Genomic DNA, 72089 nt, shown 5'->3' with positions numbered 1-72089 from the left:
CTACTTTGTTGGAAAAATTGAGCTTCAGATAAGAACCTACCTAACAGTGGAAGCACTAAATTATTTTTTTCACAACCTGTGCAATTAAATAGACAACTCAAAATATACTCCAAGCAACAAATATAATGGCAGAAATTAAATAATTAAACATCAGAATTTTTATTGTGGAAAAACTCCTAAAAGAGGGACAAAAAATTTACGGGACCTAGTCCAGTAAAATATTTCACTTCAAAATAATAGGTACATAGTCAGTCTTTCTAGTAGCATTAGGGCATCTCAACAATCAACAAAATACATCATCAAAATAGATGGAATCAACCTAAATCCTCTACAAAGTGGGTATCTCAAATTAGACAAAAGAGAAGATAATACAACTAGAAAATTATATCCTAATGTTCATCTCTATACCAAAACAACATATTAAAATTTTATTAAAAAAAAGAGAGCAAATTTATTAGTTTAATGAAATCAAATTGAACCTATCCTTTTCTCCTCTCTCTTCACTTTTCCCTTTTTCTTCTTATTGTGGCTTTTGCCACTTCTTTTATTTTATTTATTTATTTATTTATTTATTTGTGGGTCCCACTTGAATTGGGACCCACCAACACATAGTGTCATATTCATGAATTACTTTGTACAGGGAGCAACCATCCTTCTCTACTTCCTTATAAGAGGATTTTAGATATAATGTTCATAGTTGTCCTTGCATCACGATAGCAGTTTAGTAGAACAACTCTTCCCATCCAGCAAAGTATCTGAAAATAGAATCATCCCAACGTGATCATACACAATGCCAAACCAAGGGAGAGGACAAACTCAAGTGATTTACACACTCAATGGAGAAAGTTTCTTGCCAACATATCTAATGATAAGCTTAGCCATACTTACATACACAATTAATTTTCTTTAAGATTATCTACTTATTATATTTTTCAGAATTATTTTCTCATTCAGCTCAACCAATAGCAGACAAATTTATTAATTACCTTTATTCTAATTATAAGTGTACCAGCATGATCCACTTGGCCTACATTATTTGCGATTGCTCGCTAAGAAGCCTTGCAAATCCCGCGAAATTAGTAAATAATTAGCTAATAAATTAATTATTATTTAAAAAAATTAAAAAAATTTAATTTTATAGTTTAGAGAAGTAGATATAATTAAAATATAAATTTTAACACTAATTCGAAAGATTTTGATCCAAAACCGGTCCAACAAGCCAAACCGATTGAACTGGGTCCAAGCCCCAACTTATAAAACACCAAAAATGAGTTTTCCTCCCCTTCATTGCTGGAGTTATGCTGAAGAAGAGAAATTAACATTAAAAACCCTAATCCTCACCTCCAAAATTCAATCGTCCATAACTTTCAATTCCGAGTTCTGATTGAGGAACTGTCAGTGGCCACGTGTTCATCTCAAAATTCTCTTCAATTCTATCTGAATAAAGTGGTAAGAAATTTGTATTTCTCATCTGTAACACCCTAACTTTTAACAACCCATGATCGTACTAAAATCCTAGGCGTCACGTACCTTTAAACCTTTTTACTTTATACTATCTTTATATAATATTGAGTCTTCGCAAATACGAACTGAAACTTTAATTAAGAAATTGAAAGGAGACTTTATTTTAAATCACTTAGTCACAAAAGTATATATATTCACATAGCTTTATATACATAGTCTTATTCAAAGGACCTAAATTACAAGTCCTACCCCTCTAAAAACCAAAATAATAAACGACAAGGGGAAAATAAATTCTAACAATTCAACTCGTGAATATAATCTTCTATGCTGCTGTAGCTCTGCACTAAATTGTCGCACCTGTAGCTGAAAGGGGTGAAAATAGGGGGTAAGAATTGGGAAGTTCTTAGTAGGGTCGAGGTTAGAAGTTAAGTTCGTTTTATTATGTTCTTAGTCAATAACAACAGTCAATAAAATATAATCCAACTCAGCAATTACAGAACATAGAATCAAATCACAAGCACACACAATTATAGAAAACACAATCCCAAACAAATATATGCAAACACTTATGATGCATGTCTAGTCCTATACAGGCCATGAGCTCATGTGTCAGTTTGTTGCCCGATTCCCGACACTGGTCCTGAGATAAGCATTTCGTACCGCCGTTTTTATCTCAGCCAACGTCCCCTCCATGAGTGTTACGCATCACCGTCCTCATGGGGGAACCTTCCTTTCAGTCTCCAGTGAGCGTTACGCATCGCTGTCCTTACTGAACCATCCCTATAGTATCAAGTGAGCGTTACGCATCGCCGTCCCCACTAGACACTTGGCACTAAGGCCCAAATAGCACTCAATTTCTTTTAAATCTTTGCTCTCTACTTTACTGCGGCAGAGGTCTCTTTAATTAACACCTTCTTTTCTATCTGCTCTACTGTGGCAGACGTTCATTAGATTCTTTTAATCTTTATTTTCTACTCTCCTGTGGCAGAGATTTCTTTAATTAATACATTCATTTCTCTTATATTCTCTGCTCTCATGTGGCAGAGGTTCTTTAGTCTCTTTTATTGTTTTAATTCTTTTGTTTTCTATTTTTTATTGAATTATATTTTTACTTAACTCAGCAACCTTTGTCTAATTTTGGCTTCTAGTGCTATAACTTCTGTAAGCAACCTCTGTCTTACAAGTGCGACTCTCTTGAGCTGATGTATGCAAACATAACCTCTGTAAGCAACCTCGGTCTTACAGGTGAGGCTCTCTCTAGCCAATATATGTATTGATAACCTTTGTAAGCAACCTCTGTCTTACAGGTGCGACCATCCCCTGGATTGGCCGATGTATCTCTGGAAAGCAAATCTCAGTGGGCTCACCACCATATCTTTGCTTATCTCATTTTCTTCTCGTTCTTTCTTTCTTTCTCTTCTTTCTTATCATTTCACAATATAAATTGTCTTCGCATTATTCCCTCGCCTTTCTCTAAGTGTCTTATGGAAAGAGTATCAAAGGTTCTTAATTTATATTTGTCTTTCTAAAACTTTTAGGACAGTTTTTTGCTTACCCTTTTAGTACATCATAAATAAAATAATATATTTTAAATAAAATATTAATATATAATATATTTCAAAAATACATTGATAATAATCTTAATAAATTAATAACAATAATAATAATTTTCTGTATTACCCAAAATTTATTAACTTAAGCTTTGTTCTTAATCTTTTATAAATTATGTTGTATCTTTGAGCTTCCTAAAGTATTTATATTCTTACCTCAATATATTTTATAATTTATTAAAATACTCTTACATATAATATAATTACCAAAATCACCTTCCATCTTTTATAAAGTACCCATTTTACCTCTAAATTTATTAATTATTATCCAAAATACCCCAAAACGTATATAATTACAAAACTAACTTCAAATTTTTATTTAATTACTATTTCAATCTTAAATATAAATTTTATTTCTATGATTATAGCTTTACCGAAGGACCGAATCCCATTCCCAAAACTCATCAAGTTTTTGCTTCATTTTTAAGTCTATTTTCGAGCTTTAAAGTTACCGCCTTTTCATAACTTTTAATTTAATCTCTCAGCCATCAGACCTCATCAATATTTTTCAGTATTTTTACATAAACCAGCTCCAAAATTCACTCAAAATAGTTTGATTTTGGGCTGAATCCACCAAAGCCAAATCATAATCTCAAAAATAACAATAATTCAACTAAATTCAACACAAAACTCAATCAAACTCAACAATAATTAATCAAATCAATATTTACTTATAAAATTCACGTTTAATTATTATAAAATTACCAAATCCTACCTTTGTATGAAATCAAAATACTCGAGACTCCGGAGAAGCTTTCTGACCGAGTTACTGAAGAAGAAAACGTTAGAAATCGTCTGGACTTCCTAGAACTCCAATTGGCCAAACTCAAGGAAAAAAAGAACTACGTTACTGTCAACTTCTATTGGACGAAAGTAACACCAATGTATAAAAAAAGAGAACACAAATACTTTTACCGGATTAGATTTTTTATTAGAGTTACGGATCACAAAAAATCGAAGCCAGAAGCTCAAGGGTTTTCACAGTTTCTCTCTTCTCTGTCGGTCACTCCTTTCTCTTTTCGGTGGTTAAGGATGAAATGAATGAAGCATAGGTGTTGATTAGTGGAAGTAAGGAAACATGTGTCATTGGTGTTTTATATATATAAAGGAAACGTGGCTTGGTTTTAAATATATGTGCATACATGCATAAGTTCCATTTTTTTTTGTTCCTTTAGAGGTTTCGGCAATAATAATAATAATAATAATAATAATAATAATAATAATAATAATAATAATAATAATAATAGTTCTTTTATCTTTTTTTGAACTATTTCGTTATAATAAAAATTATTTAGAAATCTTAATAAATTTTAAATTTAAAATATCATAAAATTTAATTTAATTACTTTTTGTAAAAATAATTTTTTTTTAAATAAAATTCTCAATAATTATAATAAATCATAAATCACTCATTATTTAGTTTTAAAAACTCAGGTTGTTATATCATCCAGTTCTTCCCGTCATCAATTTTGTGAATTTTGGGTTTTTGATATCGAGGAATTGTGTAATTGATGGTTTAGGTGAACTCTAGCAGCGAAAAATCACTGGGTTTTGTTTAATTAATCTGTGGGCAAGGTAAGAAACTGTTGAACTTTTGTGAATCATTGAATTAGTGAACTCTATAATGATTATAGTGATATTGTGTGAGTTAGATTGTATTCTTATTGATTTGGAGTTCAATTATTGGGCAGTTTAGAACGAAATTTGGGTGATTAAGCTTGCGAAATTGGTAATTGGGGACTTGGAGCTAGTGGAAGAGTGCATTTTTTAGGTGTTTTGAGTTTAGAGAGGAATCGGCCAAAGTATAGTTTTAGTTTTTCGTAGTTAATATTTAATATCACGTGAAAACTTAGGCTAGAAGACCTTAAGATGAATTGAATAAATTATTGATGGATTGTGTATATGGTATATAATGTGTGTATAAAGGATGAATGAATTCGTATATGTTGGATTATGACTTTGATGAGTATAAAATAATGATGATTGTTGATGTGTTGAGGATTGATGGTGGGCTAGTGAAATTAAATTGAATGGATTGGTTGAGAGATGTGTGGTTTAATTTTGTAAACGATTTGCTATTGGATTTGGTTGGTTTTGGGAAAAGATTTAATATTAGAATTGGTTTGATTTTAAAATGATTTGATACTAGAAATGATTTAAATGACAAAAGGTGTTTGGTTTGGTGGTTGGGACCCTTGAAGGGTGGCAGAAGTTTGAGTTTGAGGATATGCTGCCAAAATTTCTATAAAAATTGAAGATTTGATTGAAGTATTATTTTAAACAAAAATATATTATTATGTGGATTTTATATTTGATACTAATTGTTGACCCTCTGTCACAAGATGTGACCGGACACTTTAACTCCCCGGGTTCCCCCATGGACATACATATATATGAATTTGAGCTTGGGTTGTCTCACCCATGGATAAATTAAGTTTGGAATTTTTTCCATGGATATTTTTTAGCTTGGGGATGCATGTACAGAGGGACTGTCCAATAGTTAGCTACCAGGACATTTTGGGTTGGGTATATGATGAGCGGATAATTTATACGCTTTTTGACATTGTTTTTAGTATGTTTTTAGTAGGATCTAGTTACTTTTAGGGATGTTTTCATTAGTTTTTATGTTAAATTCACATTTCTAGACTTTACTATGAGTTTGTGTGTTTTTCTGTGATTTCAGGTATTTTCTGGCTGAAATTGAGGGACTTGAGCAGAAATCAGATTCAGAGGTTGAAAAAGGACTGCTGATGCTGTTGGATTCTGACCTCCCTGCACTCAAAGTGGATTTTCTGGAGCTACAGAACTCGAAATGGCGCGCTTCCAATTGCGTTGGAAAGTAGACATCCAGGGCTTTCCAGAAATATATAATAGTCCATACTTTGGCCAAGAATTGATGACGTAAACTGGCGTTCAACGCCAGCCTTCTGCCCAAATCTGGCGTCCAGCGCTAGAAAAGGATCCAAAACCAGAGTTGAACGCCCAAACTGGCACAGAAACTGGCGTTCAACTCCACAAATGGCCTCTGCACGTGCAACATTCAGGCTCAGCCCAAACACACACCAAGTGGGCCCAGAGAGTGGATTTATGCATTAATTACTTACTCATGTAAACCCTAGTAGCTAGTTTATTATAAATAAGACCTCTTACTAGTCTTTTTGACGATCTTTGGTCTCAGTTTTATTCCATTGTTCATCTTAGGAGACTATTGATCTCGTTTAGGGGGCTGGCCATCTAGGCCATGCCTGGACTTTCACTTATGTATTTTCAATGGTAGAGTTTCTACAGTTCATAGATTAAGGTGTGGAGCTCTGCTGTTCCTCAAAGATTAATGCAAAGTACTACTGTTTTCTATTCAATTCATCTTATTTTGCTTCTAATATATCCATTCGCACCCAAGAACGTGATGAAGGTGATGATTATGTGTGACGCTCATCATCCTTCCCCCTTATGAACGGGTGCCTGACAAACACTTCTGTTCTACATGAATTAAGCTAGAATGAGTATCTCTTAGATCTCCTAACCAGAATCTTCGTGGCGTAAGCTAGAATAATGGCGGCATTCAAGAGAATCCGGAAGGTCTAAACCTTGTCTGTGGTATTCTGAGTAGGATTCAATGATTGAATGACTGTGACGACCTTCAAACTCGCGAGTGCTGGGCGTTAGTGACAGACGCAAAAGGAGGGTGAATCCTATTCCAGCATGATTGGGAACCGACAGATGAATAGCCGTGCCGTGACAGGGTGCGTGAGCATATTATTCACTGAGAGGAGGGGATGTAGCCACTGACAACGGTGATGCCCTTACATACAGCCAGCCATGGAAAGGAGTAAGACTGATTGGATGAAGATAGCAGGAAAGCAGAGGTTCAGAGGAACGAAAAGCATCTCCATTCGCTTATCTGAAATTCCTACCAATGAATTACATAAGTATCTCTATCCCTATTCTATTATTTAATATTCGAAAACACCATTATCACTTTATATCTGCCTGACTGAGATTTGCAAGGTGACCATAACTTGCTTCATACCAACAATCTCCGTGGGATTCGACCCTTACTCACGTAAGGTATTACTTGGACGACCCAGTGCACTTGCTGGTTAGTTGTATCGAAGTTGTGACAATTATGAATTAAGATCAGAGCACCAAGCTTTGGAGCCATTACCAGGGATTGTTCGAGCCTGGACATCACAATTTCGTGCACCAAGTTTTTGGCGCCGTTGCCGGGGATTGTTTGAGTTTGGACAACTGACGGTTCATCTTGTTGCTCAGATTAGGTAATTTTCTTTTTGTTTTCTTTTCAAAAATATTTTCAAAAATCTCTCATCTGTTTTCGAGAAAAAAAAAATAATAAAAATGTTTTCAAAAATTTGATTCAAAATTTTTAAGAATGAATTCTAGTGTTTCATGAAGCATGTGAAGCCTGGCTGGCTGTAAAGCCATGTCTATTCCTTTGGGAATGAGTATGTCAGGCATGTCATATCTAAATTACATGCTGAAGCTTGGCTGGCCATTGGCCATGTCTAGTGTTTTGGACCGGAGCTTTCATTGAAAGCTTGGCTGGCTAGTGAGCCATGTCTAATTCCTGGACTGAAGCTTTAGACTAAGAATGCAAGATTCCTGGAATTCATATTAAAAATTTTGGAATCCTTATTTTCCTTTTTCAATTAATTTTCGAAAATTCAAAAAAAAATTAGAAAATCATAAAAATCAAAAATATTTTTGTGTTTCTTGTTTGAGTCTTGAGTCATATCATAAGTTTGGTGTCAATTGCATGTGCATCTTGCATTTTTCGAAAATTTCATGCATTCATAGTGTTCTTCATGATCTTCAAGTTGTTCTTGGTAAGTCTTCTTATTTGATCTTGATGATTTTTTGTTTTGTGTCTTTTCATGTTTATCATATGCATTCTTGAATTCTTAGTGCCTAAGCATTAAAGAATTCTAAGTTTGGTGTCTTGCATGTTTTCTTTGCATTAAAAATTTTTTTCAAAAATATGTTCTTGATGTTCATCTTGACATTCATAGTGTTCTTGGTGTTCATCTTGACATTCATAGCATTCTTGCATGCATCACATGTTTTGATCTAAAAATTTCATGCATTGCATCTTTTTGTTGTTTTTCTCTTGCATCATAAAAATTCAAAAATCAAAAAAAAATATCTTTCCCTTTTTCTCTCATCAAATTCGAAAATTTGAGTTCACTTTTTCAAAAATTTTTAAAAATCAAATTATTTCTCATGAGTCAAATCAAATTTTCAATTTGAAAATCTTATCTTTTTCAAAATCTTTTTCAAAAATCAAATCTTTTTCAAAATTCTTGGTTATTTTCGAAAATTCCAAAAATAATTTTCAAAAATCTTTCTCTCATTTTTATATCAAATTTTCGAAAATACCATAATCAATTAATGTTTTGATTCAAAAATTTTAAGTTTGTTACTTGCGTGTTAAGAAAGATTCAAACTTTAAGTTCTAGAATCATATCTTATGATTTCTTGTGAATCAAGTCATTAATTGTGATTTTAAAAATCAACTCTTTTTCAAAACTAATTTCTATCATATCTTTTCAAAAATATCTACTTATCTTTTTCAAAAATATCTTTTCAAAATATCTTTTCTAACTTCCTAACTTCTTATCTTTTCAAAAATTGTTTCAACTAACTAACTAACTTTTTGTTTGTTTCTTAACTTTTTCAAAACTACCTAACTAACTCTCTCTCTCTCTAATTTTCAAAAATATCTCCCCTCTTTTTCAAAAATTTCTTTTTAATTAACTAATTATTTTTATTTTTGATTTCAAAAATTTTCGAAAATTACTAACATTTTTCAAAAACCATTTTCGAAAATCACTAACTCTTTTTCAAAATAAATTTTCGAAAATTATCCCTCCCCCATCTCATTCTATTTATTCATTCATATCCTAACATCTCATTTCACCTCTCTTCCATCCTCACAGTTGTGTTTCTTCCATTATATTACATTCTTTGTCTCCCCCTCTTCTTCCACTCACACAGGAATCCCTATACTGTGGTATAAAGGATCTCCATTATTATTATTATTTTTCTGTGCCTTCTTTTTTGTCATATGAGCAGGAGCAAGGATAAGAACATTCTTGTGGAAGCAGATCCAAAACCTGAAAGGACTCTGAAGAGAAAATTAAGAGAAGCTAAAATACAACAATCCAGAGATAACCTTTCAGAAATTTTCGAACAGGAAAAGGAAATGGAAGCCGAAAATAATAATAATGTAAGGAAGATGCTTGGTGACTTTACTGCACCTAATTCCAATTTACATGGAAGAAGCATCTCCATTCCTGCCATTGGAGCAAACAACTTTGAGCTGAAACCTCAATTAGTTTCTCTGATGCAGCAGAACTGCAAGTTTCATGGACTTCCATCTGAAGATCCTTTTCAGTTCTTAACTGAATTCTTGCAGATATGTGATACTGTTAAGACTAATGGAGTAGATCCTGAAGTCTACAGGCTCATGCTTTTCCCTTTTGCTGTAAGAGACAGAGCTAGATTATGGTTGGATTCTCAACCCAAAGACAGCCTGAACTCTTGGGATAAGCTGGTCACGGCTTTCTTAGCCAAGTACTTTCCTCCTCAAAAGCTGAGCAAGCTTAGAGCTGATGTTCAAACCTTCAGACAGAAAGAAGGTGAATCCCTCTATGAAGCTTGGGAAAGATACAAACAGTTGACCAAAAAGTGTCCTTCTGACATGCTTTCAGAATGGACCATCCTGGATATATTCTATGATGGTTTATCTGAGCTATCAAAGATGTCACTGGACACTTCTGCAGGTGGATCCATTCACCTAAAGAAAACGCCTGCAAAAGCTCAAGAACTCATTGACATGGTTGCTAATAACCAGTTCATGTACACTTCTGAAAGGAATCTGATGCGCATAAACGTGTTATGCTACGATTTAGGAAATTGCACGATCAGCAAAATTCCTTCCGGCAAGTGCACCGGTTATCGTCGTCAAGTAAAAACTCACAATAGAGTGAGGTCGAATCCCACAAGGATTGGTTGAGTGAGCAATTCGGATTAGAAGTGTGTTCTAGTTGAGCAGAATCAAGATTTGAGATGAGAATTGCGGAATGTAAAATTGGCGGGAAAAGTAAATGACAAGAAAATTAAATGGCTGAATCTTAAATTGCATGAATTAAAGAGCAGAATGTAAATTGCTGAAATTAAAAGGGGATGGGGATGATTGCAAGAATTGAATTGCAGAATGTAAAGAGAAAGTGGAAATCAGAAATGGGGAATTCATTGGGTTTAGGAGATATTGCAATCTCCGAATCAAACATGTAAATCTCTTCCTCAACCAATGCATTCATTGAAATTTGCTTGGCAATCTTATATGATTGGATCCCAATTCCTTGGCTCACCAATGCTCTCTAAAAACAAACAAATTCCCAATCCCTTGGTTTAAATGTTCATAAGAAGAGATGAGGCTTGATCACTGATTATACCACACAATTTCATGAACCACAATTTGGTAGGATTACATGTCACAATATCCATCCAAACCCCAATCCAATCCACTGTGAGAAAGCTTCTCTAGCATGAATCCTTCATTCCTTTCCCAAGGCTCCGAAGGATTCCAAGTATGAGTAGTCTCTTTCCCAAGACAACTACTCAATGGAATTAGATCGAGAAGCTTTCTAACAAAATTCAAGAGAAAAGATTGAAGAAGAAGATAAACTATTATTGATTCATTGAATTACAATAGAGCTCCCTAACCCAATGAAAGGGGGTTTAGTGAATCATAGCTCTGAATTCAATTACAAAGAAAAAGAAACTAGCTAAAAGTGAAAGTAAAAGTCCCCTCTAACTTAACTTCTATCCTATTTATACACTTTCTATATTGAGCTTCAGTTGTGCTTCTTGGGCTTTGAGGCCTCTCCTTGCTTTCCTTTTGCCTTGGGTTTATGATCCATAATCTTGATGAGGTTGTTGATCCAGATCCTGTAACATTTATTGAGCCAACTTAGTGATAATCAAATAATGACACATGACTCAATAAATTGAGATTTCAAACTCATCAATCCTTCAGGCCCAATCCCATAAACCATGATATTCAATTGGGTTTCATACCAAAGTAAGTTTAAGTTAATAATTGTGCTCAAAGACTAACTTAAATCACAATGTTTTTGGCCCAGAAACCCTTTTCAAGAGTGGCGTTTAAGTTGTAGTTTAAGCTTAAACTGCAACTTAAACGCCAGACACTTCCAGTGAGGCCATTTGTAGAAGCACGTTTAAGCTTCAGTTAAGGTTAAACTGAAGCTTAAACGTGGAAATGGAAGAGGGTAGCCCTGGGGATCGAACACGTTTAACCTCCAGTTTGAGGTCAAACTGGAGGTTAAACGTGGAAAGGGGTGGAGGCATACTGGAGGTCGAACACGTTTAACCTCCAGTTTGAGGTCAAACTGGAGGTTAAACGTGGAAGCTTGGAATGGTGGCCCTGGAGGTGTCGAACACGTTTAACCTCCAGTTTGGGGTCAAACTGGAGGTTAAACGTGGAGATGGAGAGAGCAACCCTGGAGTGAAAAAACTATCGAACACGTTTAAGCTCCAGTTTGAGTCAAACTGGAGCTTAAACGTGGAATGGCCCCTGGTACTCTTCCTGGTTCTGGCGTTTAACCTCCAGTTTGAGGTCAAACTGGAGGTTAAACGTGGAACTCCTCCCTGGGTGGCATACTCATTCTGGCGTTTAACCTCCAGTTTGAGGTCAAACTGGAGGTTAAACGTGGAATGCTCCTTAAGTGAGGCTTTTCATTCTGGCGTTTAACCTCCAGTTTGAGGTCAAACTGGAGGTTAAACTTCAATCCCAGCATTTCTTATCCTTCATGATTTTGGCGTTTAAGCTCCAGTTTAGGCTTAAACTGGAACTTAAACTCCACATGTGATATTCAAGCTTCCTTTATTGATTTTGTTGCTTCCTTGCTTAGCCTCTTCTTCCCTGAAATCATCCAAACAATTGCATCAAAGTCTTGCAAAATTTCATGAGAAATCTTTCATTCATAGCATTTAAGTAATACAACTAAAACTCATGGAATTTGCATCAAAATCATATTGTTTGGATGGTTCATTACTTTGTTCTTCATTTAACCATTTTTGGTTACTTTAAGCTCAAGAAAATGCATAAAACAACTAAAACTAACAGAAAAATGCTAGTGAAACTAGCCTATGATGCCTTGGCATCACAACACCAAACTTAATACTTGCTTGTCCCTAAGCAAGTCCTGAGTTATTTGAGAAGAAAGTATGAACAGAGAGTAATTAAATTGGCTATATTAGCAAGCATTTGAAGTTCATCAGAAGGGTTTTATGCAGAAAGTTGTAGCATCACTTTTTCATACTTATCAGGTAGGATTATCACTTTTTCATTGCATCCATCAAAAATTGCTATGGCCTCCTGTTATTCTTATGTCTTTGGCACTTTTCTTTTGTTTTTCTTTTCTTTTTCTTAGAGCTTCTTTTGCTCCTTGTTTGCTTAGTGTCATGTGTTGCACAAGCCTTTGGCCTTTTCTTTTTCTTATCAGTGCACTACACATATCCACTTTAGGCATTTTAGTTCACATTCCTTCTTGAGACATTGGTGCCCAGCACCTCTTTGTGTGACTAAATATTTTGTATTTAGGTTGCTCTTGATAATGGACTTTTGGTTGATAATCCCGGGTTAGTTAACCCAAGTTACCAAGTGTTGAAACACTCCTCAGAACCTATTCATCCAAGCATATCCTTAATACATAAACACCACAGGCATTTGTCTCAGAAGTTCAAACCATTGGTGCCTAGCTTATTTTCTCAATTTTTTTTGCTTTTTGGTTGCCTTTTTCCGTGGCTTTTTCTTTTCCTTTTTCTTTCTTTTTCATGGCCAAAGACATTTATTCATCAAGATCCATAGACAATTTTTACTTCTACATAAAAAATGATAATTCTACACTCTAATTTTAGTGATGTGACTAAACAATCAAGCATGCATACCACCACTTAATTCTACTTGATTTGTTACTAATTTAGCCAAGTTACTTTTGTTCAAACTTTTCTTTTATTTTTGGAAACAGAACAAGCATGGCAGGCAATTGTTTAAGAAGGTGAAGTTATATCCAAACATCTAAGCATTCACTTTATTCAAAGCAATTAACAAAAAAAAACTACACATTCCAGAAAGAGTCAACATTTACAGTTTAAACCAGAACACGCATGCTTTTGTTTAACCTTTTTAAAGAATTATCAAGGAATAATACCACCTTGTGAAATTCCTTGTTTTCTCTTTGTTGTCAGGAAACACTTTGATTTCTCCTTCTTCTTCCTAAATGTTGCTTCATGCTTTAAGGTTCTTGTTTCCTTTCCTGCAAAGAGTAATGAAGTTGCTTGCTCCTCAAGCACTTAAGTGGTTAGCTCAACTATGTGTGGGTAAGTATCGGATTCTTAAGTTGGTGTGTGAACACCAAACTTAGTCTCCCACTTACTTCTCTGTGTTCTTTGAATCCTTGAGTTATCTTGGAATGATGTTGCTACTAAGGGTTTTAAGCATTTCTGTGACTGCTTAGAATAGTTGTTCCTTTCACATAATTCAAAGGTTGTTGTGTTCAGTTGGTCTTTATGGTGGAACACCAAACTTAGAGTCACACATTCCCCTTTGACTTATGGATCCATGAATTCATTGTTTGGTGTGAAACACCAAACTTAATTCTTTGCAATGCACAGAAACTACTTTACCCCTTTTATTGAAACAAATAAAAGAAACAGCAAAAAGGTATTACCTCAGGTTGGGTTGCCTCCCAACAAGCGCTTGTTTAACGTCATTAGCTTGACGGTCAGCTTCCTCAGTTGAGGTGATATTTAACTTTGTCCTTCTCCTCCACATCTCCCAAGTAATGTTTGAGTCTTTGACCGTTAACAATGAAGGTTCGTTGCGACTTTTCTTCCATGATTTCTACTTGTCCATAGTTGGAGACCTTGGTGACAAGGAATGGTCCAGACCACCTTGATTTTAACTTCCCTGAAAATAGCTTTAGCCTAGAATTGTAGAGCAATACTTTTTGCCCTTCTTTAAATTTCCTTGGGGCTATGTTGCTGTCATGCTTCTTCTTTGCTCTTTCTTTGTAAATTTTGGCATTCTCATAAGCTTCCGCTCTGAATTCTTCCAATTCTTGAATTTGCAACATCCTTCTTTCTCCAGCAGCTTTGTTGTCCAAGTTCAGAAGTTTCAAGGCCCAGTATGCCTTGTGCTCCAACTCCAGTGGCAGATGGCAAGCTTTTCCATATACTAGTTGGTAAGGAGACATTCCAATTGGTGTTTTGAAAGCTGTCCTATATGCCCAAAGAGTATCATCTAGCTTAATCGACCAGTCCTTTCTTGAAGTTCCTACAGTTTTTTCCAGGATTCTTTTGAGTTCTCTGTTAGATATTTCGGCTTGCCCACTTGTCTGTGGATGGTATGGTGTGGCTACCCTGTGTTTGACTCCATATTTTAGGAGCAATGCCTCTAATGGTTTGTTGCAAAAGTGGCTTCCTCCATCACTGATGATTGCTCTTGGAACCCCAAAACGGCAAAAAATGTGTTTTCTGAGGAAGTTCATGACTACCTTATTATCATTGGTTGGAGTTGCTATTGCTTCAACCCATTTGGAGACATAATCTACTGCCACAAGAATGTAATTATTCGAGTATGAGGAGGGAAATGGTCCCATGAAATCTATCCCCCATACATCAAACAATTCAAGTTCCAGAATGAATTGTTGTGGCATTTCATTTCTTCTTGGCAGGTTCCCAGCTTTCTGGCATTCAGGGCAGTGCTTCACTAATTCTTTTGCATCTTTGAAAATAGTAGGCCAATAAAAACCACACTGCAACACCTTAGCTGCTGTTCTTTCCCCTGCAAAGTGCCCTCCATAAGTGGAGCCATGGCAGTCCCATAAAACTTCCCTTCCTTCTTCCTCGGATATGCATCTTCTGAGTATGCCATCGGAACATTTTTTGAACAAGTATGGTTCGTCCCAGATGAAGTATTTGGCATCATTTACCAATTTCTTCTTTTGATGTTTGTTAAATTCCAAAGGTAAACTCCCAGTGGCCTTGAAGTTTGCTATGTCTGCAAACCAGGGTGCTTTGTGAATTAGCATGAGTTGTTCATCAGGAAAGCACTCATTTACATGTGTGCTTTGTGTGCTTCCGTCTTCACATGGTATCCTTGATAAATGATCTGCCACCTTGTTCTCTACACCCTTCTTGTCTTTGATTTCAATGTCAAATTCTATTTGGTTGTAGCCTGAATATCCATCCAAGAAACAATAGTAAGCATGTCCGGCAAGCCTTTCAAGCATCTGATCCATGAATGGGAGTGGGAAATGATCTTTTCTGGTGGCTTCATTGAGCTTCCTGTAGTCTATGCACATCCTCCACCCAGTAACGGTTCTTGTGGGTATGAGTTCGTTCTTCTCATTTGGCACCACCGTTATGCCACCTTTCTTGGGAACTACATGGATGGGACTAACCCATGGGCTATCAGAAATGGGGTAGATTACCCCTGCCTGCCATAACTTCCTCACTTCCTTTTGTACCACTTCTTTCATGACGGGATTCAATCTTCTTTGAGCTTGAATGGAGGGTCTAGCATCTTCTTCTAACAAGATTTTATGCATGCATATGGATGAACTTATCCCCTTCAAATCAGCTAGGGTCCATCCAATGGCATCTTGATGAGTTTGCAGCACCTTGATCAATTCTTCTTCTTGTTCTTGGCTCAAGGCCGAGCTAATGATAACAGGGTGACTCTCATCACTACCCAAGTATGCATACTTGAGATTAGGGGGCAATGCTTTGAGTTCAGGTTTTGGTGCTTCCTTTTCTTCTTTCACTTTCTCTGGCCTGCTTAGCATAGTTGTGTCATCATCCTTGATATCACTAACTTCAATATCCTTGGTGAACTCCTCCTCTGCCACTTCCTTTATTGTTTCCTCAAAAGTTTCTTGTACTGCAATGTCCACTACATCAACCCTCATGCATTCCCTTAGTGATTCTGATGGATAGCTCATTGCCTTGAATACATTAAACACCAATTTCTCATCATGGAGTCTAAGAGTGAGTTCACCCTTTTGTACATCTATGATGGCTCCAGCAGTAGCTAGGAAGGGTCTTCCCAGAATTATTGAAGCTTTGGCTTCTTCCTCCATATCTAACACCACAAAATCAGCAGGAAATATAAATTCTCCCACCTTCACCAACAAATCCTCAACTATCCCATGAGGGAATTTAAAAGTTCGATCTGCCAATTGGAGGGCCATTCTTGTTGGTTTGGCCTCTTCAATCTTCATTCTTTTCATCATTGTTAGCGACATCAAATTGATGCTGGCCCCTAAATCACACAAGGCCTTCTCCACCATGACTTCTCCTATAATACAGGGGATTTGGAAACTGCCTGGGTCCTTCAATTTCTGAGGCAATTTGTGCTGAATGATGGCACTGCATTCTTCAGTTAACAACACAGTTTCCTCATTTCTCCAGCTTCTCTTCTTGGTCATCAATTCTTTTAAGAATTTTGCATAGAGTGGCATTTGCTCTATTGCTTCAGCAAAGGGAATGTTGATTTGAAGCTTCTTGAAAATCTCCAAGAACCTGGAGAATTGGCCATCCTTTTCACTTTTCATCAAACGTTGAGGATAAGGTGCTTTAGGTGTGTAAGGCTTCAAGACCTCTTTTTCTTTTTCTTTTGTTGCAAACGGTGTAACAGATTGTCCTTGTTCTTTGTCTTTCACATTTTCCTTTACTTCATCCTCTGTGGTTTCCCTTGAAATCTCCTTTAGATTCTTTCCACTTCTGAGGGTTATGGCCTTACATTCCTCCCTTGCAATAGCCTTAACAGTATGAGAACTGCTTGTCCCAGGGGCTTGCTTAGTCAAATACAAAATTTGATTTTCTAGCTTCTGGATGGCAGCTCCTTGGTTTTGCAAGTTAGAATTTACTTCTTCCTTAAAAGCCTTCAATTCAATTATGTCTTGGCTCATGGTTGCAAGCATTCCTTCCATCCGGTTTAATTGATCTTGAAATTGTTGGTTCGGATTAGGTTGGGTATGTTGATTATTTTGGCCATGATATGATGATTGGGGGTAAGTGTTTTGTGTGGCTTGGTATGATCTTTGGTTGGAGTTTTGGTATGTGGAATTGTTTTGTTGGTTGTGGTTGTAAGGTTTGTGGTTTTGTGGTTGGGTTTGTTGGTTTCCCCACCCAAAGTTTGGGTGGTTTCTCCAGCCTGGGTTGTAAGTGTTGGAGTGTGGATCATATGATTGCCTTTGTTGGTTTCCCACATAGTTAACCTCATCCCAATCACCTCCTTCAATTCCTACTTCCTCTTGATCTTGTGTGTGTATTGCAACCACTTGCTTTGTTTCTAATTGCCTGGTAAGCTCTGCTAGTTGCTTGGCAAACACCTTGTTTTGGGCTAGAATTGTATCAACATGGTTCAGCTCCATGACTCCCTTAGTGTTGTGCCTTTCTGATGCATAGTAGTACTCATTCTCAGCCACTGTCTCGATCACTTCAATGGCTTCTTCCACGGTCTTTTTCTTGTTCAATGAACCTCCTGATGAATGGTCTACAGCCTTCCTTGATTCATAAGAGAGCCCATCATAGAAGATGTGCAATTGCACCCAATCATGGAACATGTTTGGTGGGCATTTCCTTGTCAAGTCCTTGAATCTCTCCCATGCCTCGTAGAGAGTTTCGCCATCTTGTTGTCTAAAAGTCTGGACCTCAGATCGAAGCCTATTGACCTTTTGTGGAGGGTAGAAACGTGCCAGAAACTTGCCTTCCACCTCATCCCATGTGGTTAGACTCCCCCTTGGGAATGATTCCAGCCACTTAGCTGCCTTGTCCCTAAGTGAAAATGGGAACAAGAGCAGTTTATAGGCATCTTCCTGGACTCCATTGGACTTCACAGTGTCACAAATTCTCAGGAATTTTGTGAGATGTTGGTTTGGGTCTTCATTAGCACTTCCTCCAAAGGAACAATGATTTTCCACCAATGATATTAGCTGTGGCTTGAGCTCAAAATTGTTGGCCTGAATGGGTGGTTTCTGGATGCTACTACCACAATTCCCAGAGGTTGGGTTTATGTATGAACTAAGAACCCTCCTCTCAGGAATGGCATTGTTTCCATCAGCTCTCTCATGGTTATGAACTTCTCTATCCATGTTGAGATCTAAAGCTTCCTCAAAATTGTCCTCAGATTCTCCTTCAGATTCCTCTTCTCCCACTACTCTCTTCCCTCTTGCTTCCCTTCTAAGTCTATGAAGAGTCCTCTCTGGTTCGGTATATGGAGGAGTTGATGTCTCTCCTCTCCTACCTGTCATACAAGAACACAGCTCAAACACAAACAAGTGAAATACTCTTGGTTAATGGAAGAGTATGGTTAGATCAATTGAGGAATTAAATCAAACAGTTAGTGAGTCAGTGAGTTAGTTGCATGAATCTAAAGGCGTAAAGAAAGAAAGCATGTAACCAAGTGCAGAAATTAAAATTCAACAAGTATCTAGAACAGAATTAACAAAGCAAGAGAAAATTGCTCAATCTAGTTAGCTTCCAATTTGAGAATTGTCAATCGAAAACCAATCCCCGGCAACGGCGCCATAAACTTGATGCGCATAAACGTGTTATGCTACGATTTAGGAAATTGCACGATCGGCAAAATTCCTTCCGGCAAGTGCACCGGTTATCGTCGTCAAGTAAAAACTCACAATAGAGTGAGGTCGAATCCCACAAGGATTGGTTGAGTGAGCAATTCGGATTAGAAGTGTGTTCTAGTTGAGCGGAATCAAGATTTGAGATGAGAATTGCGGAATGTAAAATTGGCGGGAAAAGTAAATGACAAGAAAATTAAATGGCTGAATCTTAAATTGCATGAATTAAAGAGCAGAATGTAAATTGCTGAAATTAAAAGGGGATGGGGATGATTGCAAGAATTGAATTGCAGAATGTAAAGAGAAAGTGGAAATCAGAAATGGGGAATTCATTGGGTTTAGGAGATATTGCAATCTCCGAATCAAACATGTAAATCTCTTCCTCAACCAATGCATTCATTGAAATTTGCTTGGCAATCTTATATGATTGGATCCCAATTCCTTGGCTCACCAATGCTCTCTAAAAACAAACAAATTCCCAATCCCTTGGTTTAAATGTTCATAAGAAGAGATGAGGCTTGATCACTGATTATACCACACAATTTCATGAACCACAATTTGGTAGGATTACATGTCACAATATCCATCCAAACCCCAATCCAATCCACTGTGAGAAAGCTTCTCTAGCATGAATCCTTCATTCCTTTCCCAAGGCTCCGAAGGATTCCAAGTATGAGTAGTCTCTTTCCCAAGACAACTACTCAATGGAATTAGATCGAGAAGCTTTCTAACAAAATTCAAGAGAAAAGATTGAAGAAGAAGATAAACTATTATTGATTCATTGAATTACAATAGAGCTCCCTAACCCAATGAAAGGGGGTTTAGTGAATCATAGCTCTGAATTCAATTACAAAGAAAAAGAAACTAGCTAAAAGTGAAAGTAAAAGTCCCCTCTAACTTAACTTCTATCCTATTTATACACTTTCTATATTGAGCTTCAGTTGTGCTTCTTGGGCTTTGAGGCCTCTCCTTGCTTTCCTTTTGCCTTGGGTTTATGATCCATAATCTTGATGAGGTTGTTGATCCAGATCCTGTAACATTTATTGAGCCAACTTAGTGATAATCAAATAATGACACATGACTCAATAAATTGAGATTTCAAACTCATCAATCCTTCAGGCCCAATCCCATAAACCATGATATTCAATTGGGTTTCATACCAAAGTAAGTTTAAGTTAATAATTGTGCTCAAAGACTAACTTAAATCACAATGTTTTTGGCCCAGAAACCCTTTTCAAGAGTGGCGTTTAAGTTGTAGTTTAAGCTTAAACTGCAACTTAAACGCCAGACACTTCCAGTGAGGCCATTTGTAGAAGCACGTTTAAGCTTCAGTTAAGGTTAAACTGAAGCTTAAACGTGGAAATGGAAGAGGGTAGCCCTGGGGATCGAACACGTTTAACCTCCAGTTTGAGGTCAAACTGGAGGTTAAACGTGGAAAGGGGTGGAGGCATACTGGAGGTCGAACACGTTTAACCTCCAGTTTGAGGTCAAACTGGAGGTTAAACGTGGAAGCTTGGAATGGTGGCCCTGGAGGTGTCGAACACGTTTAACCTCCAGTTTGGGGTCAAACTGGAGGTTAAACGTGGAGATGGAGAGAGCAACCTTGGAGTGAAAAAACTATCGAACACGTTTAAGCTCCAGTTTGAGTCAAACTGGAGCTTAAACGTGGAATGGCCCCTGGTACTCTTCCTGGTTCTGGCGTTTAACCTCCAGTTTGAGGTCAAACTGGAGGTTAAACGTGGAACTCCTCCCTGGGTGGCATACTCATTCTGGCGTTTAACCTCCAGTTTGAGGTCAAACTGGAGGTTAAACGTGGAATGCTCCTTAAGTGAGGCTTTTCATTCTGGCGTTTAACCTCCAGTTTGAGGTCAAACTGGAGGTTAAACTTCAATCCCAGCATTTCTTATCCTTCATGATTTTGGCGTTTAAGCTCCAGTTTAGGCTTAAACTGGAACTTAAACTCCACATGTGATATTCAAGCTTCCTTTATTGATTTTGTTGCTTCCTTGCTTAGCCTCTTCTTCCCTGAAATCATCCAAACAATTGCATCAAAGTCTTGCAAAATTTCATGAGAAATCTTTCATTCATAGCATTTAAGTAATACAACTAAAACTCATGGAATTTGCATCAAAATCATATTGTTTGGATGGTTCATTACTTTGTTCTTCATTTAACCATTTTTGGTTACTTTAAGCTCAAGAAAATGCATAAAACAACTAAAACTAACAGAAAAATGCTAGTGAAACTAGCCTATGATGCCTTGGCATCAGAATCCTGTAAGTAATGGGACGCCTATGAAGAAGGGAGTTCTTGAGGTTGATACTCTGAAGGCCATATTGGCTCAGAATAAAATATTGACTCAGCAAGTCAATATGATCTCTCAGAGTCTGCATGGAATGCAAGCTGCATCCAACAGTACTCAAGAGGCTTCTCCTGAAGAAGAAGCTTATGATCCTGAGCACCCTGCAATAGCAGAGGTGAACTACGTAGGTGAACCTTATGGAAACACCTATAACTCATCATGGAGAAATCATCCAAATTTCTCATGGAAGGATCAAAAGCCCCAACAAGGCTTTAATAATGGTGGAAGAAACAGGTTTAGCAATAGCAAGCCTTTTCCATCATCAATTCAGCAACAGACAGAGAACTCTGAACAAAATGCTTCTAATTTAGCAAATCTAGTCTCTGATCTATCTAAGGCCACTGTAAGTTTCATGAATGAAACAAGGTCTTCCATTAGAAATCTGGAAGCACAAGTGGGCCAGCTGAGTAAAAGGGTCACTGATATCCCTCCTAGTACTCTCCCAAGCAATACAGAAGAGAACCCAAAAGGAGAGTGCAAGGCCATTGACATAAGCACCATGGCCGAACCTGTGAGGAGAGGAGAGGACGTGAATCCCAAGGAGGAAGACCTCCTGGGACGTCCAGTGATCAATAAGGAGCTTCCCTCTGAGGAACCAAAGGACTCTGAGGCTCATCTAGAGACCATAGAGATTCCATTGAACCTCCTTATGCCCTTCATGAGCTCTGATGAGTATTCCTCTTCTGAAGAGAATGAGGATGTTACTGAAGAGCAAAATGCCAAGCTTCTTGGTGCAATCATGAAGCTGAATGCCAAATTATTTGGTATTGATGCTTGGGAAGTTGAACCTTTCTTATTCATCAATGAACTAAGTGATCTGGATCAACTGACATTGCCTCAGAAGAGACAGGATCCTGAAAAGTTCATAATCCCTTGTACCATAGGCACCATGATCTTTAAGGCTCTGTGTGACCTTGGTTCAGGGATAAACCTCATGCCCCTCTCTGTAATAGAGAAACTGGGAATCTATGGGGTGCAAGCTGCTAAAATCTCACTAGAGATGGCAGACAGCTCAAGAAAACAGGCTTATGGACAAGTAGAAGATGTATTAGTAAAGGTTGAGGGCCTTTACATACCTACTGATTTCATAGTCCTGGATACTGGAAAGAAAGAGGATGAATCCATCATCCTAGGAAGACCTTTCCTGGCCACAGCAAGAGCTGTGATTGATGTTAACAGAGGTGAAATAGTCCTTCAATGGAATAAGAACTCCCTTGTATTCAAAACTCAAGGATCTCCCTCTGCAACCATGGAGAAGAAGCAGCAAAAGCTTCTCTCCAAGCAGAGTCAACCAGAGCCCCCACAGTCAAACTCTAAGTTTGGTGTTGGGAGGCCACAACCAAACTCTAAGTTTGGTGTTGAACTCCCATATCCAAACTCTAAGTTTGGTGTTGGGGAGTCTCAACAAAGCTCTGCACATTTGTGAGGCTCCATGAGAGCCCACTGTCAAGCTATTGACATTAAAGAAGCGCTTGTTGGGAGGCAACCCAATGTTTATCTAATTCTTATTTTTATTATTTTTCATGTTTTCTTAGGTTCATGATCATGTGGAGTCACAAAATAAATATAAAAATTGAAAACGGAATCAAAAACAGCAGAAGAAAAATCACACCCTGGAAGAGCATCTGTCTGGCGTTCAGCGCCAGAACAGAGCATGGTTCTGGCGCTGAACGCCCAAAATGGGCAGCTGCTGGGCGCTGAACGCCAGAACAGGCATGGTTCTGGCGTTCAACGCCAGAAATGGCACACAAATGGGCGTTGAACGCCCAAAATGGCCACCAACCTGGCGCTGAACGCCCAGAGTTGGGTACAAAGGCATTTTTACATGCCTAATGGGTGCAGGGATGTAAATACCTTGACACCTCAGGATCTGTGGACCCCACAGGATCATCTCAGGATCTGTGGATCCCATAGGATCATCTCAGGACCTGTGGACCCTACAGGATCCCCACCTACCTCCACTCACTTCTTCTCACCACTCTCTTTCACACAACCCCATAAACTCTCTTTCCCACTAAACCTTCACCACTCACATCCATCTCCTCTTCCCCATAAACCTACCTCATAAACTCCACCTACCTTCAAAATTCAAAACCAATTTCCCACCCATATGGCCGAACCTTAACCCCCCTTCCCTTCCCTATATAAAGCCCTCCATTCTTCATCAAATTCACACAACACACCCCTCTACACTCTCCTTGGCCGAAACCACATCTCCCTCTCCCTCTCCATATTTCTTCTTCTTCTTCTATTCTTTTGTTTATTGCTCGAGGGCGAGCAATATTCTAAGTTTGGTGTGGTAAAAGCATAGCTTTTTGTTTTTCCATTACCATTGATGGCACCCAAGACCGGAGAATCCTCTAGAAGAGGGAAAGGGAAGATAAAAGCTTCCACATCCGAGTCATGGGAGATGGAAAGGTTCATCTCCAAAGCCCATCAAGACCACTTCTATGATGTTGTGGCCAAGAAGAAGGTGATCCCTGAGGTCCCTTTTAAACTCAAAAGAAATGAGTATCCGGAGATCCGACATGAAATTCAAAGAAGAGGTTGGGAAGTTCTAACAAATCCCATCCAACAAGTCGGCATCCTAATGGTTCAAGAGTTCTATGCCAATGCATGGATCACCAAGAACCATGATCAAAGTAAGAACCCGGATCCAAAGAACTATGTTACAATGGTTCGGGGGAAATACTTAGATTTTAGTCCGGAGAATGTGAGGTTGGCGTTCAACTTGCCATACATGGAAGAGAACGCACGCCCCTACACAAGGAGAGTCAACTTTGATCAAAGGTTGGACCAAGTCCTTATGGACATATGTGTAGAAGGAGCTCAATGGAAGATTGACTCCAAAGGCAAGCCGGTTCAACTAAGAAGATTGGACCTCAAGCCTATAGCTAGAGGATGGTTGGATTTTATTCAATGCTCAATCATTCCCACTAGCAACCGGTCTGAAGTTACTATAGACCGGGCCATCATGATCCATAGCATCATGATTGGAGAAGAGGTGGAAGTTCATGAGATTATACCTCAAGAACTCTACAAGGTGGCTGACAAGTCCTCTACCATGGCAAGGTTAGCCTTTCCTCACCTCATTTGCCACCTATGCAATTCAGCTGGGATTGACATAGAGGGAGATATCCTCATTAAAGAGGAAAAGCCCATCACTAAGAAAAAAATGGAGCAAGCAAGAGAGCCCAGTCATGGAGCTCAAGAGGCGCAAGAAGCTCACTTCCATGAGATCCCTGAGATGCCTCAAATGCACTTTCCTCCACAAAACTATTGGGAGCAAATCAACACCTCCCTAGGAGAATTGAGTTCCAATATGGGACAACTAAGGGTGGAACATCAAGAGCACTCCATCATGCTTCATGAAATAAGAGAAGATCAAAAAGCAATGAGGGAAGAGCAACAAAGACAAGGAAGAGACATAGAAGAGCTCAAGGACATCATTGGTTCCTCAAGAAGGAAACGCCACCATCACTAAGGTGGATTCATTCCTTGTTCTTGCTTTCTCTGTTTTTTATTTTCTATGTTATGTACTTATCTGTGTTTGTGTCTTCATTACATGATCATTAGTAGTTAGTAACTTTGTCTTAAAGATATGAATGTCCTATGAATCCATCACCTCTCTTAAATGAAAAATGTTTCAATTCAAAAGAACAAGAAGTACATGAGTTTCGAATTTATCCTTGAACTTAGCCTAATTATATTGATGTGGTGACAATGCTTCTTGTTTTCTGAATGTATGCTTGAACAGTGCATATGTCTTTTGAAGTTGTTGTTTAAGAATGTTAAATATGTTGGCTCTTGAAAGAATGATGACTAGGAGACATGTTATTCGATAATCTGAAAAATCATAAAAATGATTCTTGAAGCAAGAAAAAGCAGCAAAAAACAAAGCTTGCAGAAAAAAAAAAGAGAAAAAAATAGGCGAAAAAAATAGAAAGAAAAAGAAAAAGCAAGCAGAAAAAGCCAATAACCCTTAAAACCAAAAGGCAAGGGCAAAGAAAAAGGATCCCAAGGCTTTGAGCATCAGTGGATAGGAGGGCCTAAAGGAATAAAATCCTGGTCTAAGCGGCTAAACCAAGCTGTCCCTAACCATGTGCTTGTGGCGTGTAGGTGTCAAGTGAAAACCTGAGACTGAGCGGTTAAAGTCAAGGTCCAAAGCAAAAAAAGAGTGTGCTTAAGAACCCTGGACACCTCTAATTGGGGACTTTAGCAAAGCTGAGTCACAATCTGAAAAGGTTCACCCAATTATGTGTCTGTGGCATTTATGTATCCGGTGGTATTACTGGAAAACAAAGTGCTTAGGGCCACGGCCAAGACTCATAAAGAAGCTGTGTTCAAGAATCATCATACTGAACTAGGAGAGTCAATAACACTATTCGAAATCTGAAGTTCCTATAGATGCCAATCATTCTGAACCTCAATGGATAAAGTGAGATGCCGAAACTATTCAAGAGGCAAAAAGCTATAAGTCCCGCTCATATGATTGAAGCTCTGTTTCATTGATAGTTTGGAATTTATAGTATATTCTCTTCTTTTTATCCTATTTGATTTTTAGTTGCTTGGGGACAAGCAACAATTTAAGTTTGGTGTTGTGATGAGCGGATAATTTATACGCTTTTTGACATTGTTTTTAGTATATTTTTAGTAGGATCTAGTTACTTTTAGGGATGTTTTCATTAGTTTTTATGTTAAATTCACATTTCTGGACTTTACTATGAGTTTGTGTGTTTTTCTGTGATTTCAGGTATTTTCTGGCTGAAATTGAGGGACTTGAGCAGAAATCAGATTCAGAGGTTGAAAAAGGACTGCTGATGCTGTTGGATTCTGACCTCTCTGCACTCAAAGTGGATTTTCTGGAGCTACAGAACTCGAAATGGCGCGCTTCCAATTGCGTTGGAAAGTAGACATCCAGGGCTTTCCAGAAATATATAATAGTCTATACTTTGGCCAAGAATTGACGACGTAAACTGGCGTTCAACGCCAGCCTTCTGCCCAAATCTGGCGTCCAGCGCCAGAAAAGGATCCAAAACCAGAGTTGAACGCCCAAACTGGCACAGAAACTGGCGTTCAACTCCACAAATGGCCTCTGCACGTGCAACATTTAGGCTCAGCCCAAACACACACCAAGTGGGCCCAGAAAGTGGATTTATGCATTAATTACTTACTCATGTAAACCCTAGTAGCTAGTTTATTATAAATAAGACCTCTTACTAGTCTTTTTGACGATCTTTGGTCTCAGTTTTATTCCATTGTTCATCTTAGGAGACTATTGATCTCGTTTAGGGGGCTGGCCATCTAGGCCATGCCTGGACCTTCACTTATGTATTTTCAACGGTAGAGTTTCTACACTCCATAGATTAAGCTGTGGAGCTCTGCTGTTCCTCAAAGATTAATGCAAAGTACTACTGTTTTCTATTCAATTCATCTTATTTCGCTTCTAAGATATCCATTCGCACCCAAGAACGTGATGAAGGTGATGATTATGTGTGACGCTCATCATCCTTCCCCCTTATGAACGCGTGCCTGACAAACACTTCTGTTCTACATGAATTAAGCTAGAATGAGTATCTCTTAGATCTCCTAACCAGAATCTTCGTGGCGTAAGCTAGAATGATGGCGGCATTCAAGAGAATACGGAAGGTCTAAACCTTGTCTGTGGTATTCTGAGTAGGATTCAATGATTGAATGACTGTGACGAGCTTCAAACTCGCGAGTGCTGGGCGTTAGTGACAGACGCAAAAGGAGGGTGAATCCTATTCCAGCATGATCGGGAACCGACAGATGAATAGCCGTGCCGTGACAGGGTGTGTGAGCATATTATTCACTGAGAGGAGGGGATGTAGCCACTGACAATGGTGATGCCCTTACATACAGCCAGCCATGGAAAGGAGTAAGACTGATTGGATGAAGATAGCAGGAAAGCAGAGGTTCAGAGGAACGAAAAGCATCTCCATTCGCTTATCTGAAATTCCTACCAATGAATTACATAAGTATCTCTATCCCTATTCTATTATTTAATATTCGAAAACACCATTATCACTTTATATCTGCCTGACTGAGATTTGCAAGGTGACCATAGCTTGCTTCATACCAACAATCTCCGTGGGATTCGACCCTTACTCACGTAAGGTATTACTTGGACGACCCAGTGCACTTGCTGGTTAGTTGTATCGAAGTTGTGACAATTATGAATTAAGATCAGAGCACCAAGCTTTGGAGCCATTACCGGGGATTGTTCGAGCCTGGACATCACAATTTCGTGCACCAGTATATAACCGACAGATGAAACTCATCAGCTATAGGACGGACATATGCATTCGTCTATTTTTCTTGAGTGTGCATTATTTTGGTTTGCTTAACTACTTAACTCTACTTATTTTCTACTTATTCTACTTGATGTAATTGTACCTTTATCTGTATTTTTCCTTGTTTGAACTGTATGTGTATACTTTTGAGAGGCCCTCTCTTGGTGGAGGAGTGAAAGAGGGCTGCCTTACTGATAATTCAGAAGGTTAGAGGAGATAGAAAGAAAAATGTTTAAGTTAAAGTTAGATTAGAACTAGATTGATAGAAGGTGCAGAGTTAGAATAGGGTTGGGATCCTTTAGTTAGATTACTGATATTATTGGTTCAGAATAAATTTTAAGATTAATCTAGGTGTCGAAGCTCTAGGAATGCATCTGGCTTTCTTGGGACCTTTTATATTATCTATGAAGAAATCTTTACCATATTGAGAACCCCCGGTTCTCATTCCATACATATTTCTATTGTTTTTCAGATGCAGGTCGAGAGGCACCTCGTTGAGCATTTGAAGACCCTCCTTACAAGCGAAGAACTGTCTTTTGGGCTGTTAAATTTTGTTTTAGGCTATGTATATATGTATATAGAATCTCCGCATGTATATTTTGTATTTTTCCCTCTTAGAGGTTACTTTTGGAGAAATAGGTATTTTATTTATGTTGTGGAATAACTTTGGATTATATATATATACTCCGGTTGGCCTTAGTTTCGCACTCCGGTCGGCCTTAGCTTCGTAGGTTGAGTTTGGAGCTTGATATATGTATCTTTGGAAGTCGTGTGTGTGTGTGTGTGTGTGTGTGTGTGTGTGTCTAGCTTACGCATATCTTTACGAGTGTGACGCGACTTCCTGTTTTCGCTTTTGTTTAACTTATTTTTCAAGACTTCTATATATGAATAATTTCAACTATATTTATGTACGTTTGTGTGGGTTATCTTCCCTTTTGATCTCGTTTATCCAGCTTACACATATCTTTACGAGTGTGACACGACTTTCTGTTTTCGCTTTTGTTTAACTTATTTTTCAACGCTTCTAGATATGAATTCTTTCAACTATATTTAAGTACATATTTTACTTTTAGAATTTGTAATACCTCGCCATATCTACTTTACGACTTAAGCGTAAGACTTTGGGTGGTAGGGTGTTACAAACATCTTCTAAAACACGTACAAAATCAAAGCTCAATCAAGGATCCACAAGGTAATTCATTTTTATACTATAATAATACCAGGACTACTACTCATCCGATAATGACCATACTTTGTTTTTGAGTAATATAGCGAAGAGTAGCAAATGACAAACAAAAAATTTTACTTAGTAGTTAATAACTGTTATACCCACAAAGAAAAAAAAAGGAAACAGAAGTGCATAGTCACGTGGGGGGCACATGCCCCCACTTAAACCCCTTCCCCTTTCTTATTCTCTCGAGCCTTCCCTAATCCCTCCCTCTTTTATTTTCATTTCCTTCATACAAATCAAAACCAAACCCTCTCTTTTTCTTCATCTCCTCTTCCATTCCATCTTCTTCATTTCAAAATCTTCATCCAACCACAACACACCAGATTTTATTTTACCCTTTTATTTTATCTCTATTTTAATATATCATCTATATCCAAAGTAAATTTTTATTTTTCACAACCCCAAATCAAGGAGTTCATACTAATGAGTAAAGAAAGCATTCAACTTCTGAGTTTCTATTATTATTGAGGCTTCAAGGTAATTCTTTGACTCAATAATTAGCTATATCTCAAATTTTTAGCATCCCCATACTTGGGGGTATAGCAAAATCCGAAATTAGGGTTATTAGGATTAGAAAATTTGGGACTTTTGTCAAAGTGAGTAAGAATGTGTTAATTGACTACATTAGTAGCTCACAAATATTATTGTTGTCATATTTCTAGAGTTGTAGAGTGATTGGACATCATGTGGTAGCTCAGTGGCGCGCTCAGAGTTGCTTCCGGTTCCTTAGAATCAAGTTGTGAGTGGATATTATATCTATAATTATTTTTAAATATATTATTATCAATATTTTTGTTGAATAATTAATTTTGGAGTTTGAAAATATTTTATTATTGTGATTTTTGAATTTTTGAAATAAATATTGATTTGTGAAACTTACAATTTTATAAAAATACACAAGAGACAATATTTATATATTTTGTAAAGCATACATGTTTTCTTATTTGACTTAATTAAATTTTAGTATGCATTCTTATATATATTTTTTATTTAATATGAAAATTTAGTAATATGTTATAATTATTAGAGATTTGTTATAAATGATTTGGTTTGGATTGGTTTGGGAGACTCTGACTAGAAAACCGTAGTTACAGCGGTTATGACGTTAACTTAGATGCATCTAACTCAGACCTCAGCTAGCAGGGGTGTTGCTAGCCCAACGTGTAGGCCACACGTTGGATCTGTTATACCGTACTGGCACACTAGAGGAAAGGGCTACCCTTAGAGGTAGAGTCGCCCTAGATATGTAATATTTGATTTGATTTGACTTCTGAAATGAGAACTCCCATTTCAGTTCATCCGCTTAACTACTTATCTATTTGTTTGCATAATTAATTAATATAAATTTCTCATCTCTGAAAGGAAATATAATTTTCAAGATAAATTTTGTATTGTCTCGTGTGGGTTATAGATGTAATGTTTGCTCACTGAGTTGCAAAACTCACCCTACTATATTCCTATGTTTTTCAGATACAGGAGTCATTCCAGGTTCCATTCCACCTCTTAGTCATTTTGGTGAGCCCTTCTTCTTTCCAAGGGCTAAGTAATTATGTAATGGAACCTTTGCTCAAAATTTAGATTATGTCAATGCTCCATATGTCACAGGCAGGATCCTCATGTGGGTTATGTTATTTTGAATCTTGAATTGTTTAGGTAGTAATTATGATTTCGTGTTGTAAGACTTATGGTTTTAACTATATGATTGGAGCATGTTGTTGTTGTTGTCTTTGAAAATGGATGTTTATTGTTGATAGAGAGATTTAATATTTATGTGGGTAAGGTCCTAGAAACAGAGGAGATTCTGTCTGTTTTTCTGAAAATTTGGTCGTTTGGCTTGCTGAGGGACTTGTCTCTTGAGCGTCAGTCATGGCTGGGTTTGGGCCATGACATAGTGGTATCAGAGTCTTAGGTTTTCCTGTGTAATATGGAATAAGTGTTCTTTAGTAAGATCACAATTGTGCAAATGGAAGCCGGTCCATTTTCACAAAGTGTGATGTTACTAGAGGCCTATAGGAAGTTGTCATCAATCCTTTGTTCTCATAATTCTTTCTGTCTGTCCTATTCTCTTTGAACTCCATATACATATGTCGTTGGTGATTCGATCACTTTACTTACTCGATAGGTGGAAGATGCCACCTAAGAAAAGACATGGTGGAGCTGTTGGTGTTCCTGATACTGCTGAATCCAATAGGGCAGTTTCTCCGCCACTTGGAGCACTTCGACAAAGGCCAAGGAGCCAAAGAATAGCTGATAGGCGCGAAGGAGAGATACCCCGCGAGAGAGTTCAAGAGAACCCCGTAGTAAGAGAGACTCAACCGGACTTAGCAGCTAAATTAAGGGGAATGAATCAAACCCTTAATGCGGTATTACAGGTTCTAACAAATCAAAATAGGAGCAGAGCAGAAATTCTTAATATGCTAAATCCTCAGCCTCATAGAGTTCATCAATTGTTTGGGGATCAAGAGCCGCCAATTAAAGAATATTTGAAGTTGAATTCGTCCACTTTCAATGGAGATTCATTGGATAAAGATCCACAACAATATCTAGAGGATGCAAAGAAAGCTATTCGAGCTCTCAAGTGCTCCAAGGAATGGGCTGTTGAGTTAGTATCCTACAACTTGCGTGGTTCAGCAAGATATTGGTATGAGTCTCTTCTTGAGAGCAAAGAAGCAGCTGAACTTCCTCCTCCTTCTTGGGAAGAGTTCACTGAAGAGTTTCTCGCTCGATTTTATCCAGCTAACAAGCAAGCAGAAGATGCAATTGCCTTTGAAAGATTAAGGCAAGAGAATATAACAGTGACTGAGTATGCTAAGGAGTTTACTAGACTTTCTAAGAGTGCTCCGTACTTGGTGAATTCAGAAGAGATGAAGGTTCGTCGTTTCGTTCGTGGACTGGCAGAACCTATGTTCACTACTCTTATGCCTGAAGTTAGACGCATGTCTTTTAAGGATGTCCTAAACTCTGCTTATGGAATTGAAGCTGGGATAGTGGAGAGAAATGCTTTTAAGGATGTTGGTAAGAAGCCCAAGATGAAGGGACAATTTTCTGGTGGATCTAGTTCAGGAGGATTTCAGTTTCATCATGGTCAGACTAATCAGTAAGGTTATTCGGATTATCGAGCTCGTCCTCAAACATCTTTCGGTGGGGTTGCTTCTTCTGGATCTGTTCCTATGAGTGTTTCAAGTCCAAGACCTTTTGTTGGGGGCACCCCTCAATCTAGCGGACATGGTTCTAATCAGACAAGACCAACTAAATCTTACTGTTAGTGGTGTGGGATCTACCATTCCGGTATATGTTTCAAGGCTACTGGTGCATGTTTTGGTTGTGGTCAATCTGGTCATCTTAGGAGGGATTGTCCAAATCCTAGAGGAGGCTTTGCTCCAGGTATTGCATGTCCTACCACACCAATGCCATCTTCTTCAGCTATGTCTATTCGAAATTCTTCTGGTCCTAGTGGTAGAGGAGCTAGTGGTAGGGGTCAGACTTATAACAGAGGAGGGAGCTAAAGAGTAAGAGGTCAGACACGTGTGTATGCTTTAACACGTCAAGATGCTCAGGCTTCTAATGCTGTGGTGGCAGGTACTTTACAAGTTTGTTCTTTAGATGCTCAAGTGTTATTTGATACGGGTTCTCATTATTCATATGTATCTCCACATCTTGCATCTCATTTCGATAAACAACCTGAACTGTTATCCCACCCATTTCATGTTGGCACTCCACTTGGAGTCTCCACGGTGGTTCGAGTCGTGTTTCGGTCTTGTGTTGTTAGAATTAATACGGTTAAAACCTTAGCTGATTTGATCCTTTTAGAACCAATGGAAGATATTGATGTCATCCTAGGCATGGATTGGTTAGCAGCTTGTCATGCTGATGTGGGCTGTTATTCCAAAACTGTGAAGTTTGACATACCGGGTATCGTCAGCTCAATAAGATAACTATGCCAAGGATTGATGATTTGTTTGATCAACTTCAAGGAGCTACCTGTTTCTCAAAAATCGACTTGCGTTCAAGGTACCATCAATTGAAGATAAAAGAGGAAGATATTCCAAAAACTTCTTTTCGTACTCGCTATGGGCACTATGAGTTCTTAGTAATGTCCTTTGATCTGACGAATGCGCCTGCAGCTTTCATGGACTTAATGAATCGAGTCTTCAAACCTTTCTTAGATCGCTTTGTTATCGTTTTCATCGATGATATTTTGGTGTATTCGAAAAGTGCTACGGAGCATGAGTATCATTTGAGGATTGTGTTACAAACCTTAAGGGATCACAAGCTTTATACTAAGTTTTCTAAATCTGAGTTTTGGCTTGATCAAGTGACATTTTTGGGACATGTGGTATCAAAAGATGGAATCATGGTGGATCCAAAAAAGGTTGAAGCCGTTCAGAAGTGGCCAAGGCCTACTACAGTGACAGAAACTCGTAGCTTTCTACGGTTGGCCGGCTACTATCGGTGATTCATCAAGGACTTCTCGAGAATTTTGGCACCATTAACCAAGTTAACTCAGAAGAATGTGAAGTTTCAATGGTCAAAAGCTTGTGAGGAAAGTTTCCAGACACTTAAGGCTTGTCTAACCTCAGCACCAGTTCTTGTTTTACCTTCTGGGTCTGGGGGATTCTCAGTCTTTTGCTATGCATCTCGGATAGGACTGAGTTGTCTATTGATGCAGCATGGCAGCGTTATTGCCTATGCCTCGCGACAACTCAAGAAGCATGAGCAGAATTATCCAACTCATGACCTGGAAATGGTAGCGGCCGTCTTTGCTTTAAAGATTTGGAGACACTACCTTCATGGTGAGACCTGTGAGATCTATACGGATCACAAGAGTTTGAAGTATATATTTCAACCAAAGGATTTAAATTTGAGGCAACGGAGATAGATGGAGTTGCTAAAAGATTACGATTGTACTATTTTGTATCATCCTGGAAAAGCAAATATTGTAGCAGATGCCCTCATTAGAAAATCTATGGGTAGCTTGGCCCATATCACTCTTGCAAGGAGACCAATTGTTAAAGAAGTCCATCAATTGGAGGCCGGTGGAATTCAATTTGACCTTGGAGAATCAGGAGTTTTCTTAGCACATGTTCGAGCCCAATCTTCCCTAATAGAACAGATCAAGGCTGCACAACGTGATGACCCAAAACTAAGGAAGCTTATAGAAGATGTTCGCAATGGGAGGGTGATGAGCGGATATTTTATACGCTTTTTGGGGTTAATTTCATATAGTTTTTAGTATGTTTTAGTGAGTTTTTAGTTTGTTTCCATTAGTTTTTAGGAAAAATTCATATTTCTGGACTTTACTATGAGTTGTGTGTTTTTTTGTAATTTCAGGTATTTTTCTGGCTGAAATTGAGGGAGCTGAGCAAAAATCTGATTCAGGCTGAAAAAGGACTGCTGATGCTGTTGGATTCTGACCTCCCTGCACTCAAAGTGGATTTTCTGGAGCTACTAAACTCGAAATGGAACGCTTCTAATTGCGTTGGAAAGTAGACATCTAGGGCTTTCCAGCAATATATAATAGTCCATACTTTGCTCAAGGATAGACGACGTAAACTGGCGTTTAACGCCAGTTCTCTGCCCAATTCTGGCGTCCAGCGCCAGAAAAGGATTAAAAGTTGGAGTTCAACGCTAGAAATGGATCCAAACCTGGCGTTGAATGCCCAAAACAGCCTTATGCACGTGAATTGTTTAAGTCTCAGCTCCAGCACACACCAAGTGGGCCCCAAAAGTGGATCTCTGCACCATCTGTCATAGTCTACTCACATTTTGTAAACCTAGGCTACTAGTTTAGTATTTAAACAACTTTTAGAAACTTATTTTGCATCTCATGACATTTCAGATCTGAACTTTGTACTCTTTGATGGCATGAGTCTCTAAACTCCATTGTTGGGGGTGAGGAGCTCTGCTGTGTCTCAATGAATTAATGCAAGTATTTCTGTTTTCCATTCAAACATGAGTGTTCCTATCTAAGATATCCATTCGCGCCTAATTATGGAGAAGGTGATGATTCGTGACACTCATCACCTTCCTCAATCCATGAACGTGTGTCTGACAATCACCTCCGTTCTACATCAGATTGAATGAATATCTCTTAGATTCCTTAATCAGAATCTCCGTGGTATAAGCTAGATTGATGGCGGCATTCATGAGAATCCGGAAGGTCTAAACCTTGTCTGTGGTATTCCGAGTAGGATTCTGGAATTGGATGACTGTGACGAGCTTCAAACTCGCGAGTGCTGGGCGTAGTGACAGACGCAAAAGGATAGTAAATCCTATTCCGGTACGACTGAGAACCTGCATATGATTAGTCGTGCGGTGACAGCGCACCTGGACCCTTTTCACTGGAAGGATGGATGGTAGCCATTGACAACGGTGATCCACCTACACACAGCTTGCCATAGGAGGACGTGCATGCGTGAATCAGAAGACAGACGAAAGCAGAGATTCTAAAGACAAAGCATCTCCAAAACTCCAACATATTCTCCATTACTGCATAACAAGTAACCTTTAATCCATGCTCTCTTGTTTATTCGCAATTCAACTGATAAATATAATTGATTTCCTGACTAAGAATTGCAAGATAACCATAGATTGCTTCAAACCAACAATCTCCATGGGATTCGACTCTTACTCACGTAAGGTATTACTTGGATGACCCAGTGCACTTGCTGGTTAGTTGTGCGAAATTACATTGTGAAGTAATTTTTGTGCACCAGAGGGACTCAAACTTTTCTCTTGATCAAGATGTTTTGCGTTGTGGTGAACGCTTATGTGTGCCAGATAACCATGACTTGAAGAAAGCTGTTTTGGAGGAGGCTCACAATTCTAAGTATACCGTTCATCTATGCTCCAATAAGATGTATCAAGATTTGAAACAATTGTTTTGGTGGGAAGGCATGAAGAGAGACATAGGAGTTTTTGTTTCTCATTGCTTAACCTGCCAACAGGTTAAAGCTGAACATCAAAGACCTGCTGGGTTATTGCAACAAATTGAGATACCTGAATGGAAGTGGGAAAGGATTACGATGGATTTTGTAACAGGTTTACCTTGTAGTTTTAAAGGTTTTGATTCAATTTGGGTAATTGTGGATAGAATGACGAAGTCAGCTCACTTTCTTCTGGTGAAAACAACTTTCAGTGCAGCTCGGTATGCTCAACTTTATGTTGATGAGATAGTTAAACTACATAGAAGTCCAGTGTCCATTATTTCAGATTGCGGGCCCCATTTTACCTCTCATTTTTAGAAATCTTTACAAAAAGCGTTAGGTACTCATCTGGATCTTAGCACAACTTTTCACCCTCAAACCGATAGACAATCAGAGAGGACGATCCAGACATTGGAAGACATGTTAAGGTATTGTGTTCTAGATTTTGGTGGAAATTGGGACAGCTATCTACCTTTGATCAAGTTCTATTATAATAATAGTTATCAAGCCAGCATTCAAATGGCACCATTTGAGGCTCTTTATGGGAGAAGATGCAGGTCACCTATTGGGTGGTTTGAAGTTGGTGAGGTTAAGCTTTTGGGGCCAAATTTGGTACAAGATGCAGTTGAGAAGGTTCGCATAATAAGAGAACGTTTATTAGCAGCTCAGAGTAGGCAGAAGGCTTATGTTGATAACAGAAGGCGTAACTTAGAGTTTTCAGTGGGTGATCAGGTATTTCTTCGAGTGTCGCCTATGAAAGGAGTGATGAGGTTTGGAAAAAGAGGCAAGCTTAATCCTCGTTACATTGGTCCATTTGAGATTTTGGACAGAATAGGTGCAGTTGCTTATCGCTTGGCACTACCGTTGAAGTTGTCTATGATTCATCCAGTTTTTTACATATCAATGTTGTGCAAATACCTTCCCAACCCATCTCATGTGCTTGCACCACAAGCCATAGAGCTAAAGGAGGATTTATCATTTGAAGAGGAACCAGTGGCTATAGTCGATCGCCAAGTAAAGAAACTACGTTCTAAAGAGTAGCATCTGTGAAAGTTGTTTGGAAGAATCATTCGATAGAAGAAGCAACTTGGAAAGTAGAGGATGCCATGCGCGATAAATATCCGTATTTATTTGAGTCTGAAGGTAATAATCACATCTATCGTAGTATATGAGTTCAAAATTCGGGGACTGAATTTCTTAAGGGGGAGGGAATGTTATACCCACAAAGAAAAAAAAAGGAAACAGAAGTGCATAGTCACGTGGGGGCACATGCCCCCACTTAAACCCCTTCCCCCTTCTTATTCTCTCGAGCCTTCCCTGATCCTTCCCTCTTTTATTTTCATTTTCTTCATACAAATCAAAACCAAACCCTCTCTTTTCCTTTATCTCCTCTTCCATTCCATCTTCTTCATTTCAAAATCTTCATCCAACCACAACACACCAAATTTCATTTTACCCTTTTATTTTATCTCTATTTTAATATATTATCTATATCCAAAGTAAATTTTTATTTTTCACAACCCCAAATCAAGGAGTTCATACTAATGAGTAAAGAAAGCATTCAACTTTTGAGTTTCTATTATTATTGAGGCTTCAATGTAACTCTTTGACTTAATAATTAGCATTCAACTTTCACGTGATGCGTGAGCATCTTGTCTATCTTTTTCTAGTGAATTTGCATCTAAATTATTGAATTTAATTAAGAATTAATTATATTTTAGCCACTATGGATGTTATTTTGAGTTTTGTACAATACTGTTTATTTTAGGTAGCATTTGGCGGAATTTGATGGAGTTTCTGCAGAGAAAGAGAAGAAGCCAAGGAGATGACCAGCGAATACCGACGCGGACGCATGGCTCACGCGACCGCGCGTAATGGAGGAAATCGCAATGACGCGATTGCGTGCCTGACGCGAACGCGTGGACTGGAATCTGCACAAATGACGCGAACGCTTGGACGACGCAGACGCGTCACATGTGCCACGTGCAAAAAATGCAGAAAAACGCTGGGGGCGATTTCTGGGCTGTTTTAACTCAATTTTCAACCCAGAAAACACAGATTAGAAGCTGCAGAATGGACAGAACAAGTAGTCCCCACCCATCAACTGAAGATCTGTTAATTAATTCAAATTTAAATTCAAATCTTAAATTAGGAAAAGATATTATTTTAAGTTTAATTTTAAATATTAGATTTTAAATTTATTAGGATTAGTTATAAAAAGGGATCTGATGCCATCATATTGAAAACTCTGTACATTTTTACCTGAATCCTTATTTTCTCTTTTCCATGAGCAACTAAACCTCCACTGTTAAGGTTAGGAGCTCTGTCTATTTCTATGGATTAATTTTATTGCTTTTACTATTTTAATTTATGTGTGGATTTATAATTTAAGAATTGTTTTCGCTCTTTATTTTATGAATTTGGGTGGAACGGAAGTATGACCCTCTTTCTATTTGAGTTCTTGTAAAACTTGGAAAAGCTCTTTACCTGAACAACAGCTTGAAAACTATTTCTCCTAAATTTTAATTATCTGAATTTAATAGGATACGTGACATATAATCCTTTTACCTCTTGGATAATTAGAGTTTTTGTGGCATATAAACTAGAAATTGATTAACCCTCTAATTGGAATTAATTGACCAAGGAATTGGCAGTTAATGAATTTTAGGGGAGACTAGGAAGGTCTAAGGAATTAGGGTCTAGTCACATACAGTTTGCCATAAATTAAATCCTGCATAATTAAATTAGTTAGTAAGAAAAGTTAATCCGGAAAAATTGATAACTCTAAAACCTTAACTATCTTCTCCATATATTATTCCCATCTTAATTACTTGCCTTTCTTCAATATTTTTGATATTGTTTAATGTCTTTTATATTGCATCTCAACACTATTTTCTGTCTGTCTAACTAATCCTATCAAATGCTATTGTTGCTTAATCCATCAATCCTCGTGGGATCGACCCTTACTCACGTAAGGTATTACTTGGTACGACCCGGTGCACTTGCCGGTTAGTAAGTGTGGTTATAAAAAAAACCGCACCAAGTTTTTGGCGCCGTTGCCGGGGATTGACTGTGATTGATAACTATTCGTTGTTTGATTGCTTAGATTAGATAATTTTTCTTTTAATTAAATTTGTTTTATTATTATTAGTATTTTCGAAAAAAAAATTCTTTTCCTTTACGTTTTATTTTTTCTTTTCCATTACATTTTTTTCTTTTGTTCCTGCCCCCTCCCCTGTTCCTTCTTCTTCGTTTCTTCTTTTTTTTTTTGTTTTGCTAAAAAAAATAAAAAATTAAAAAAATTAAAAAAATAAATAAATAATTAAATAAATAAATAAATAAATATTTTAGTATTAATATTTTTCTTTTCTTAATTTCTGAATTTAAGTTTGGTGTTACTCAGTTAATGTTATTTTAATTTTTCTGTTTAATTTTTTTTTAATTTTTGAATTTTTTAGTTATTTATTTAGTATTTTTATTTTATTATTTTACACAGGTTACCTCACAGGGACTTCTCTGCACTCTGACGTAGAGAGTCCCGTTTTTTTCTTGTTTTCTGCTTGTGTATGCGCAGGAATAGAGATAAAGAACAGCTCTTAGACTTTGATCCTGAACCTGAAAGAACTTTCAGGCAACGTTTACAACAAGCAAGACTTTGCAAGGCTGCAGAATCCGCTATGGCAAATAATGCTAATGCCAATGTGGTAAATCCGAATGGGGATGATCAATAGAGGAGAGTGCTTGGCTCTTATTCTGCCCCTACTGCGGATCTTTATGGAAAAAGTATTGTGGTGCCTCCTATAACTGCAAACAACTTTGAGTTGAAGCCACAATTGGTCACCCTGGTGCAACAAAATTGCCAGTATCATGGTCTTCCTCATGAAGACCCAAATCAATTTATATCTGATTTTTTGCAGATATGTGATACTGTGAAGACAAATGGAGTGAACCCAGAGGTGTACAAACTAATGCTTTTCCCGTTTGCTCTGAGGGATAAAGCAAAGCTATGGCTAGATTCCCAACCAAAGGAGAGTCTGAATACGTGGGAAAAGGTTGTCACAGAATTTCTCACTAAATTTTTCCCACCAAAGAAGCTGACTAAGCTTAGGTTGGAGGTTCAGACTTTCAAGCAAAAGGAGGGTGAAACTCTTTATGAAGCTTGGGAAAGGTACAAGCTGCTGACTAGGCAATGCCCTCCGGACATGTTCTCCAAGTGGACTCAACTGGATATCTTTTATGAAGGCTTAGGAGAGATGTCAAAGATGAGCCTAGACACTTCTGCAGGTGGTTCATTGCACAAGAAGAAGACACCAGAGGAGACTATTGAGCTTATTGAATTGGTTGCAAGCAACCAATATCTGTACTAATCTAACAGGAATCCTGTGAACTCTGATACCTCTCAGAAGAGAGGCGTGTTGGAAGTGAAAGCTGTTAATGCTCTTCTTGCTCAAAACAAGCTTATGTCTCAGCAGATAAATCTACTTACTCAACAGATGGGTGGCATGCAAGTCTCAGCTATAAACACTCAAAATCCACCCCAAGAAATCTCCTATGACATGGCAGGTAATTTTGTCCAAAATGATAATCATGATTATGCTCAACCTTCTTATGAACAGGTGAATTACATGGGGAGTAGTCCTAGGAATCCCAACAATGATCCATATTCTAAGACATACAACCAGGGATGGAGGAATCACCCAAATTTTGGATGGAGGGACCAACCTCAGAGACCTCAGAACTTCAACAATAGTTCTCATGGCGGTTTCCAGCAGAACAATGATTTGGAAGCAATATTGACAGGTTTTAGACAGGAAACCAGAGCATCCATCAAGAACATGGAGATTCAAATGGGTCAACTAGCCACAAAGGTTAATAAAATTGATCAGAGGACCACTAATAGCCTTCCTGGTAACACAATTCCAAATCCAAGAGAGGAATGCAAGGCTATCACCGTAATAAGTGAACAAGTGGCAAGTACGGAAGCACAAGTTATACAAGAAACCAGAGCCTCTATTAGAAACTTAGAGGTGCTAGTGGGCCAACTGAGCAAGCAAATACTTGAGAGGTCTGCAAGTACATTTCAAGGTGATACAGTGGTGAACCCAGGAGAAGATTGCAAGGGTATTCAATTGAGAAGTGGTAAAGTAGCTGGCTCTGAGACTAAGGCCAATGAAGAGCTAGTTGAAAAAGAAGCTCCAGATGAGAAGAAGGAAGAAGTAGAGCACGCCCCTCCAAAGCGTGCAGACAACCCATTCCCAGACTCTCTTGACACTTATCCTACACTGTCAAAGGCTCCTGAGTACAAGCCTAAGATGCCGTATCCTCAGAGACTTCAAAAGAAGACCAAGGACAAGCAGTTTTCAAAGTTCTTGGAAATCTTCAGAAAGTTACAAATCAATATTCCTTTTGCTGAGGTTTTGGAGTAAATGCCTATCTATGTCAAGTTCATGAAGGAGTTGTTGTCAAAGAAAAAGCGTTTAAAGGGAGATGAGACAGTAGTCCTGACTAAGGAATGTAGTGCTGTCATTCAGAATAACTTGCCAAGGAAGATGCCAGATCCAGGGAGCTTTCAAATTCCATGCACCATTGGGAGCACAACCTTTGAGAAAGCCCTATGTGATCTAGGGGCAAGCATAAATCTAATGCCCTTATCTGTGATGAAGAAGCTGCAAATCCAAGAGGCACAACCCACAAAGATAGCATTACAGATGGCAGACAAATCTATGAAGTCTGCATACGGATTAGTGGAAAACATCTTGGTTAAAGTGGGTAAGTTCTTCCTCCCAGCAGACTTTGTGATTCTTGACACAGGGGAGGATGAGAATGCCTCTATAATTCTAGGAAGACCATTTCTAGCCACTGGAAGAACTCTGATTAATGTAGAAGTGGGTGAATTAGTGCTTAGAGTGCATAATGAGCAACTGGTCTTTCATGTCTTCAAAGATGTACATTCAACAGGTGAAGAAGAGAGGTGCATGCAGGATGAGCTTATTGATCCAAACCTTCAAGAACCCCTGAATGATGCACAGCAGAATTTGCAACTCAAACCTCCTGTGGTGACAACCGATAAAATTCCGCCTGATATCAAACCTAAGTTTGGTGTTGGAACTGCGTCATCCACCAAGGAGGAGGTCCCCAAAAAGAAAAAAATACCTAGAGGATGGAGAAACAAAAAGATCCCCACTGAAGGTTTCTCCCCAAGAATGAAGGTGGTGTTGACCAGCAATCCAGCATGGGTTTATACAGTAATCAGAATCCTCTCTCTGGAGCATATTGAGCTACGTTATGGACACACACGAAAGAATTTCAAAGTAAGGGGTGAAGAGCTGAGCCCCTATGATCCTCCTCCTTAGAGGAGCTGACCGTCAAGCTAGTGACGATAAAGAAGCGCTTGTCGGGAGGCAACCCGATAAATTCGTATCCTTAGCTATTTTTTGTAGTAGTAGTTTTCTTAGTTATTTTATTTTATTTTTTTGAGTTCTTACTACTTTTCTGATCATGCAGCTATGTTCTTCCAGGAACCGAACACCTCAAGCTATATTTAAAAAAAAAAGAGCACCCGACGCGCCAGCGTCGTTGACGCGAACGCGTCATCTAGGGGTGCGAGAAAAAATAAAAAGTTACAGAGAGTTGCGCAGGAGTGACGCCAGAATGGAGCCTTTCGCACAAACAATCCCACGCGATTGCGTACCTCACGCGTTCGCGTCGTTTGTGATTTTCGTCATTCACGCGGTCGCGTCACCGACGCGATCGCGTGACCTGCAAATTCGACGTAAAAGAGCGTTTGGGCAGAGAGTTGTGCCAGCTTGGGACAAGAAGTGTGCTAAAAGCACAAATTTGGTCACGCAGACGCGTGACTGACGCGTTCGCGTCAGTTGCATATATAGCCATTGGTATGCGAAATTGTTACTCAGGTTGTGAATTATTGTTTGAAATTGATTCCCTGGCGATGGATGCACAGAACCATGGTCTAAACATATCTTCACAACTTCGCATAACTAACCAGCAAGTGCACTGGGTCGTCCAAGTAATACCTTACATGAGTAAGGGTCGATCCCACGGAGATTGTTGGTATGAAGCAAGCTATGGTCACCTTGTAAATCTCAGTTAGGCAGATATAAAATAGTAATGGGGTTTTCGAAATTAATACTAAAATAAGGATAGAAATACTTATGTAAATCATTGGTGAGAATTTCAGATAAGCGTATGGAGATGCATTCGTTCCTCTGAACCTCTGCTTTCCTACTGTCTTCATCCAATCCGTCTTACTCCTTTCTATGGCTGGCTTTATGTAAGGATGTCACCGGTACCAATGGCTACTTTCAATCCTCTCGGGAAAATGGTCCAAATGCTCTGTCACAGCACGGCTAATCGTCTGGAGGCATCACCCTTGTCGTTGGTTGCATCCTATTCCTCTCTATGAAAATGGTCCGATGCGCTGTCACTGCATGGCTAATCATCTTGGAGGTTCTCGATCATACTGGAATAGAATTTACTATCCTTTTGCGTCTGTCACTACGCCCAGCACTCGCGAGTTTGGAGTTCGTCAGTCATTCAATCCCAGAGTCCTACTCGGAATACCACGGACAAGGTTTACACTTCCGGACTCTCATGAATGCCGCCATCAATCTAGCTTATGCCACGAAGATTCTGATTAAGAGATCTAAGAGATACTCATTCAATCTAATGTAGAACGGAAGTGGTTGCCAGGCATGCGTTCATAGGGAATGATAATGATTGTCACATTCATCACATTCAGGTTGAAATGCAAATGAATATCTTAGAAGCGAAATAAGATGAATTGAATAGAAAACAGTAGTACTTTGCATTAATCTTTGAGGAACAGCAGAGCTCCACATCTTAATCTATGGAGTGCAGAAACTCTACCGTTGAAAATACATAAGTGATGAAGGTCCAGGCATGGCCGAATGGCCAGCCCCCAAACGTGATCAATAGATCAAAAGATAATCCAAAGATCCAGGATGTCTAATACAATAGTAAAAGGTCCTATTTATAATAAACTAGCTACTAGGGTTTACAGAAGTAAGTAATTGATGCATAAATCCACTTCCGGGGCCCACTTGGTGTGTGCTTGGGCTGAGCTTGAATGTTGCACGTGTAGAGGTCCTTCTTGGAGTTGAACGTCAGCTTTTGTGCCAGTTTGGGCGTTGAACTCCACTTTGCAGCTTGTTTCTGGCGCTGGACGCCAGAATTGGGCAGAGAGCTGGCGTTGAACGCCAGTTTGCATCGTCTAAACTTGGGCAAAGTATGGACTATTATATATTTCTGGAAAGCCCTGGATGTCTACTTTCCAACGCAATTGGAAGCGCGCTATTTTGAGTTCTGTAGCTCCAGAAAATCCATTTTGAGTGCAGGGAGGTCAGAATCTAACAGCATCAGCAGTCCTTCTTCAACCTCTGAATCTGATTTTTGCTCAAGTCCCTCAATTTCAGCCAGAAAATACCTGAAATCATAGAAAAACACACAAACTCATAGTAAAGTCCAGAAATGTGAATTTAACATAAAAACTAATGAAAACATCCCTAAAAGTAACTAGATCCTACTAAAAACATACTAAAAACAATGCCAAAAAGCGTATAAATTATCTGCTCGTCACAACACCAAATTTAAATTGTTGCTTGTCCCCAAGCAACTGAAAATAAAATAGGATAAAAAGAAGAGAATATACTATAAATTCCAAACTATCAATGAAACATGGCTTCAATCATATGAGCGGGACTTATAGCTTTTTGCCTCTTGAATAGTTTTGGCATCTCACTTTATCCATTGAGGTTCAGAATGATTGGCATCTATAGGAACTCAGAGTTCAGATAGTGTTATTGACTCTCCTAGTTCAGTATGATGATTCTTGAACACAGCTTGTTTTATGAGTCTTGGCTGTGGCCCTAAGCACTTTGTTTTCCAGTATTACCACCGGATACATAAATGCCACAGACACATAATTGGGTGAACCTTTTCAGATTGTGACTCAACTTTGCTAAAGTCCCCAATTAGAGGTGTCCAGGGTTCTTAAGCACACTCTTTTGTTTTTTTGCTTTGGACCTTGACTTTAACCGCTCAGTCTCAAGTTTTCACTTGACACCTTCACGCCACAAGCACATGGTTAGGGACAGCTCGGTTTAGCCGCTTAGACCAGGATTTTATTCCTTTAGGCCCTCCTATCCACTGATGCTCAAAGCCTTGGGATCCTTTTTATTTGCCCTTGCCTTTTGGTTTTAAGGGTTATTGGCTTTTTGCTCTTGCCTCTTGGTTTTAAGAGCTTTTGGCTTTTTCTGCTTGCTTTTTCTTTCTATTTTTTTCGCCTATTTTTTTCTGCAAGCTTTGTTCTTTGCTGCTTTTTCTTGCTTCAAGAATCATTTTTATGATTTTTCAGATTATCAAATAACATGTCTCCTAGTCATCACATCAATATAATTAAGCTAAATTCAAGGATAAATTCAAAACTCATGTACTTCTTGTTCTTTTGAATTAAAACATTTTTCATTTAAGAGAGGTGATGGATTCATAGGACATTCATAACTTCAAGACATAGTTACTAACTACTAATGATCATGTAATGGAGACACAAACATAGATAAGCACATAACATAGAAAACGAAAAACAAAAGAAATAAGAACAAGGAATGAATCCACCTTAGTGATGGTGGCGTTTCCTTCTTGAGGAACCAATGATGTCCTTGAGCTCTTCTATGTCTCTTCCTTGTCTTTGTTGCTCCTCCCTCATTGCTTTTTGATCTTCTCTAATTTCATGAAGGATGATGGAGTGCTCTTGATGTCCCACCCTTAATTGTCCCATGTTGGAACTTAATTCTTCTAGGGAGGTGTTGATTTGCTCCCAATAGTTTTGTGGAGGAAAATGCATTTGAGGCATCTCCGGGATCTCATGGTGATGAGCTTCCTGTTCCTCTTGAGCTCCATGAATGGGCTATCTTGCTTGCTCTATCTTTTTCTTAGTGATGGGCTTGTCCTCTTTAATGAGGATATCTCCCTCTATGTCAATCCTAGCCAAATTGCATAGGTGGCAAATGAGGTGAGGAAAGGCTAACCTTGCCATAGTGGAGGACTTGTCAGCCACCTTGTAGAGTTCTTGAGGTATAATCTCATGAACTTCCACCTCTTCTCTAATCATGATGCTATGGAACATGATGGCCCGGTCTATAGTAACTTCAGACCGGTTGCTAGTGGGAATGATTGAGCATTGAATGAACTCCAACCATCCTCTAGCTACAGGCTTAAGGTCCAGTCTTCTTAGTTGAACCGGTTTGCCTTTTGAGTCAATCTTCCATTGAGCTCCTTCTACACATATGTCCATGAGGACTTGGTCCAACCTTTGATCAAAGTTGACTCTTCTTGTGTAGGGGCGTGCGTTCTCTTCCATGTTTGGCAAGTTGAACGCCAACCTCACATTTTCCGGACTAAAATCTAAGTATTTCCCCCGAACCATGGTGATATAATTCTTTGGGTTCGGGTTCTTACTTTGATCATGGTTCCTAGTGATCCATGCATTAGCATAGAACTCTTGAACCATTAGGATGCCGACTTGTTGGATGGGGTTTGTTAGAACTTCCCAACCTCTTCTTTGGATTTCATGTCGGATCTCCGGATACTCATTTCTCTTGAGTTTGAAAGGGACCTCGAGGATCACCTTCTTCTTGGCCACAACATCATAGAAGTGGTCTTGATGGGCTTTGGAGATGAACCTTTCCATCTCCCATGACTCGGAGGTGGAAGCTTTTGTCTTCCCTTTCCCTTTTCTAGAGGATTCTCCGGTCTTAGGTGCCATCAATGGTAATGGAAAAACAAAAAGCTTATGCTTTTACCACACCAAACTTAGAATTTTGCTCGCCCTCGAGCAAGAGAAGAAAGAAAAGATGAAGAAGAAGAAGAAGAAGAAGAAGAAGAAGAAAAAATGGAGAAGAGGGGGGAGGTGTGTTTTGGCCAAGAAGAGAAGAGAGGGTTGTGTTGTGTGAAAATGAGGAAGAATGGAAGGCTTTATATAGGGAAGGGAGGGGGGTAAAGGTTCGGCCATTTAGGGTGGGTTTGGGTGGGAAATTGATTTTGAATTTTGAAGGTAGGTGGAGTTTATGAGGTAGGTTTATGGGGAAGAGTGGATGGATGTGAGTGGTTAAGAGGTGATGGGGAAGAGAGATTGAGGTGATTGGTGAAGGGTTTTGGGGAAGAGTGTTTATGGGATTGTGTGAAAGAGGGGTGAGAAGAAGTGAGTGGAGGTAGGTGGGGATCCTGTGGGGTCCACAGATCCTGAGGTGATCCTGTGGGGTCCACAGATCCTGAGGTGTTCAAGGATTTACAATCTTGCACCAAATTAGGCATGCAAAATGCCCTTGCACACAACTCTGGGCGTTCAGCGCCAGATTGGTGCTTGTTCTGGGCGTTGAACGCCCATTTGTAGCCCATTTCTGGAGTTGAACGCCAGAACCATGCTTGTTCTGGGCGTTCAGCGCCAGCTCTTCTCCAGGGTGCATTTCTGGCGTTCAAACGCCCAGATGCTGCCCATTTCTGGCGTTCAGCACCAGAACCATGCTCTGTTCTAGCGTTGAACGCCCAAAACATGCTTCTTACTGGCGTTTAAACGCCAGTAAGGCCTTCCTCCAGGGTGTGATTTTTCTTCTGCTGTTTTTGATTCCATTTTCAATTTTTATATTTATTTTGTGACTCCACATGATCATGAACCTAATAAAAGATGAAAAACAATAAAAATAGAAATTAGATAAAAATTGGGTTGCCTCCCAACAAGCGCTTCTTTAATGTCAATAGCTTGACAGTGGGCTCTCATGGAGCCTCATAGATGTGCAGAGCTTTGTTGAGACTCTCCAACACCAAACTTAGAGTTTGGATATGGGAGTTCAACACCAAACTTAGAGTTTGGTTGTGGCCTTCCAACACCAAACTTAGAGTTTGACTATGGGAGCTTTGGTTGACTCTGCTTTGAGAGAAGCTTTTTCTGCTTCCTCTCCATGGATGCAGAGAGAGATCTTTGAGTTGTAAACACAAGGTTGTCCTCATTTATTTGAAGGATCAATTTTCCTCTGTCCACATTAATCACAGCTCTTGCTGTTGCCAGGAAAGGTCTTCCTAGGATGATGGATTCATCCTCATCCTTCCCAGTATCTAGGACTATGAAATCTGTAGGGATGTAAAGGCCTTCAACCTTTACTAACACGTCCTCTACTTGTCCATAAGCTTGTTTTCTTGAATTATCTGCCATCTCTAATGAGATTTTAGCAGCTTGCACCCCATAGATTCCCAGTTTCTCTATTACAGAGAGGGGCATGCGGTTTATTCCTGAACCAAGGTCACACAGAGCCTTAAAGATCATGGTGCCTATGGTACAAGGTATTATGAACTTTCCAGGATCCTGTCTCTTTTGAGGCAATGTCAGTTGATCTAAATCACTTAGTTCATTGGTGAACAAGGGAGGTTCATCTTCCCAAGTTTCAATACCAAATAATTTGGCATTTAGCTTCATGATTGCACCAAGGAACTTGGCAGTTTGCTCTTCAGTAACATCCTCATTCTCTTCAGAAGAGGAATACTCATCAGAGCTCATGAATGGCATAAGGAGGTTCAATGGAATCTCTATGGTCTCTAGATGAGTCTCAGATTCCTTAGGTTCCTCAGAGGGGAGCTCCTTATTGATCACTAGACGTCCCAGGGGATCTTCCTCCTTGGGATTCACGTCCTCTCCTTCCCTTACAGGTTCGGCCATGGTGCTTATGTCAATGGCCTTGCACTCTCCTTTTGGATTCTCTTCTGTATTGCTTGGGAGGGTACTAGGAGGGATTTCAGTGATCCTTTTACTCAGCTGGCCCACTTGTGCTTCCAAATTTCTAATGGAAGACCTTGTTTCATTCATGAAACTTACAGTGGCCTTGGATAGATCAGAGACTAAATTTGCTAAGCTAGATGGATTCTGCTCAGAATTCTCTGTCTGTTGCTGAGTGGATGATGGAAAAGGTTTATTATTGTTAAACCTGTTTCTTCCACCATTATTAAAGCCTTGTTGAGGCCTTTGATCCTTCCATGAGAGATTTGGATGATTTCTCCATGATGGATTATAGGTGTTTCCATATGGTTCACCCATGTAATTTACCTCTGCTATTGCAGGGTTCTCAGGATCATAAGCTTCTTCTTCATAAGAAGCCTCTTGAGTACTGTTGGATGCAGCTTGCATTCCATTCAGACTCTGAGAAATCATATTGACTTGCTGAGTCAATATTTTGTTCTGAGCCAATATGGCATTCAGAGTATCAATTTCAAGAACTCCCTTCTTCATAGGCGTCCCATTACTCACAGGATTCCTCTCAGAAGTGTACATAAACTAGTTATTAGCAACCATGTCAATGAGTTCTTGAGCTTCTGCAGGCGTTTTCTTTAGGTGAATGGATCCACCTGCAGAAATATCCAATGACATCTTTGATAATTCAGATAAACCATCATAGAATATATCCAGGATGGTCCATTCTGAAAGCATGTCAGAAGGACACTTTTTGGTCAGCTGCTTGTATCTTTCCCAAGCTTCATAGAGGGATTCACCTTCTTTCTGTCTGAAGGTTTGAACATCCGCTCTAAGCTTGCTCAGCTTTTGAGGAGGAAAGAACTTGGCTAAGAAAGCTGTGACCAGCTTATCCCAAGAGTTCAGGCTGTCTTTGGGTTGAGAGTCCAACCATATTCTAGCTCTGTCTCTTACAGCAAAAGGGAAAAGCATGAGCCTGTAGACTTCAGGATTAACTCCATTAGTCTTAACAGTATCACAGATCTGCAAGAATTCAGTTAAGAACTGAAAAGGATCTTCAGATGGAAGTCCATGAAACTTGCAGTTCTGCTGCATCAAAGAAACTAGCTGAGGTTTCAGCTCAAAATTATTTGCTCCAATGGTAGGAATGGAGATGCTTCTTCCATGTAAATTGGAATTAGGTGCAGTAAAGTCACCAAGCATTCTCCTTGCATTGTTGTTGGGTTCGGCTGCCATCTCCTTTACTTGTTCGAAATTTTCAATAAGGTTGTCTCTGGATTGTTGTAATTTAGCTTCTCTTAGTTTCCTCTTCAGAGTCCTTTCAGGTTCTGGATTAGCTTCAACAAGAATGCCTTTTTCTTTGTCCCTGCTCATAAGAAAGAGAAGAGAAAAAGAAAAGAAGAGGAATCCTCTATGTCACAGTAAAGAGGTTCCTTATTGTTAGTAGAAGAAGGAAAGAAGAAAAAAAAAATTCGAACACAGATAGAAGAGAGGGTTCGAATTTGGTGAGTGATGTAAGGAAGAGATGTTAGTAGATGAATAAATAAATAGAATAAGATGAGAGAGGGAGAGGATTTTCGAAAATTATTTTTGAAAAAGGGTTAGTGATTTTCGAAAATAGTTTTTGAAAAAGGTTAGTGGTTTTCGAAAATTAAAATAAAAAATTGAAATAATTAGTTAATTAAAAAGAAATTTTGAAAAAGAGGAAAGATATTTTTGAAAATTAGAGAGAGAGAGTTAGTTAGGTAGTTTTGAAAAAGGTAAGAAACAAATAAAAAGTTAGTTAGTTAGTTGAAACAAATTTTGAAAAGATAAGAAGTTAGGAAATTAGAAAAGATATTTTGCAATCACTTTTTTGAAAAAGGTAAGATAAGAAGATATTTTTGAAAAGATATGATAGAAATTAGTTTTTGAAAAAGATTTGATTTTTAAAACCTCAATTAATGACTTGATTCACAAGAAATCACAAGATATGATTCTAGAACTTAAAGTTTGAATCTTTCTTAACAAGCAAGTAACAAACTTTAAAATTTTTGAATCAAAACATTAATTGATGATGTTATTTTCGAAAATTATGTGTAAAATTAAGAAAAAGATTTTTGAAAAATATTTTTGAAATTTTTAAAAATAACTAAAAAATTGAAAAAAAGAAAGATTTGATTTTTGAAAAAGATTTTGAGAAAGATGAGATTTTTAAATTGAAAATTTGATTTGACTCATAAAAACAACTAGATTTTTTTTAAAAATTTTTGAAAAAGTCAAATCTAATTTTCGAAATTTTAAAAGAGAAAAAGGGAAAGATATTTTTTTTATTTTTGAATTTTTTATGATGAGAGAGAAAAACAAGAAAAATGATGCGATACATGAAAGTTATGGATCAAAACAATGAATGCTTGCAAGAATGCTATGAATGTCAAGATGAACACCAAGAACACTATGAAGATCATGATGAACATCAAGAACATATTTTTGAAAAATTTTTAATGCAAAGAAAGCATGCAAGACACCAAACCTAGAATTCTTTGATGCTTAGGCACTAAGAATTCAAGAATGCATATGAAAAATACCATACAACACAAAACAAGAAAACATCAAGATCAAACAAGAAGACTTGCCAAGAACAACTTGAAGATCATGAAGAACACTATGAATGCATGAATTTTCGAAAAATACAAGATGAATATGCAATTGACACCAAACTTATAACATGACTCAAGACTCAAACAAGAAACACAAAAAATATTTTTGATTTTTATGATTTTCTAATTTTTTTGTATTTTTTCGAAAATTATTTGAAAAACAAAAATAAGGCTTCCAAAATTTTTAATATGAATTCCAGGAATCTTATGCTCTTAATCTAAAGCTCCAATCAAAGGGTCAGGCATGGCTTAATAGCCAGCCAAGCTTTAGTATGTAACTCAGACATGACACGCCTAACATGCCCTACAGTCGTGGCTTTACAGCCAGCCAGGCTTCAACATGCTTTATGAAACACTAGAATTCATTCTTAAAAATTCTGAAGAAAAATATATTTTTGAAAATATTTTTATATTTATTTTTTTTTTCGAAAACAAAGGAGAAATTTTTGAAAGATTTTTGAAAAATTTTTGAAGATAAAACAAAAAGAAAATTTACCTAATCTGAGCAACAAGATGAACCGTTAGTTGTCCAAACTCGAACAATCCCCGGCAACGGCGCCAAAAACTTGGTATGCGAAATTGTTACTCAGGTTGTGAATTATTGTTCGAAATTGATTCCCTGGCGATGGCACCAAAAACGGATGCACAGAACCATGGTCTAAACATATCTTCACAACTTCGCATAACTAACCAGCAAGTGCACTGGGTCGTCCAAGTAATACCTTACGTGAGTAAGGGTCGATCCCACGGAGATTGTTGGTATGAAGCAAGCTATGGTCACCTTGTAAATCTCAGTCAGGCAGATATAAAATAGTAATGGGGTTTTCGAAATTAATACTAAAATAAGGATAGAAATACTTATGTAAATCATTGGTGAGAATTTCAGATAAGCATATGGAGATGCATTCGTTCCTCTGAACCTCTGCTTTCCTGCTGTCTTCATCCAATCCGTCTTACTCCTTTCTATGGCTGGCTTTATGTAAGGATGTCACCGGTACCAATGGCTACTTTCAATCCTCTCGGAAAAATGGTCCAAATGCTCTGTCACAGCACGGCTAATCGTCTGGAGGCATCACCCTTGTCTTTGGTTGCATCCTATTCCTCTCTGTGAAAATGGTCCGATGCGCTGTCACTGCATGGCTAATCATCTTGGAGGTTCTCAATCATACTGGAATAGAATTTACTATCCTTTTGCGTCTGTCACTACGCCCAGCACTCGCGAGTTTGGAGTTCGTCATAGTCATTCAATCCCAGAGTCCTACTCGAAATACCATGGACAAGGTTTAGACTTTTCGGACTCTCATGAATGCCGCCATCAATCTAGCTTATGCCACGAAGATTCTGATTAAGAGATCTAAGAGATACTCATTCAATCTAATGTAGAACGGAAGTGGTTGTCAGACACGCGTTCATAGGGAATGATGATGATTGTCACATTCATCACATTCAGGTTGAAATGCGAATGAATATCTTAGAAGTGAAATAAGATAAATTGAATAGAAAACAGTAGTACTTTGCATTAATCTTTGAGGAATAGCAGAGCTCCACACCTTAATCTATGGAGTGCAGAAACTCTACCGTTGAAAATACATAAGTGATGAAGGTCCAGGCATGGCCGAATGGCCAGCCCCCAAACGTGATCAATAGATCAAAAGATAATCCAAAGATCCAGGATGTCTAATACAATAGTGAAAGGTCCTATTTATAATAAACTAGCTACTAGGGTTTACAGAAGTAAGTAATTGATGCATAAATCCACTTCCGGGGCCCACTTGGTGTGTGCTTGGGCTGAGCTTGAATGTTGCACGTGTAGAGGTCCTTCTTGGAGTTGAACGCCAGCTTTTGTGCCAGTTTGGGCGTTGAACTCCACTTTGCAGCTTGTTTCTGGCGCTGGACGCCAGAATTGGGCAGAGAGCTGGCGTTGAACGCCAGTTTGTGTCGTCTAAACTTGGGCAAAGAATGGACTATTATATATTTATGGAAAGCCCTGGATGTCTACTTTCCAACGCAATTGGAAGCGCGCCATTTTGAGTTTTGTAGCTCTGGAAAATTCATTTTGAGTGCAGAGAGGTCAGAATCCAACAGCATCAGCAGTCCTTCTTCAACCTCTGAATCTGATTTTTGCTCAAGTCCCTCAATTTCAGCCAGAAAATACCTGAAATCACAGAAAAACACACAAACTCATAGTAAAGTCCAGAAATGTGAATTTAACATAAAAACTAATGAAAACATCCCTAAAAGTAACTAGATCCTACTAAAAACATACTAAAAACAATGCCAAAAAGCGTATAAATTATCCGCTCATCAGCCATCCACGCGAACGCGTGCCTGACGCCATCGCGTCATTATGAAGAATGCGCGACATACGCGATCGCGTTATTGACGCGAACGCGTCGCTTGCGCTGCCCAGTTTTCTTCTCTCTCTCTCCCAATCCTAATTCTCTCTTATTCTCTTATTCTTTTATTTTTTTTCTTTCATTTTAACATTTGTCTCTTCTATTTTCAGTTCTTCTTTGCTTGAGGACAAGCAAACCTTTAAGTTTGGTGTTGACCCTTCGCTTATAAGGTTTTTGTTTATTCCTATGGCACCAAAAGGGAGGCAAATCATCTTCACTGAGGAGCACAACCTGAAGAATAAACGACTGCTAGGATAACTAAGGTGGTTGAGTTTCTTTCATTTTTTTTCCTTTCCTCTTTGTCTATGTTATGTTCCAGTTTTCTGCTATTTTTCTTTGTTTGTTGCATGATCCTTTATTAGTTAGAATCCTAGGACTAGTTTAGTTCTCCCTATTGCTTTAATTCTGAAAAAAAAAATGTCTCATGTATTACTCACTAAGCTTAATTTCAAATAAAAAATACAGGAGTGATATATTGCATGAGAAAGTGGGTCTATATTGAATAATAGTCTTAAATGTGGTGGTATTTTATGTGATTCTGAATACATGACATGAACAGTGCATAATTTTTTTGATAGTGAAGTTTATGAATGTTAAAATTATTGGCTCTTGAAAGAATGATGAAAAAGAAAAATGTTATTGATAATCTGAAAAATCATAAAATTGATTCTTGAAGCAAGAAAAAGCAGTGAAAAACACGAGACTTGCGAAAAAAAATTTAAAAAAATAAAGAAATAAACAAGAAAAAGAAAAAGCAAGCAGAAAAAGCCAATAACCCTTTAAACTAAAAGGCAAAGGGTAAAAAAGGATCCAATACTTTGAGCATTAATAGATAGGAGGGCCCTAAGGAATAAAATCCTGGCCTAAGCGGCTAAATCAAGCTGTCCCTAACCATGTGCTTGTGGCGTGAAGGTGTCAAGTGAAAAGCTTGAGACTGAGTGGTTAAAGTCGTGGTCCAAAGCAAAAAGAGTGTGCTTAAAAACTCTGGGCACCTCTAACTGGGGACTCTAGCAAAGCTGAGTCACAATCTGAAAAGGTTCACTCAGTTATGTGTCTGTGGCATTTATGTATCCGGTGGTAATACTGGAAAACAAAATGCTTAAGGTCACAGCCAAGACTCATAAAGTAGCTGTGTTCAAGAATCAACATACTGAACTAGGAGAGTCAATAACACTATCTGAATTCTGAGTTCCTATGGATGCCAATCATTCTGAACTTCAAAGGATAAAATGAGATGCCAAAACTATTCAGGATTGCAGTTGTAAACCCCACTATAAGAAGAGACATGAGCTTAATCGAACTCTCATTCTCATGCAAATTCACATCCTAAGCTTATATTAGTGTTGGTTGCTTGAGGACAAGCAACAGTTTAAGTTTGGTGTTGTGATGCGTGAGCATCTTGTCTATCTTTTCCTAGTGAATTTGCATCTAAATTATTGAATTTAATTAAGAATTAATTATATTTTAGCCACTATGGATGCTATTTTGAGTTTTGTACAATACTGTTTATTTTAGGTAGCATTTGGCGGAATTTGATGGAGTTTCTGCAGAGAAAGAGAAGAAGCCAAGGAGATGACCAGCGAAAACCGACACAGACGCATGGCTCACGCGACCGCGCGGAATGGAGGAAATCGCAATGACGCGAACGCGTGCCTGACACGAACACATGGACTGGAATCTGCACAAATGACGCGAACGCGTAGACGACGCGGACGCATCACATGTGCCACGTGAAGAAAATGCAGAAAAACGCTGGGGGCGATTTCTGGGCTGTTTTAACTCAATTTTCAACCCAGAAAACACAGATTAGAAGCTGCAGAATAGACAGAACAAGTGGTCCCCACCCATCAACTGAAGATCTGTTAATTAATTCAAATTTAAATTCAAATCTTAAATTAAGAAAAGATATTATTTTAAGTTTAATTTTAAATATTAGATTTTAAATTTATTAGGATTAGTTATAAAAAGGGATCTGATGCCATCAGATTGAAACTCTGTACATTTTTACCTGAATCCTTATTTTCTCTTTTCCATGAGCAACTAAACCTCCACTGTTAAGGTTAGGAACTCTGTCTATTTCTATGGATTAATTTTATTGCTTTTACTATTTTAATTTATGTGTGGATTTATAATTTAAGAATTGTTTTCGCTCTTTATTTTATGAATTTGGGTGGAACGAAAGTATGACCCTCTTTCTATTTGAGTTCTTATAAAACTTGGAAAAGCTCTTTACCTGAACAACAGCTTGAAAACTATTTCTCCTAAATTTTAATTATCTGAATTTAATAGGATATGTGACATATAATCATTTTACCTCTTGGATAATTAGAATTTTTGTGGCATATAAACTAGAAATTGATTATCACCCTCTAATTGGAATTAATTGACCAAGGAATTGGCAGTTAATGAATTTTAGGGGAGACTAGGAAGGTCTAAGGAATTAGGGTCTAGTCACATACAGTTTGCCATAAATTAAATCCTGCATAATTAAATTAGTTAGTAAGAAAAGTTAATCCGGAAAAATAGATAACTCTAAAACCTTAACTATCTTCTCCATATATTATTCTCATCTTAATTACTTGCCTTTCTTTAATATTTTTGATATTGTTTAATGTCTTTTATATTGTATCTCAACACTATTTTCTGTCTGTCTAACTAATCCTATCAAACGCTATTGTTTTGCTTAATCCATCAATCCTCGTGGAATCGACCCTTACTCACGTAAGATATTACTTGGTACGACCCGGTGCACTTGCCGGTTAGTAAATGTGGTTATAAATTACCGCACCAAGCGCGCTGGGTCCGGACCATGACAATAACACTCTCACTAACGTTGCATATCTCTCTTTAATTAATTGTCACAATTATTTTTTTGTAAAAATAGTTCGTTTCATTTAATTTCACAACAAAATCAATTTAAATGATGTAGAAATCAAATTTTAAGAATCTTTCTCTCTCTCTCATTTATATTGTATTATCAAAACACAATATAAATGTTCAAAATTTAATCTCATCAAAAATCAGTTGATGCTAATTTTTGGATGCAAGAGTAAACTTGTTATAAAATAATATTCTAAACTTGATATTAACACTTAATTAAAAAAATAATAGTTAATTCACATTAAATAATATTTTAAATATCATCTCAATAACAAATTAACTTTTAATTTTAGGTTTAGAAATAATCATACATAAAGCAAAACTCTATATTTAATTCAAATTACTTATTGATGCTTAATTAGATGTGTGAGAGATGTGAGATTATAGTTTATATCAAAATTATTTTTAAATTTTATCTTAATCATTAATTTACATAAAGTGGTGCTCTAAATTTAATTTAAATCGCTAATTCACATTTAATTAGAGATTTAATAGTGAACTTTACAATAAATTATGGTCTATATTGGATCTCAAGAATAAATTAATGCTTAATTTTGAGTGCAAGAGATATGTAGTAATGCTTTAGCTTCGATGGAAATTACTAATTCACACTTAGTTGGAAGTGCAAAAGAGTACTTTACGGCTGCGTTTGATTTTGAAAACAAGACACTGAGACATTGATACAGCGTATAAAATTGTATTTGACAGACGAATTATGGATAAAGATATTGTATTCTGAGACACTAAATTAATGTATTTTGTATTTTTTTTAACAGGAATAACATAGAAACATTAATCGGAGATACAATTTATTTTTTTTTTAATTTTTCCTTTTATTATCACTCTTAAATTTTTATAATCATATTTTTTATTATTTTATTTTTTTATTCTAAATTTTATACGAAAAAATAAATGAAATTAGACTTTTTAGTATTTGTTCTATCTTATATTCATTTTGTCACCAAACAAAATACAAAGATACTAATTTTTGTATTTCGATCATTTGTGTTTTGTTTTTAATGTCTTATCTTGTCTTATTTTTAAAACCAAACCAAATGCGCCTAGATGATTACATCAAATCATACTCTGAATTTGATATTAAGAACTAATTAAGACTTTAGTTTGTTATGATGGAAAAACTACCAAAAGTACCCATGAATTTTACGAACGCTGACAAAAGTACCCATAAACTAAGGAAATTAACGCTGTACCCATGAAAGATGGGTTCCGTATGACAAAAGTATCCAAATCTTAATTTTTTGTTGATTTTTTAATAAAATTCCTAAACTACCCTACACTCAACCTCAACTCACTTTTTCAACTTTTCATAACTCAATTTGTACCAACTCTTGCCATAGAGTCCAAAACTACTCCTACAACAAACCAGACCAAAATCAATGGTAATGGTGGTGGTGGTAGAAGATTGGACCTCAACCGATTCACTCATAAGTTTATAATCCATACATAAACTAAATTAATCAAACACCAAAAAATACTCAAAACATAAAAATTTTCAAATCCATTCATCCAATTTCAATTTACTTTAGCAAAATTAGAAATAGAAAAAGCCATCAACCATAAAAAATTAACAAATCCATTCATTAAATTTGAAATTTATTTCAGCAAAAATAAGAAGTAGAAGTAGCCATCAACTGAATCTTCTATAAATCAATCTTAGCCTTCATAAAAAAATAGAAGCAGATTAAAAAAAAATAGAACAGTATCATTTTAGTAGTAACTAAATCAATTTCTGAAAGAGAAGAAAAATAAAATAAAAATGTTTTAAAAAAATACCTTTTTCTTCACCGGCCGACTGTAACATCGTCAATGGCAGAACCTCCATCCACAGTGCCGCCTCCCTTTCTTCTCTGATTTCTCTTTACCGAACCCACTTTCTGCATGCAAGAGTACCACGACCCCTCTCTCTTCTCAGATGTGCGACAACGGTGTTCTCTTCGGTTGGGTCAGACACGCCACGACGACGTTCTCCTCGGCTGTAACAGGCGCGCCACGGCAGCATTCTCTTCAGGTTAGGTCACAGGTGTGCGATGGAGGTGTTGTAGTCACCTTAATAGTGAGAGGGAGAAGCAGTGAGAGGGGAAGAGATTGGCGGTAATGGAGTAGGTGGGTGGCGGACGGCAATGAGGAGGTAGGAGGAGAGTTTCTGTGACTCTATGAGGGTTTTTGAGGGATAAGTGAGGAGAGAGGAAGAAGAGAAGAGATGGAGTGACGGTAGAATGGGGTTAGGGTGGGGTAGTTTAGGAATTTTATTAAAAAATCAACAAAAAAATAGGATTTGAATACTTTTGTCATACGAAACCCATCTTTCATAGGTACAGCGTTAATTTCCTTAGTTTATGGATACTTTTATCAGCGTTCGTAAACTTCATGGGTACTTTTGGTAGTTTTTCCTTGTTATGATTATGAACTTCAAATTAAATTATGCTTAAATTTTTATTTGATCATATCACTAATTATTATTTATTTACATATATAAATAAAAATTTTAAATCAAATCATACTCTAAATTAAATTAAAATCATTAATTTATAATTAATTATAAGTTAAATAATATGTTTTCTATCAATTCATGTTTTAAATTTAGTTCAGATTACTATTGTACAGTTAATTATAATTAAAATAGTGTACTTTAAATGAAATAATAATTTATCTTAAATAAAATAAAACTATACTTAACACGTAAATTAAAATTGAAATAGCATCCTTAACTTTAAATTAGATTTCTAATTTTTATTATAACAACAATATTTCAATAACTAATGAAATTGTAATTATTAACACTTAGTAAGTATTTAATTTAATTATAAACATAAATAATTGTCTAACTTTTTAAATTTAAATTAACTATTTAATTAATTCATATTTTTTAATATGATTTATTTTAGTATAATTTATTTCTATTTAGATATATAAACTATAACTGATTCTTTCGTTTCTCTATTTCTATTATTGAAGGAAAAAAAAAAGATCAAGTAAATTTATTGGCATAAATATTAATCTAAAATTATATTGATATTTTTAAATTTTGACCATATAATTTGAACCAACGGTTTAATTCAACAAGGTTCAATACAATTAAAACCAAACCCAAATTTAGAAGCAAATCCTCCTTTAACTAAAGCATTTGATTTCGACACTTGCTAGAATCAGAGGAGGGACTTCAGCGGAAGACAGAAGCAATGTCTTCATTTAAGTGGTTATTTTTAAGGTGAAGGTGTGCTTTTTTCGTTTACTTTGCTGAAAATTGTATGCTTTTCATCAATCTCAAGTATCAGACTATCAGTTATCATTATCATTGGTCCATTCTCATGTTTAGAAGATGAACCAAGTACTACAAACTAAATATAAGCACTTAATTTATTTGAAACGTAATGATTAAATTATCAATTGGGTTTGGTTGAAGTCTTTCTTTTTTAGCTGAGAATTTCATAAACTTTCTATAACTTCGTTTTCTTTTTCGGAACTTCAAGTCTAGTGTTATTTTGGAAACGCAAATAAATACATAAAAGTAATACAAAATAAGATATTGAAATAGATTATCTACATTCTATTTTATCCTAAAAAATTTCATATATAATATATTAAATTGCATCTGAGACTCAAGATATTTTTCTAGACAAGAGTACAATCATAAAATTCGAGAATAAATCTAATGATGCAAAGATTGGGTATAACGTCCTTTATACTATACAAGTTTAGTTATATCTCACTATCTCAGGATGCGCAACTCACCACATGTATGATTTATTCCAAAAAAACTAAAACATTATTTTCCTCTATGCTTTGTTTGATGTTCATGCAAAGTTTTCAAGTCTCTGATGTCCATCTCAGATACCATTTCCAATACCAAATCTTCAAGCACATCTTCCTCCACTTCTTTCACAATATGTTCTATATCAACTTGGATATTTAGCCAAGATTCACTTCTTTCTAAGTCCTTTCCAACCAGCTGGTCTAATGTTATTTGTGATGGATGAGGCACAAAATGCAATTTAATCACTTCAGCAATCTCTTGAGCAAGAATTTTCTTTGCAACATATGCTTGGAAGTGTGGATTTTTCCTTGCAATGTTAAATGGGAAACCACAATTCTGATATACTTCCATGAATGCTTGCATGACACAGTCAAGCAAGATTGCATTGCAAGAAAGTTGACCGATCGATCCTTTCAGTTCATCAAATGTGGATGGATCGTGCATATCGGCTGATTCGCACTTCATCACGAGTTCATCCCATTTCAAGCTGAAAACCTTAACAATTTCCCTTGAGCAGTCCAACATGTCCTTGGAGGAGGCTAGATTGTTTGTTCCATTTAAGGAGGATCTTACAAGTTCTGCAAAATGGATATCTTCGATTTGTTCGTACACTGCTTGTACCAGATATTCATCTGCAATAATTCCTAAATCATGAACTGGCTTTGATAACAGAGAGAACAAGAAAGTAGAGTTGAATATATCTCTCGACAAATAAATAAATAAATAAATAAAAATACCTGGTTGTAATGTGGAATGCTCAACAACAAATTCAGTCCTTTCTTCTATTCTTTCAGTGGAAAATGGGCTTGATGAAACAACTTTGGGTGGAAAGGACAGAATTTGGATCTCTGGATGTGAATCCTAATAAACATCGAACTTCATTATTCATATTAAGGATGAAAAACAAAAGATGTGAATAATTGATAGATGTAAGAAGATAGAACTTAGCATCTCTATGTCGTTTCAATGAGATTGTCAAAGACGTAAGAAGAAACTTACTTGAAAATGCTCAATTTCTCCGGTTGAATTACTTTTATCCAAGTTGAAAGTTGGACTGTCATTATATCCATCATCTGATTCAGAAGAACACATCTTAATTTCTCTCTTAAATGGATCAAAACAAGATTTTATAAGCTTCTCAAAGCATATATATATATAGATTAGACAAGTATTCATCAATGTCTAATTTGCCAATAAGGTTCAAATAAAAAGTTTTAGCATACCTCTAGGATTATCAGACTGTGCATGTAGATCGCCTCCAGGAAGACTCTCTTGGGTTCTAATATCAGTACCAAAAGGCTTCAACTTATCACTAAATGTCTTAATGGTATCTCTTGGTGCATTTTTATGTCCCAAAAATCTAATGGAACAACCATTTTGCCTTTCTTTTTGAAGCCCCAACTTGGTTCTATGGTCCATTTGATAGTTGTCCAAGTATCTCATCCCTTCAGTGATATAACCATGATTGTAGTACCTTTGCAAGCTTGATATGGACTCAAAGTTAGGAAGATGCTCCTTTCTCCTTACAGATAGACTTTTCCTATCTTTAACAGGCATGTCCAGTGTATTTTGCTCAGAAGGGCTGACTGAAGCATTATTTGTCATCCTATTGCAACTTTCGCTAACTGAGGCAACCTCCTCTCCTATGGACAATTCAGAATCTTTGAACCTTTTCTCAAAAATTGAAGGGGAAGTCTCAAGTGAATTTCCCACACTTTTCAATTCTTTTAATATTTTGCCATCTTGCAAGGCCTTGCAATCACAGGGATCATTTTCAGGCTTTCCATCAGTTTTCTGTTCTTTTCGCCTTGCTCTCATGACGTATCTCAACTTCCTCTTTATATGACCAAGTGGAAAATGTGAAAACTTTACATTTTGTGGATTATGAATCAAGCTTCGATGAGAATGCAGCCATGGACTATCAAATCTAGTGGCAGCAGAATTTTTCTCCTTATTTGTGGTAGGTTTCAGAACCACTATTTTCTCAGGAAGTTCCGGCTCAATATTTGAACCGGAATCATGTCTATCAAAGGAAGATTTAACTGGCTTTCCAGATTTTCTTCCATTACTGTTTTGATATTTATTCATTTGAGAACTCTGTAAGCCACTTATCTGTTTCACCAGCAGAGAGTTTGGATCTTGTAGAAGTTTTAGGAAAAGCTCTTTGTTTGAGTATAATATCTGTAAAGCATCCAAGAGTTGATCAGGTTGACATTCTGCACCTTCTTTGCTTAGATAGTTTTTATTGACAAATTTTGGATCAATAGTCATCTTTGTCACTTTATTTCCTTGATCTGCCGCCACCTGAGCATTCTCCACACAACTGACACTTTTACAACCATAATCTCTTCTTCTGGAATTTACCTGTAGTCAGAAGAACTCTTTCATCAGTGGTAATATAATTATAAATTAACATGCAACTCTAAAGCTAAATTAACATTTTTCATGAAATTAGTTGCTGGATCCTCAAAATTTATGTATGATCAGAACTTACACCAATGTGAGGGTACTTTTCATCAACCGCACTAAGCTCACTTGAGCTACTTCTGTTGCTTGTGTTTCCTGCATCTGAGATAACAAAAAGCAGAAATGCCAGATTTTAGAGTAGCAAAATTGTAGACATGTAGTTCCTCATCTTCAGGAAATTAAAAAAATGAAATTATGTGCAAATTATAACTCTTACCAGTGCTATCTCTACTCAAATGCCTCCCACTGAAAACCAATCTTCTGCTGAAATGACCTCCAAGAAAATTAAAAATTCCGAACATTCGCGACGTGCATGTTTGGTCAACCAGAGGAGATGGTCTTCTCTCCATGCCAAAGAGAAAAACTTATTTCCAGCTGTTATCTATCTGTGATCTTCACCCTAACTATAGGAAATGGGAAAATCCTGCGCAAAACTGAAATCAGTTTCAGAGACCACATTTGACAAAAGCGATCAGAACTTTTTTACTTATATCTTACAACTAATTCACCATGTTTTCCGAAATTAAGTAAAGGTGAATTCTCTAGATCGCATCATCTGATAGTGTGATAATAGGTTTTTCATTTTTTCACAATGAATTTACAAATCTATGCTGATATAAGTACAAAGTGAGCAAACTAGCTAGCTGCATTTAGCCATACATAGCTCTTGCTACATGGCCAATTTCTCTTCATATTATACTAACGGAAAGCTTTCAAGTATACCAGTGTAAATTTCAACTGTTGATGGTTAAAAATCACTAAAATATTAATATACCAGTATACTTGAAAGTTTTTCTATACTATACACCCGTGTCCAATAATTGAGTCACTATACACTTTAATTATAATAATATAATAATATATCTCACACACACACATATAGAGAGAGAGGGGGAGAGAGAGAGAGAGTTAAAGATAGTACCTGGATATTGGAGAAGAACAAGAGTATCAAAATGCAATTCCTCACCAGAATGAAGAAGAGATTGAATGCGGAAATATGTGAAACACAGACACGGATAAAAAGGGAAAGGGAATTGTTGGACAGAGGAGCAAGACATGTGCAATTGTGTAATGTGTGTACAATGTTACATAATAATAATACATATATAAATAGTCAATGATATTAAGATAAGGACATTTAATAACGTGACAATGACTGGTAAATTGTAAAATAAACAGTTTGTTAGGGAAGAAGAAAACTTTCAACTCAAGCTAACTTTTTCATTCCCACCTCTCTCTTTCTAAATCCAAACCCACTCTTCTTTCTTCTCATAATCTCATCCCTTCAAAATTCACCTTTCTCTCATCTCAATCTTCGCACACTCTTTTTTGCGTTGGCCCATTGTTCGTTTGTTGAGTCCAGCTATGTGGTTTCTCAAAATGTATGGAAACGTTGTCGTTTTTAAGGAATCTTCCCTCTTCCATGTTTTTGAGTGAACTCTTTAGTTTCGATAAGACATTTTCGTTGTTTGGACTTTGGATCATCATATCATTGGTCCATGGCTGCCACAATTATCAAGATTGGCCCCGCAGCCATCTATGATTGGAATTTCGTGTTTTGGTGCATAGAAGTTAAATTAAGTTCTTTTAAAATGTCTGTTCAAAAGAATATTATTTTAAAATGATAGACGTAGTAAGGTAATAAAATGTAGGATTAATTACTTTTAAATTAAGATAATTGAATTTGAAGTTATAAATTTAATGACGATTAATCTCTCAGTTTTATCACTTTGTCATCTATTCACTTTAAAGGATCTAAGATTAAATTCATGGAAGTTTATTAAATTTAAAAAAAAAAAAAAAAAAAGGAGTAACGCATTATTTATTACTACTAATATATTACTTGGAAGTTGGAATTTTTTGTTCGATAACGTCGCTATTCTGTTATGACTCCAAAGCTTGTTACGAGATTTTAATTTCTATTTATTTATTTTATAATGTGGTTATCTTCCTTACACAAGTGCAATTTTCTTTCCACGTTTAATCAACCTCACAAATTCTCTTTAGAAATTAAATACGAGGAAAAGTAATTGAGTATGATACTATTTTTTTATGTACATATATAATGTGTGGTTGGTCAAGAGCTTACGTCGTTTATTAATATGAAATGCATATGCATAGTATAATGCATTCGTGGTACAATTTTGCCAATTGCATTGCACTCTACGCGATCCACACACATTTAGGGGCGACTATATCTGTCAATTAGTATACATAAATGAGATCGAGATATGTTTGGTGTCTAATTTTTTTTTAAACATCATTCTTAATATATGTACTTATACCCAAAAAAAAAAATACGATTTCTATAATTTGAATCTGAAACCATTTTCTGAAGAAACAAAATATTTACTGTCAGTTTGAGTAAATAATTTAATTAAATTTTTTTCATAAAAATTTATATAAAAAGTAATTTATAAATAAATTATTTTATATTTAGATTTTTATTATAAAAATATTCGTTTTAAAATTGTTTTAATAAAAAAGAATGATAAAATAGTTTTTGAAAAAGAGAACTTCAAAAATTCTTAAACAATTTTTTGAAAAATAAAAAATATATTTAAAAAATTATACTAAATAATATTAATGTGACTTTTCATAAACTAAAAATCCAAAAAAATAGACTTTACTATGTTAATAATTTCATATTAATCATACATATTAAACAATAAAAATGTCCAATAATAGATACGCCATAGTGAATTAATGATAATTAACGTAAAAGGACCAGGAATCAAAGGAAGGAGAATATTAGACAATTAATGTACACGGCTCAAAGCTGCTACAACTACTGAACTACCATACAATATTAGTATATTACAATGCATCTTCTGTGGAAATGATACAAATTCAGCCGTCAAAATGATATGATAATGCGGGAATCGCGTCACCTGTTTTACCAATACCTAAGTATATAATTAATTAAGTCCAGTTCAAGGAACCAAATTACGCCAAAGCTGGGTACAATAATTTAGAATATCTTCGATCGGTAGAAGTTTGATTACAGGTAGTAGAGTATAAATACAGTATACAAATAAAAGTATGATACACGCAACAGATTATAAAATCATGCCATCTATGTGTACGAATGACAGAAAACAACAGACATCGTGTACGTGTTTAAAAATTGTCTAAATTATAATGGTCCGCAACATTACGCAACATAAAGAATAACAAATCAGAAGGCCAAGGCTACCTTTTGGATAAACTTTGGCTGCGAATAATTGAGTAGTTATAAATGAACGAAATGAGTGAGATTATACTTTGATTAGGACTTGATTATACCTCTGCAGATTATTTTGGCTGTTGACAAGAAAGGCCCCTGTGGACTGCCAGGACTTTTTGTGTTTGGAATCAACCTGACCAGCAGTACCCTTTCAATAATCAGGCTTGTTTGCTTCTAGCTTTCTTTTTCTTGCTTTCTTGTAAAAGTATGTACTAACCTTGTAGTGTATATGTATTTGTTTTCCTTGATTTTTTGTAATTTTGACATAGTGCCGAATTAAATTGTATCAAGATTTTAATTTAAAGAACAAATAGGACTCTTCTTAAAAGAGTGGACTCAATTTGAAATTTACTTAATATATGTGTCGAATGATTACTTGCAAGAAATATATAAAAAAGACTTAGTAAAATGGTGAAAAATAATGTAAAGAATTATAATAAAAGAAAACATATATATATATAATAAATGAAAACTTTAAATAAATAGAAAAGTGAAATAAAAATTGAAAGAAAAATAGAACGTTTGAAGAGAAGAAAAAAATATTTGAAGAAAAAAAAAACGAAATAAATTAAAAATTGACTTCAGACATTCAGAAGTACTTATATTTTAGAGTAAAGTATCGTTTTTGTTCCTAACGTTTTGGATAAATCCTATTTGTGTCCTTGATCTTATCGCGCACCACGCGACTGCGTCACTCACGCGTCCGCGTCGCCTGCGCCGCGCACAGCTTATCTAAATTAGCCAAAAATATCTTATCTTTTTTCCCCAATCCCAATTTTTCTTATCCTTTCTTACTTTCTTCTTCTTCATCTTTTTAACTTCTCATCCTTTTGCACTCTCATTATATTTTATTTAATTTATTTGCATATTTTCATTCATTGCATCTTAAATTTGTGCATACTTTTATTTTCTTTTCTAAATTTTTTATTTTTTATTTTTTATTTTTTTCTATTGGTGTTAAAATTTTTCTTATTCAACTGTTGCATCTTTTCTTGAATTATTCTGGTGCTTCATGACTTGTTTTATGCTAATTGGGTATTATTATTCATAAGTCAATGTTAATTTTTATAATACTGATACTCCTTTTGCATTGATATGCACTTACACTATTTTTGCATTACCCACACCCTCTTCCCCATTGTTGCAATCCTTGCACTATTGATATGCCGTATGCTTCTACTGTTTTCTCACTGCATGTTGAAGCTTCCATGTAAATGAGACCCTTATCATTTGGCATTAACCCACCCATACTTCCTTTATTTTCTTATCTTTCTTTCTGGGTTACTGTTCTTCTTTTTCTCTTCTTTCAGGCTGGCCACCGAAGACAGAAAAAGGGAGAAACTTCTAAAAGGGGAGACAAACATGTCCATCTGCACAATCCCTGAAGAAAAGCATCAGTTGGAACAACCCGTCCACCTGCACATCTTAGTATGCACCGAGGACGGTGCAATCTTTAAGTGTGGGGAGGTCGATACCGATCTCCATGGGTTAGCTAGTTTCTTCTTTTCAACACCATTGTTTTATTTTCTTTGTTTGTTCATTATTGTATTTGCATGTTTGTTTGATTTTATGCATTTAGCTACTGCTTAGTTGAGAAATAATAAGTTTTTTTTAAGACCCTATTTTTAAAAAAAATTTCACTAATTTAAAATCAAAATTTTTTGTTAAACTTATCAAAAGTTGTATTTGGAACATAGTTTTTGAGCCAAAGAACACACAACCTGTGAGATTTTGAGCTTATTTACATGGTTACATTATTTAACCATAAATTTTTATTCTTGTGTGTTTTCTTCTCTATAAATGCAATCTTTGCTTTGTTCCATTCTATATGTCCAATATTTAGTGTATTTACATGCTTGCATATGATTGAGGCCATTACTTGTTATTAGCTCACTTATCCCAAATAAGCCTACCTTTTACATCACCCTTGTTAGCCACCTTGAGCCTTTTTATCCCCATTTATTCTGTTCTATAACCACATCACTAGCCTTAAGCAGAAAAATAATTAAATATCCCAATTGAATATTTGGTTAGCTTAAGATAGAGATTGTGTATCAATTAAGTGTGGGGAAATTATGGGAACATAGGTTAATAGGGAATGTGTTATGTTTTTAATTTGATAAAATATTGGGAATTTGGGTACCTACTCATGTGAGACTAGAAAAATTAAAAATCCATGTGCATTGATAAGTTATGTTTATTTTAAAAGAAAAATTCAATAAATAAGTAATTAAATAAGGGGACAAAATTTGTCAAGTTAATGAAAAATCAATGCACATGTGATAAATTAAAAAGAAAAGTTGATACATGAGTATGTGATGCAAAAGTGGGAATTTTGGGTAGCTAGGCATGAATTAGAATTACATAGAGTATATGTATGTTAGGTGAAAGTTTAGGTTAATTAAAGATTCAATTTATAACTCACTTAGCCATATATATATACCCTCACCCTTACCTTAACCCCATTACAACCTTGAAAAGACCTCATGATGTTTGTATTGGTACATTAAATTTTTGTTGATTGGTTAGATGAAGAACAAAGTTTAGAAAGCATGACTAGAGAAGAGTAGAGTGATTAACCCTAGACATTTGAGAGTTAGAGTGATATACACTACCAGTAAGGGTTCATTGCTTAATTCTATGTTCCTTACTTTCATGAGCTATCTTCTTACAAGTTTACTTGTCTTTTATTGTATAATTTGAATTAGTGAAATCTGATTTATGTTTGTCTTGAAAAGCTTATTTACTTTTAACCAAGTAGGTAGAAACATTTTGCATTTAGTTGCATTCATAGGTTGCATTTCATACATTCTACCATTCCTCTTCACCACTTTATAGCTTCTCTTGAGCTTAGCATGAGGACATGCTAATGTTTAAGTGTGGGGAGGTTGCCATTTTGAAGAGATCAGAGGAACTTTTACGTGGTCTAGAAATTCGCAGATAAATCCTCGTTGCAAGTATAGCTTCTAAACCAACAAAAATCCTTTCTTACAAACGTTTTGGTTGTCACAAGTAACAAACTCCTTAATAAATTGATAACCGAAGTATTTAAATCTCGGGTCGTCTTCTCAAGAAATTGCAGGGAGGTATGTTCTTATTATTGGTTATGAGTTTGTAAATTGGGGTTTTGGAAGTAAGGGACAAGTAATTTTAAATGACAATTAAAATAAATAAATAACTGTAAAATAAACTTTTGGCAAGGTATGAGAAATTAGAAGTCCTATCCTAGTTATCCTTATCAATGGTGATGAGAATTGAGTCTTAATCCCACTTAGTTAGCCTTTACTAAAGCAAGGGAAGATCAAGTGGATTAATTATTCTGATCTTCAGGTTCTAGTCAATTCCTAAGAAAGGACTGGAATTATTGAACTTCAATTCAATTAGCAAGAATAACAATTATCAATCACGCTGAGTTTGATAACTCCTGAGTTACTGATTTCTTAGCCAAGACCGAAAGGGAAAAAGTAAATTTACTTGAATAAAAATATCTTCAGATTAGAAGTAACAGTAACATAAATAAAAGAGAGCAATCATAAACTGAAATACCTCAAATAACATTAATTAAGAGAATTATCTGTAACATAGAAAAGTTCATAAATTAAATTGAGAAAATAATTAATTAAAAAGAATATTGAACTTGATAGAAAGAAACAATCCTGAAAGCAAAGAAATCCTAAATCCTAATCCTAAGAGAGAGGAGAGAACCTCTCTCTCTAAGAACTACATCTAAAACCTAAAATTATGAATTATGAGCTTATGTTTTTGAATGAATGGATTCCTCCACTTTATAGCCTCTAATCTGTATTTTCTGGGTCACAAACTGGGTCGAAAACAGCTCAGAAATCGCTGGAGAAGAAATCTGCCACGCTGATTTTCGTCACTGCGATGCATCCGCGTAGAGCATGCGTTCGCGTCACCTAGAACCAAGGTAACTATGGCATATTATATATCAAATCAAAGCCTCGAATGTTAGCTTTCCAACGCAATTGAAACTGCGTCGTTTGGATCTCTATAGCTAAAGTTATAGTCGTTTGAGTGCGAAGAGGTCATGTTGGACAGCTTAGCAATTTCTTAAACTTCTTGTATTCCTTCCACTTTTGCATGCTTCCTTTCTATCCTCTGAGTCATTCCTGCCCTGTAATCTCTGAAATTACTTAACACACATATCAAGACATCTAATGGTAATAAGAGAGGATTAAACATAGAAAACTTAAGGCCAAAGAAGCATATTTTCAATCAAAGCACATAATTAGGAAGGCAAATGTAAAACCATACAAATAGTATGAATAAGTGGGTAAAGAGTTGATAAAAACTACTCAATGAGCACAAGATAAGTCATAAAATAGTAGTTTATCAGTCCTTAATGTTTAAATCATCCTATTTGTATCCTTAGCATTTATAAAAGTGATTCAATGTTATCCTACTATCAATTATACTAACAAATCAGATTATATTTTTCAATTATTCTCACTTGGATGTATTCATTCTCAATTAGGTCTCACTTGGACGTGGTCGATTTTAATATTATACCCACTATTTGTGTTTAGATTCAATTATCTCCATAGAAAAGTGAATTATGTAAATGTTGTAGGAATTAATTTCAACATTTGATGGGTTATTTTTCGGAGTAAATCATCGATTCTATCCCAAACATTTGTATTTTAACTTCAAGAAGAGATTTTTAAAACTCAAACTAAAGCGCTTATGATGTGTAATTGACGGCAGGATAACATTGAATTACTTTTACAAACGTTAGAGATACAAATAGGACGATTTAAACGTTAGGGACACAAATAGGATTTACCCCAAACGTTGGAGACAAAAACGATACTTTACTCTATATTTTATAATTTTTCTTGGTGTCAGTGTGACTTGGATTTTGCAAAGTTTTGTGTGATGATGAAGTGCTCAGGTTGAAGTCCCTTAACCCTTCTAAACTTTTCCTATTTATAGATTATAAGGGTGGAGGTGGACTGCAAAATACTTCTCTCTTTTTCTATGATCTATCTTCCCTTTCTCAGGTTCTCACAACCTACAACCTTGCTTTAACTGTGAAGGACCTTCTTCTCCAAGGTGGACACCCCACTTGTAAACCCTTAGAAATTAATAAATAATTAATTAATATATTAATTATTATTAAAAAAAAATTAGAAAAATTAAATTTTATAGTTTAAGAAAGTAAAAATAATTAAAATACAAATTTTAATATTAATTTTAAATATTTTAATTTAAAACCGAACTAACAAATTAAACCGGTTAAATCGGGTCTATATTGGGCCTAAGCCCAACCAACAAAACCACATCACACTTAAATAAAATCTCCACTTTTCCCATTCATTCAGCAAATACATGTTGAAGAGAGAAAGGAGCTCAAGGAACCAAAAACCTAAATACCCAAATTTCACTTCTCAAATTCAATTTCACGTAACTTTTAATCCGGAACTCCGATTGACGAACCGTCAGTGGCCACGCGTTCATCTCAGAATTCTCTTTGAAACCATTTGAACAAAGTGGTAAGAAATTTGAGATTTTGTGCCCAATTTTCACCCTCTTCAATTTCGTGATTTTGGATATTATATGTTGAGGATTTAGTATTCTTGATGATTTAGGTATACTCTAGTGATGAAAAATTGTTGAGTTTCGTACAAATCATCCGTGAAAAAATGAGAAATTTATATCCATTTGACTTTTATAAGGCTAGGTATTGTGGCTATATATGAAATTGTGTGGTATTAGATTGAAATCATATGAAATTAGAGTCAAAGTGGTGATTTGGAACAAAGTTGTGGTGGATGTAAGCTAGTTGAGTAGACGTGAAGACCTTGAGGCTTGTGGAGAAAAGAATTTTTTGCATTTGTGACTTAGGGAGGAATTAGCTAAGGTATGATTTTTGTTTCTCATAGTTAATTAATAATTTTGTGTGAAAATTTAGGCTAGATGCTACAGGATAACCTTGAATGTGTTGAATTGTTAAACTTAATGGGTTATATGTATCTATGTATGTGATGAGTAATATGGATATATAAGATGTATATATAATGGTGGTGTATGATGTGTATAACGGAATTAATGTGTGTATATATGTGAATTTCATTGAAATTTTGTTCATGATAATAATGTGATATGAGCTTTGATGATGGTTAGTAAGGTTGTGATTCATAATGAGTATGACGACGAGTATGAGAAATTTTGGGCTGGAGGCCGAGACCAGTGAGTCTGGGTAAGTACGGTAAATGAAGCTTGGTGTGATTGTGTTGGATTAAAAATTTTCCAGTGTATTAATGAAATTGTATGTTGAGATGATGAGAGGTGTTTCGAAAATATGTGAATATGATT

General features: G+C 36.7%; 2 protein-coding genes, 3 non-coding genes and 1 pseudogene across 6 annotated transcripts; 4 read left to right on the top strand and 2 right to left on the bottom strand.

Annotated features, from left to right (window-relative positions):
* Nucleotides 1-9690: 9690 nt before the first annotated feature.
* On the bottom strand, nt 9691-9798 carry LOC148572122 (small nucleolar RNA R71). Its single transcript, XR_015908182.1, has one exon. It is a non-coding gene; the product is annotated as a small nucleolar RNA R71 (small nucleolar RNA).
* A 7949-nt stretch (nt 9799-17747) lies between these two features.
* Nucleotides 17748-17851, top strand: LOC148572121 (small nucleolar RNA R71). Its single transcript, XR_015880490.1, has one exon. It is a non-coding gene; the product is annotated as a small nucleolar RNA R71 (small nucleolar RNA).
* A 12903-nt stretch (nt 17852-30754) lies between these two features.
* Nucleotides 30755-31771, top strand: LOC148572120 (uncharacterized). Its single transcript, XM_088507378.1, has one exon. The coding sequence runs from the start codon at nt 30755-30757 to the stop codon at nt 31769-31771; it is 1017 nt and encodes a 338-aa protein (XP_088363504.1).
* An 8672-nt stretch (nt 31772-40443) lies between these two features.
* On the top strand, nt 40444-41949 carry LOC148572119 (uncharacterized; annotated as a pseudogene).
* A 7154-nt stretch (nt 41950-49103) lies between these two features.
* On the top strand, nt 49104-49211 carry LOC148572118 (small nucleolar RNA R71). The gene has a single exon (XR_015908866.1). It is a non-coding gene; the product is annotated as a small nucleolar RNA R71 (small nucleolar RNA).
* A 10646-nt stretch (nt 49212-59857) lies between these two features.
* On the bottom strand, nt 59858-63790 carry TRM12 (uncharacterized). Of its 2 annotated transcripts, none has more exons than XM_016334023.3 (7): nt 63450-63790; nt 62745-62951; nt 62556-62629; nt 61285-62425; nt 61061-61134; nt 60799-60922; nt 59858-60693 (listed from the first exon to the last, which is right to left on the bottom strand). In XM_016334023.3, the coding sequence occupies exons 2-7, from the start codon at nt 62875-62877 to the stop codon at nt 60074-60076; spliced, it is 2166 nt and encodes a 721-aa protein (XP_016189509.1). In that variant the 5' UTR covers nt 62878-62951; nt 63450-63790; the 3' UTR covers nt 59858-60073. The 2 variants fall into 2 exon arrangements, with proteins under 2 accessions (XP_016189509.1, XP_016189510.1); XM_016334024.3 differs by having other exon boundaries at nt 62745-62961; nt 63450-63608.
* Nucleotides 63791-72089: the final 8299 nt, after the last annotated feature.

This window comes from Arachis ipaensis, chromosome B3, assembly GCF_059453495.1.
Source record: "Arachis ipaensis isolate K30076 ecotype BB chromosome B3, ASM5945349v1, whole genome shotgun sequence".
Taxonomy (NCBI): Eukaryota; Viridiplantae; Streptophyta; class Magnoliopsida; order Fabales; family Fabaceae; genus Arachis; species Arachis ipaensis.
The sequence above is the reverse complement of the archived record's forward strand: the minus strand, read 5'-3'. Positions and strand labels throughout refer to the sequence as shown.

Excerpts from the sequence above, each read along its gene's own strand:
- LOC148572120 (XM_088507378.1), top strand. The coding sequence starts at position 30,755 with ATGTCGTTGGTGATTCGATCACTTTACTTACTCGATAGGTGGAAGATG.
- TRM12 (XM_016334023.3), bottom strand. The coding sequence starts at position 62,877 with ATGGAGAGAAGACCATCTCCTCTGGTTGACCAAACATGCACGTCGCGA. Across the intron at positions 62,630-62,744 it reads TTTGAGTAGAGATAGCACTG|ATGCAGGAAACACAAGCAAC; the intron begins GTAAGAGTTATA and ends TTGTTATCTCAG. Across the intron at positions 60,923-61,060 it reads GAGAAATTGAGCATTTTCAA|GATTCACATCCAGAGATCCA; the intron begins GTAAGTTTCTTC and ends GATGTTTATTAG.